The sequence below is a fragment of the Arachis ipaensis genome, chromosome B5, assembly GCF_059453495.1.
Source record: "Arachis ipaensis isolate K30076 ecotype BB chromosome B5, ASM5945349v1, whole genome shotgun sequence".
Taxonomy (NCBI): Eukaryota; Viridiplantae; Streptophyta; class Magnoliopsida; order Fabales; family Fabaceae; genus Arachis; species Arachis ipaensis.
The window spans coordinates 151,251,781-151,312,728 of NC_142440.1; the positions used below are offsets into that span (position 1 = coordinate 151,251,781).

General features: G+C 35.6%; 6 protein-coding genes and 1 pseudogene across 8 annotated transcripts; 5 read left to right on the forward strand and 2 right to left on the reverse strand.

Moving 5' to 3' along the window:
- Nucleotides 1–9,355: 9,355 nt before the first annotated feature.
- Nucleotides 9,356–11,679, forward strand: LOC148566230 (serine/threonine-protein phosphatase 7 long form homolog). The gene is made up of 2 exons (XM_088486361.1): nt 9,356–10,282; nt 10,375–11,679. The coding sequence occupies exons 1-2, from the start codon at nt 9,356–9,358 to the stop codon at nt 11,677–11,679; spliced, it is 2,232 nt and encodes a 743-aa protein (XP_088342487.1).
- An 8,149-nt stretch (nt 11,680–19,828) lies between these two features.
- LOC107644497 (auxin response factor 19-like) lies at nt 19,829–27,332 on the forward strand. 3 transcript variants are annotated; one of them, XM_088487805.1, is made up of 15 exons: nt 19,829–20,477; nt 20,720–20,829; nt 21,004–21,102; nt 21,231–21,287; nt 21,664–21,819; nt 21,892–21,976; nt 22,080–22,170; nt 22,335–22,499; nt 22,644–22,766; nt 23,471–23,546; nt 23,661–23,799; nt 23,918–25,782; nt 25,910–26,100; nt 26,540–26,717; nt 26,817–27,332. In XM_088487805.1, exons 1-14 carry the CDS (start codon nt 20,426–20,428, stop codon nt 26,673–26,675), a joined length of 3,345 nt encoding a protein of 1,114 aa, XP_088343931.1. In that variant the 5' UTR covers nt 19,829–20,425; the 3' UTR covers nt 26,676–26,717; nt 26,817–27,332. The 3 variants fall into 3 exon arrangements, with proteins under 3 accessions (XP_088343931.1, XP_088343932.1, XP_088343930.1); XM_088487806.1 differs by having other exon boundaries at nt 19,921–20,477; nt 26,540–26,708; XM_088487804.1 differs by having other exon boundaries at nt 19,921–20,477; nt 26,540–27,332.
- A 2,916-nt stretch (nt 27,333–30,248) lies between these two features.
- Nucleotides 30,249–36,596, forward strand: LOC107644498 (biotin carboxylase 1, chloroplastic). Its single transcript, XM_016348367.3, has 16 exons — nt 30,249–30,436; nt 30,549–30,880; nt 31,443–31,584; nt 31,684–31,782; nt 31,890–31,946; nt 32,238–32,309; nt 32,451–32,540; nt 33,200–33,259; nt 33,723–33,908; nt 34,016–34,108; nt 34,176–34,257; nt 34,522–34,628; nt 34,985–35,060; nt 35,265–35,311; nt 35,413–35,475; nt 36,268–36,596. Exons 1-16 carry the CDS (start codon nt 30,371–30,373, stop codon nt 36,316–36,318), a joined length of 1,623 nt encoding a protein of 540 aa, XP_016203853.1. The 5' UTR covers nt 30,249–30,370; the 3' UTR covers nt 36,319–36,596.
- A 255-nt stretch (nt 36,597–36,851) lies between these two features.
- Nucleotides 36,852–38,927, reverse strand: LOC107644499 (uncharacterized). The gene is made up of 2 exons (XM_016348368.3): nt 38,379–38,927; nt 36,852–37,275 (listed from the first exon to the last, which is right to left on the reverse strand). Exons 1-2 carry the CDS (start codon nt 38,708–38,710, stop codon nt 37,116–37,118), a joined length of 492 nt encoding a protein of 163 aa, XP_016203854.1. The 5' UTR covers nt 38,711–38,927; the 3' UTR covers nt 36,852–37,115.
- A 2,400-nt stretch (nt 38,928–41,327) lies between these two features.
- Nucleotides 41,328–46,539, reverse strand: LOC107641329 (U-box domain-containing protein 51-like). The gene is made up of 10 exons (XM_021103018.2): nt 46,377–46,539; nt 45,424–45,521; nt 44,769–44,890; nt 44,454–44,656; nt 44,257–44,307; nt 43,589–43,649; nt 43,208–43,442; nt 42,909–43,010; nt 42,433–42,831; nt 41,328–42,286 (listed from the first exon to the last, which is right to left on the reverse strand). The coding sequence occupies exons 1-10, from the start codon at nt 46,537–46,539 to the stop codon at nt 41,543–41,545; spliced, it is 2,178 nt and encodes a 725-aa protein (XP_020958677.2). The 3' UTR covers nt 41,328–41,542.
- Nucleotides 46,540–50,471: 3,932 nt separating this feature from the next.
- LOC107641330 (uncharacterized) lies at nt 50,472–51,896 on the forward strand (annotated as a pseudogene).
- Nucleotides 51,897–51,968: 72 nt separating this feature from the next.
- On the forward strand, nt 51,969–52,913 carry LOC148566231 (uncharacterized). The gene has a single exon (XM_088487463.1). It carries the CDS (start codon nt 51,969–51,971, stop codon nt 52,911–52,913), a length of 945 nt encoding a protein of 314 aa, XP_088343589.1.
- Nucleotides 52,914–60,948: the final 8,035 nt, after the last annotated feature.

Genomic DNA, 60,948 nt, shown 5'->3' on the forward strand with positions numbered 1-60,948 from the left:
GCTATCGGGGCCCGGCTTGTGGGCCCCTCTTTTTGAACTCTTTAACTTTATTTGTTGGTGTTTTGAACAATTTTGGCCTTTTAGGGCCGTAAACAAAACAGTGATGCCCCTTTTTAATAGGGGTTTAATTTAGCGTTAAATAAATGCCCTTTTTGGATAAGGGTTTTGAGTTACCTTATGCGCACATGCTTTTCGTGGTTTATTTGACTCTTTGATCTTTTGTGGAGAAAACCTTTTCTTTGGGACTTGCTTGCTTTTCTGAATTTCCTTGATTCTCAAAGCAGCCTTTTTCTTAGTTTTTCCTTATCTCTTTTGGTATTCCTAGTACTCAATTTTGTTTTATTGAGTTTTCGTGACTTAGGCTACTTTTGCGATTCATTTTAATTGTACTCGGTTTCGCATTCCGCTCTGTGAGTCGGACCGATCCCGAGTTTATCATGATCGACTTCTATAGCCTCTTTACACCGACTTGTACCTCGTCGTTTTATCCTGACGACCATCTAGGTTGGTTCATGGGATTTTTACGTTTTGTCGAGCTTAAATCGGCGCGTTTCGTAGGAAGAAAACTTAAAAGGGAATTTTGAAAGAGATATTTAAAATGAAAGAGTTCTTTATTAATTGAGGAGGTACCTTATTGCTACTAAGGGCTTTTGCTAATTTATTTCCCTTAGCCCCTACTGTGATGCCTCGTTAAAAACCCTTCTTCAGAAAAAAAACCCTTTGATTCTGGGAAAAAATCATGAAGCTGAGAAAAGAGTACATCAGGGAGTAGGGTTTGCTTTTAACTGTAGTACCTTTTCATATTACAAGCATGCCATGACCTTGGTAACTCGGTGCCGCCTAAGTCGGTCACCTTATAATAGCCTTTTCCTAAGACCTCCTTGATTTTGTATGGTCCTTTCCAATTGGCGGCGAGCTTTCCCTCCCCAGATTTGTTGACCCCAATGTCGTTTCTGATTAAGACTAAGTCATCTGGGGTGAAACTCCTTCGAATGACTTTTTTGTTGTACCTTGTAGTTATCCTTTGTTTCAATGCTGCTTCTCTTATCTGAGCTTCTTCTCGGACTTCAGGGAGCAAGTCGAGTTCTTCTTTATGTCCCTGTATATTCCTGATCTCATCGTGGAAAATTATTCTTGGGCTTTGCTCATTGACCTCTATCGGGATCATGGCTTCTACGCCATAGACTAGTCGGAAGGGTGTTTCTCCAGTGGCGGATTGGGGAGTTGTTCTGTAAGCCCATAGTACTTGTTGGAGCTCTTCAGCCCAAGCCCCTTTCGCGTCTTGTAACCTTTTCTTCAGCCCTGCCAGAATGACTTTGTTGGCTGCTTCGGCTTGCCCATTGGCTTGTGGGTGTTCCACCGAGGTGAACTGGTGTTTAATTTTCATACTGGCTACCAGGCTTCTAAAGGTGGAGTCGGTGAACTGGGTTCCGTTATCTGTGGTAATGGAATAAGGTATCCCATACCTTGTGATTATATTTTTGTAGAGGAACCTCCGACTCCTCTGTGCAGTGATGGTGGCCAGTGGTTCTGCTTCTATCCACTTTGTGAAGTAATCTATTCCCACTATTAGGTATTTAACTTGTCCTGGCGCTTGGGGAAAAGGACCTAACAAATCCATTCCCCATTTTGCAAAGGGCCATGGAGAAGTGATACTAATGAGCTCTTCTGGGGGGGCCACGTGGAAATTTGCATGCATTTGGCATGGCTGGCATTTTTTCACAAATTCTGTGGCATCTTTCTGTAAGGTTGGCCAGTAAAATCCAGCTCGGATTACTTTCCTGGCCAATGACCTGGCTCCGAGATGGTTCCCGCAGATTCCGCTATGTACCTCCTCCAACACCTCGGTGGTTTTTAAGGTCGGTACACACTTTAACAATGGTGTTGATATCCCCCTTCTGTAGAGAACATTTTTCACCAAAGTATAATGTTGTGCTTCCCTTCGGATTTTCTGGGCTTCTTTTTCCTCCTTAGGGAGGATGTCGAATTTTAGGTATTCGACTAAGGGGTTCATCCATCCGAGGTTTAATCCGACCACTTCAAAGACTTCTAGTGTGTCTTCTGTTTTTACCACTGAGGGTTCCTGGAGGGTCTCTTGAATCAAGCTTCTGTTATTTCCTCCTGGCTTGGTACTTGCTAGCTTGGATAGGGCGTCTGCTCTGCTGTTTAGATCCCGAGTTATGTGCTTCACCTCGGTTTCTGCAAAGCGCCCCAAGAGCTCCGAGGCTTTCTCCAAGTACCTTTTCATAGTTGGGTCTTTTGCCTGGTACTCCCCACTTATTTGAGAGGTCACCACCTGGGAGTCGCTGTATACCATCACTTTCGTAGCACCGACTTCTTCAGCCAGCTTCAATCCTGCGATCAAGGCTTCGTATTCTGCCTGATTATTTGAAGCTGGAATTCGAACTTGAGGGAAACTTCTATCTGGGTTCCCCTTTCATCTACCAATATTATGCCTGCGCCGCTTCCTGTTTTATTGGAGGATCCATCCACGTAGAGTTCCCAGGTAGTCGGTTTGTCCTCTTGATCCCCTGCATATTCAGCAACGAAGTCGGCGAGGCACTGGGCTTTAATCGCCGTCCGAGTTTCATACTTTAAGTCGAACTCGGAGAGCTCTATTGCCCATTGTACCATTCTTCCTGCAATATCCGTTTTTTGGAGGATCTGCTTCATGGGTTGGTTCGTGCAGACTCTTATTGTGTGAGCCTGAAAGTAAGGCCGTAGCCTTCGAGAGGCTATTACTAAGGAGTAGGCAAACTTTTCTAATTTGTGGTACCTTAGCTCAGGGCCCTGTAGAACTTTACTGATGAAGTAGATTGGGTGTTGCCTGACCTCCTCTTCTCTTATCAAGGCTGCTGAGACAGCCCTGTCTGCCACGGAGAGGTATAGGATGAGGTCTTTTCCGGCTATAGGTCGGGTCAAGATAGGAGGCTGGCTCAAAAACTTTTTGAACTCCTGGAACGCCTCCTCGCATTCGGGGGTCCACTCAAACTGGTGCCCCTTTTTTAGTAGGGAGAATAGTGGAAGGGATCTTAATGCTGATCCTGCCAAAAATCTGGAGAGAGCTGCTAGTCGGCCATTCAGCTGTTGGACTTCTCTCAAACAAGTCGGGCTTTTCATCTCTAGGATAGCTCTACACTTGTCGGGATTGGCTTCGATCCCTCTTTGTGTTAGCATGAATCCTAGAAATTTTTCTGCCTCCACTGCGAAGGCGCACTTTGCAGGGTTTAGTCTCATCCCGTGCAACCTTATGGTATCAAAGACTTGTGAGAGGTCGGATAGGAGGTCCACTTCTTCCTTGGTTTTTACCAGCATATCGTCGACATAGGCTTCCATTAAGCTCCCTAAGTGGGGGGCAAACACCTTATTCATCAGCCTCTGGTATGTGGCCCCTACATTTTTCAATCCAAATGGCATGACCACGTAGCAATAGTTGGCTCTGGGCGTGATGAATGATGTTTTTTCCTGGTCTGGTTCGTACATCGGGATTTGGTTATACCCCGAGTAGGCATCCATGAATGACAAGTATTGATATCCCGAGCTGGAGTCTACAAGGGTATCAATACTTGGTAGTGGATAAGGGTCCTTGGGGCATGCCTTATTTAAATCGGTGTAGTCGACGCACATTCTCCATTTACCATTTTGTTTTTTGACTAGCACTACATTGGCTAGCCATGTTGGGTATTTGACTTCTCTGATGAAGCCGGCTTCTAGGAGCGCCTGCACTTGTTCTTCTACTACTAGGGCTCGCTCTGGGCCGAGCTTGCGTCTTCTTTGTTGTACAGATCGAGACCCTGAGTAGACCGAGAGCTTGTGAGACATGAGCTCGGGATCTATCCCAGGCATGTCGGAGGCCTTCCAGGCGAAGAGATCGGAGTTATCTCTTAGGAGCCTAGTCAACCCTTGTCTTAGGGTTTCCCCTAGGTTGGCTCCTATGTGAGTGTTTTTTCCTTCCTCTTCGCCGACCTGAATTTCCTCAGTTTTTCCCCCGGGCTGTGGTCGTAGCTCTTCTTTAACCCTTGCTCCCCCGAGTTCTATTGTGTGGACTTCTCTGCCTTTTCCTCTCAGGTTTAGGCTTTCATTGTAGCACTTTCTTGCCAGCTTCTGATCTCCCCTCACCGTCGCTATTCCCGACGAGGTCGGGAACTTCATGCATAGGTGGGGCGTCGATACCACCGCTCCAAGTCGATTAAGGGTAGCCCTGCCGATTAAAGCATTATAAGCCGACCCCACGTCGATGACTATGAAGTCTATACTCAGAGTTTTTGATTTTTCCCCCTTTCCAAAGGTGGTGTGGAGGGGTAAAAATCCTAGTGGCTTTATCGGCGTGTCGCCTAATCCGTATAAGGTGTCGGGGTAGGCTCTTAACTCTTTCTCATCTAAACCTAGCTTGTCGAAAGCGGGCTTAAAGAGGATGTCTGCTGAGCTTCCTTGGTCTACTAGGGTTCTGTGTAGATGGGCATTTGCCAGGATCATAGTAATTACCACTGGGTCATCGTGCCCAGGGATTACTCCTCGCCCGTCTTCCTTTGTGAATGAAATGGTTGGAAGATCGGGGGACCCCTCTTCGACCTGGTAGACTCTCTTGAGGTGTCTTTTTCGGGAGGATTTTGTGAGTCCCCCTCCCGCAAATCCTCCTGAGATCATATGGATATGTCTCTCCGGAGTTTGTGGTGGTGGATCTCTTCTATCCGCATCTTCTCGCTTTCTTTTTCCATGACCGTCCGACCTTTCTATGAGATATCTGTCAAGCCGACCTTCTCTGGCTAGCTTTTCTATCACATTTTTAAGGTCGTAACAGTCGTTTGTGGAGTGTCCATATATCTTATGGTACTCGCAGTAATCACTGCGGCTCCCCCCTTTTTTATTCTTGATGGGTCTGGGGGGAGGCAGCCTTTCAGTATTGCAAATTTCTCTGTATACGTCCACTACAGGAACCCTCAATGGAGTATAAGAGTGATATTTTCTTGGCCTATCAAGGCCGAGCTCTTCCTTTTTCTTCGCTTCCCTCTCCCTTTCTTTCGTTGAGGGAGGGGGCCCGATTCGCAAACTCGGGTCTCTTAGCCTAGCGTTTTCTTCCATATTGATGTACTTTTCAGCTCTTTCCTGTACATCATTTAAAGAGGCGGGGTGTCTTTTTGATATGGACTGTGAGAAGGGACCTTCTCTAAGACCATTGACTAGCCCCATGATGACCGCTTCGGTGGGCAGGTCTTGAATCTCCAAACATGCTTTGTTGAATCTTTCCATATAGGCCCGTAAGGACTCCCCGACCTCCTGTTTTATTCCCAGGAGGCTTGGTGCATGTTTTACTTTGTCCTTCTGGATGGAGAACCTCATCAAGAATTTTCTTGAGAGGTCTTCAAAACTGGTAATTGACCTCGGAGGGAGACCGTCGAACCACTTCATCGCTGCTTTGGACAAGGTTGTCGAGAAAGCTTTGCATCGCGTAGCGTCTGAAGCGTCGGTCAGATACATCCGACTTTTAAAGTTGCTCAGATGATGCTTTGGATCGGTGGTTCCATCGTAGAGGTCCATATCGGGGCTTCTAAAGTTTCTCGGAACTTTTGCCCTCATTATGTCCTCGCTAAACGGATCTTTCTCTCCTAAGGGAGAATCTTCTCTATCGCCTTGGGAATTCCGACCCTTGAGGGAGGATTCTAACTTTAAGAGTTTTCTTTCTAACTCTTTTCGTCGCTCCATCTTCTCTTTTAGGTTCTTTTCAGCTTCCCTTTGTCGCTCCCGCTCCTGCTCTAGCTGCTCGAGGCGGCTATGAATTAGCCCCATAAGCTCACTAGCGAGAGGGGGTCCTTCTTTTTCTGACTCGCGCCCCTCCGAGGAGTTTGCCTTCGGATTTTTGATTCCGGAAGTACCTTCCTTATTTTGATCATTAGCTTCCTGGTGGAGGTTCTGATCTGCTTCATTGTTTCCGGTGTTCAAATTCTCTTGATCAGAATCTGTCTCCACATGACCTTCTTCAGGGGATCTTTCCGCCATCACTGGTCAATCTCTCGGGTCCCCGGCAACGGCGCCAATGTTACGGTGGGTAACCGGAGATTAGTGGGCCGGATGACGTTGGTTGACCCAAACATGTGAGGGAGGTGGCCAGCTGGTGCACCTGAAACTCGGTATTCCTCCGTTCGACTTGTGCGTCTGGAAGAATGGGGGGTGGTACCTGCAATGACACTCCAATGCCTAAGTTAGCAAGAGTGTGAGCAAGTTGAGAATGTATTGGGACTTAGTGATACCTGAGGGATGTCAGGGTATTTATAATGGTGAACCAATAACCACCGCTGAAGTAGTGCCACCTTTTTAGGTGGATAACCGTTCCCATATCTTAGGGAGGTTAAGATATGGCTTTATGAAGTGGTTAGAGAGTTTCTAGGGGCGGTTACTCATTCGAATGAGTGTTATCTGCCAGCTAACCCTCGTATCCGACTTCTTTGGAGTAGGTCGTGTTCAGTACCGACTTCTGGGGATGAAGGCCGGTACTGGGGGAGGGCCAACCCCTTTGGGTTGGGCTTCTTCGCTTGGATCCTGGGTCCTATTTATTGGGCCAGGGTATGAACAAGAAGTATATATGAAACAGTACATTAATCTTTTTTAAATTAATTGAATAACTTATATTATTAATTTTAAAAAAATAATTTATATCATTAACGGAGGGTAACTGTTCTTTTTTATTTTAGAATATAATTCTTCACCTGTTCTTAACCATTTACAAAATTGACCTAGTGCTCCCTCATCATTAGAAATTAATAATGCAGTCTTTAACCATTCTCTCCGTGTGACCAAAATGACCTTTTTATCGGTACTTCCGGTTATTTTTTACCCGAAAATCGATAAGAGGGTCCTTTCGGTCACACGGAGAGAATGGATAAGGACCGTGTTGTTATTTTTTAATAGTCAAGGATTGGAGAGAGATTTTACTTAAAATTGAATACAAAGAGAATCAGTTAATTTTTTATTCAATTTCTTGATGCAACAAGAAAGAAATACCTCAATCTAATTTATTCACTGGTTTGGAAATTAAATCGAAAAAACTCACTCAACTTTAGGTTAAATAAAGAAAATTCTAAATCCTCTTACATAAAATTCAAATTAGAAACTAAATAAACAAAATTAAAATACATAAAATTAAATTAAAATTAAAATTAATTCGTCATATCACGAACATTTGGATGAAGCAAATATCACTTCTAAAAATCTAAAAAGAATATTTAGTCTCTATGTATAACTCTACTATTAAAATTATAGTTGATGAATTTAATTTCACTAATAAAAAAGTAGTTTAATTTTTCTAGAAAAAAGTGTATGGAATAATAATCTTGAACTAACTTTTTTTTGTTTTAGGTTCAACAACATAGAACATACATGTCATTCTTAAAACCATGAATCCAAGACATAATAATACTTAATCAACCTAAATAATTATCACTTTTGTGTTAAGTCTCGTTGTTAATGATTTCGTGCTATCTATTAAGTTTAACGTTGTTTGCTTTCCGTCCACATGTAAAATATGGCAGAATGCATTAGACACAAAACTTAAAACAATGCTTTTTTTATTTATTTTCCAATTCTAAGTAAAATCCAACTCCGGTCTCTAACCATCTTGAAAAGGATCTGGCGCTCCCTCACCATTAGAAAATAATAACATGGTATTTATCCATTCTCTCCGTGTGACCGAAAGGACCCTCTTAATCGGAAGTATCAGTAAGAGCGTTCTTTTGGTCACACGGAGAGAATGATTAAAGACCGCGTTGTTAATTTTTAATGGTGAGAGAATGCCAGATTAATTTCGTAAATAGTTAGGACCGAGAAAGGTTTTACTTTTTATTTTAATGAAACAAAATAATAATTTGGGTAGCCGTGTGGTAATATAGTGTGGTCATAATATATAAAGAATTTCGTTTTAAATGTATTTTCCTATCAAGAAAAATATGGTTTTAAAAGTTAAACTCTTTCGTACGTAAATCCATCCAATAGACCAATAATATTTTCTGTAATTGTAAATAATTATCTGTTTTTAATAAATTTAATGGACACGAATGAAATACAAAAAAAATTACTGGCATCCGTTGCAAATATAATAATTTTTAAATATACTAATTTATCAAAATAGAAGTTTATTTATCTGAGAAAATGTTATTTGATTGCTTTAAATAAATTGTTAGGTTACATTTTTTTATGATAAGGTATTTGGTTTGAGTTCGGGAAAGATTCAAAACTTTTAATACGAAGGGATTGAAGTTCAGATGAATTTTTTAATTATTTTTTTTATTATAATTTTTATTAGGGCAAAATACTATAATAAGCCAACATGAATCCAAATTTACCTATATGAGCCAAAATGAAAATCGATACAGCAATAAGCCAGATCATATTTTTATGTAATTCGAACCAGGCTAGTTCGAACTTCATCTACAAATAAATCGAACCAGAGCAGTTCGAACTTTAAAGAAAAAATTGAAAGTAAATCGAACCAGACTGGTTCGATCTAGGTATGCAAGTAATTCGAACCACTCCAGTTCGAATTATGGGTAAATGAGGTCTTCATGTAATTCGAACCACCCTGGTTCGAATTACGCTTAAGCTAGGTTGTTAGTAATTCGAACCACCCTGGTTCGAATTACTAGTGATTGTGCTATATAAGGAGTTCGAATCAGCCTCATTCGAACCATTCTCATCTTCCCCTGCCCCACCAAATCTCAGAGAAAACGACACAGATTCTCTCCGAGAAAGACCTGAACGGAATACTCTGCTCATGGGGGACGATCCGGCACGGTTATATCGCTTGGACGGAGTCGCCCATATAGCTGGGGTCATCAACGAAGAGGTTAGTACGAAAATAACTTTATTTTACCGGTACATGTGAGTTAGTGGTTTGGCATGCGGGTTAGATGTTGGTTTAGTTGGTGGTTTATTTTAGCGGTTTATGTTAGTGATTTCTGTTAATGGTTTATGTTAGTGGTTTTTGTTAGTGGTTTATGTTGGTGGTTTATCTTAGTGGTTTATCTTAGTGGTTTATGTTAGTGGTTTATCTTAGTGGTTTATGTATGTGGTTTATGTAAGCGGTTTACGTTAACGGTTTACGTTAGTGGTTTATGTTAGTGGTTTATGTAAGTGGTTTAGTTGTGGTTTTATAATGTTAGATCTTTGATGTCAGTAGGCTATGGTGGTTTCTAATTTAAGTTTCTTATGCAAATGGTTCTCGTTCTTGGATTTTTAAGCGGCTATGCATAGTAAGATTTTTTGGTTTAGGGATTATCGTGTTGATTATGTTTGTCACCGGTAATTAAGTTGGTTCTAATAATGCGGTTCATTTCTTCCGCAGCCTCAGCGATGCATCAGGAGCATGCGGCGGCAGCAGGGCATGGTCCTGGATGACAGATACATTCCGTACCTGCAGATGGCTGGTCTTTACCATCTTGCAAGGCTGAATGATAGATGGTTCCGGTTGGACGAGGCCCTTGTCAGTGCGTTTGTTGAGCGATGGCGTCCGGAGACGCACACATTTCATATGCCGTTCGGAGAGTGTAAGATCACACTGCAGGACGTGGCATACCAGCTGGGTTTGCCAGTGGACGGGCGTTACGTCAGCGGCTGCCTATCAGAGTTCCATGTATACATCGATGGTGGCCGTCCAGCCTGGGTTTGGTTCGAGGAGTTGCTTGGAGTGGTACCTCCTCCTAGCCAGGTTCAGAAGTACGCGGTCAACTGCAGCTGGTTTCAGGAGACGTTTGGTGAGTGCCCGGAGGGAGCTAATGAGGATACTGTGCGTCGTTATGCCCGTGCGTACATCATGATGTTGTTGGGCACGCAGCTTTTTGCGGACAAGTCGGGCAACCGCGTTCACATCAGATGGCTTCCGTTTGTAGCTAGGCTGGAGGAGATGGGGACCTACAGCTGGGGTTCTGCAGCACTGGCATGGTTGTACCGGTGCATGTGCCATGTGGCGAACAGAAATGTTATCAAGCTAGCGGGCCCACTTCAGCTACTTCAGTCATGGATTTTCTGGCGATTTCCTCGGTTTAGGCCTGCAGGATTTGAGACGTTCAGCTGGCCATTGGCCTCGAGGTACTTTACTAATCTTTGTCTATTTCAATTTACTACACATAACCGCGTGTTCATTCATAATGTATTGGAAACCCTAAGCACACATATAAGTAGCGGTAACACATGTGCATGTTGCAGGTGGTCAGGTTACATCCCTTCTAGTAGCGAGAAGGGTCCTAGAGTTCAGACGTGGAGGCTCTGGATAGACCGGTTGCAGGATAGAGAGGTTAGTATGTTACTTAATAAGTTTTTTTATTTAACCACGATTTACGAGTTGGGATCACGGGTTGCCCTGACATTGTATCGTTTTGGGTGCAGTTTATCTGGATGCCGTACAGTAGCCCTAACGTACTTCAGGTAGTGCATCCTGAGGTTTTGGAGCCTCGGCATATGGTGCTGTGGCGGTCTGTTACATTGCTTATCTACTTTGCCGTCATAGAGTGGCATCAGGTAGACAGGGTTCTTCCGCAGTTTGGAGGGGTGCAGCCCCGTCCACAGGCCGCCCTGAACATCGACTTTCTGATGTCGAAGGACGGCAGAGGCGGCGATCGATGGTTCCCGTCCCATTTGCAGAAGTGGCATCAGTATTGGGACGACCGTACGGAGAGCGTGCTGAGATTCGATGTTGTTGCTGACCCTGGTCCGTCGCATCAGTTCTTGGATTGGTGGAGTCAGCACGGGAAGAGGTTTTTGTCTCCGAATCCGCAGTTGGGCGACCCGAGAGCCGTTGCTATTCCTGTTGAGGCCTCACAGCGGGGAGCTGGGCGAGTACCTGAGATGGATCGGCCTGACGACGTGTCGGACAGGAGGCGGGTTGATAGGAGAGCTCGCGTGGGCACACGTCGTAGCCAGCGTGACTGGGGGTGGCTTGAGCGTGCTATGGAGGCTGGCGACGAGGCCGGCCCCGCTAAGGGTCGACGACGACATCATCCTGGCAGAGGTAGAGGGCGTGCTGCGGTTCATGCCGCTGCACCTGACCCTAAGGACGATGACGATGATCAGCATGGGCCGGAGGGCGGCGATGGTGCAGGGGCGGCTTCAGTTGCTGGTGGTAGTACCCAGGATGGGGTTCACGGAGGTGAGTGGTATGGCTCCGGGATGGGTGACGGGGCTGAGCCTAGTGACGCTGGACTTGGGTCCGGTCCTTTTGGACATTACTTTGTTGGAGTACCCACCGACGACCAGCCTCAGCAGGACGGTACTCCATGGGTTATTCCCGGATCACAGTGGCAGGACTTCCTTGGGGCAGATACGCTTGATGCGGACTTCGGCAGTCCACGGTTTCTAGCGGAGATTTCGGCTATCATGCAGGAGGACGAGCCGGGCAGGAGGCGTCCTCAGACCCCTGGCACGCAGGCACCCTTAGATGTTGATCTGAATGAGCCTGCTACGACACCTGTTGGTGACCAGTTTGCTTTGGGAGGTACCCCACATTTCGCTTACACCGCTGCATCACAGTCTGTCACCGGGCCGTCTGCCGCACCACTCCATTTTACGCCACCCGCACAGCCTGCCCCGCATGAGGACGCAGATGAGATAGAGGATGAGGAGCCGTTTATCCGCAGAGGTCAAAGGCCACGGGTTTCCCGTCGTTGTGGGACAGGCTCCCACTTGTTTAGATGATTTACATTTCATGTATTTTGGACGTTAGGGTTCACTCATGTACCAGACCGATGTAGACTACTGTTGTTACTTTAGAGCTATTTTTCCTTGTTGTGTCCTCATCTTATTGTACTTAAAAATCTGGTATTTACCTAGTGGATTAGTGACTATGTATTATCATTGAATCATATAACACTTTAGTTATCAACTTTTGCAGTCATGGGATTTCTAATTATATTCAAATTCATATGCAACTTTTTCATTACTAGAAGGTAAAAAGATAAACAGATTACATAAGTCATCTTACATAACAAGTAACAAGAAAAATAAAATCAATAAACACTAACAATAACAAGATCGCTACTACTGGCCCCCCGTATGAGACGGTCCTCCAAGCTGTGGGCAACTCCTGCGGGTGTGTCCGGGTTGGCGACAAAGGCCACACCTTTTTGGCCGATTCGGATCTGCCTCGTCCATATTCGTCCGTATCCTGGTGGATCTCGGACGACCTTCTCTCGCACGCCTCTTGGCAGGATCCGGGATCACGGTTGGCCCGTCGTAAGGGCTTGCAATGGCAAAATGCCTGGATGAGCGGTGGAAACGTCCAGAATAGTCTGTGGAAAAAAGCTTGAGACTCGTCTACTTGTCCACTAACTCGAACGGGACTCGTCCGTAGGATTGCAACAGTACCCGGCATCGTCAACTGGACTCCCAAAACCCACCTGGGGAGCTCATTGTATGACTCATCCCAGTCACCGTATACGACGGCAATTGCCTTCTGCTTCGCCATCCAGACCCTCCTGTAAGTCGGCCTAAACCCGAAGTGTGCTGCCGTGGCATTTAGGAGCACCTTGATGCTGACGGATGCATCAGCCGTAACCATTGGCATAACGAACGCGGAAATCACATGATAATCCAAGATCCTGTGGTCACTCGAGATGGATGTCGCAAGACAAGTGTGAGGTCCATTGTACCGCTTGACCTCCCAAATGCCCTTGCGCTTCCGCAGACTCAGTCGAATCAACCAGGTGCACCCATTCCCAAACTCAGAACACTTGCCCACATAACGGCGATGATCAGACTCCACAACCTTGTACTGTACCCCTCACCGGATGCTGTAAGTCTTCACACTTAACAGGGCCTCGTCTTTATCCTGAAATTGCTGACCAACCTGGAACTCTGTCAAACCAGCAGTCCCTTCAGCATCTCTAGCTCCGAATCCAACAGAGTGTCCTGAAACACCCTCTTGCCTCATGGCATCTAGGTCCAAAGAGGAAAAATGTGGTGGATACTGCTGTGTGCCAGAACTAGAACCACCGACTACCAATGCAGGCTCAGTCGCTCCAACCTCGTCGCCGCTGTCATCCTCAATCATATCCGGCTCGACGTCGTCCTCCTCTACATCACCCAACACTCCGTCACCGACGCCAACCGGTGGAACTCCCTGTAAAGCGTTCGGCAGAATATCAACTGATCCTACCACGTCGCCTACTCCATCATTCAGATCAACAGCAAAAGACGGGGAGGCGACTGGTTCGACCGCTGGCTCGTACACAGGGACGGACGAAGAAGCAATGGCAGGCCTGGAACTCGAACCGGCTGCCGCTGCTTCAGTGGTGGTATTCCGGTTCGAACCCCCTGAGCTGGATACCACATCAACCAACTTTGCCAACAACTCTGGTGTCCTAACCTCGGGAAACTGCCTCCGACATAGAAACATGACTTGCAGGTCCTCATCACTACCAATCGTGAAGCAATCATACTTCACCGTATCCTGCAAGACAGTGATTGGAATGCGATAGAAAAACTTCTTCACTCACTTCGCACCTTCCAGACCAAGTTTCATCAGCACAGATCTAACAAGATCATCATAGCTCGTCGTTGGTTTCACGACAATACAGAGAGGATCCTTATCTGTGAACTTCACACCGGAGCGAGTTTTCCTCTTAATGGATCCTCTATGGTGAACCAAAACCACAAAACTCTCCTCACTAGCCATATTACACCCTCTATGAGGGCAACTCACGTTTAGAACCATATATATACTGCACTGTCTACCACTAAATCGAACCGGACTGGTTCGAATTCAGTTTGTGTAATTCGAACCAGCCTGGTTCGAATTACTTGATGCAGCTTCTCCCCATATAATTCGAACCAGCTTGGTTCGAACTATGTGCTACGTTTTCCTCCCAAGTAATTCGAACCACCCTGGTTCGATTTACTTGAATGAATTTCTCTCTTAATAATTCGAACCACCCTGGTTCGAATTACTCATGAATAGAGTTCGAACCACACTGGTTCGAATTATATAAATATAGGGTTTGGCTCATTGCAGAAACGAATTTCACTTTGGCTCATTTAGGTAATTTGCAACTTCCCTTGGTTTATTCTAGTTTTTTGCCCTTTTTATTATATATAAATAATTTAGATATAATATGTATTTTTTACAAAAAAATTTAAAATATATAATATGATTATTAAAATATAGTTATCAATATTATTATTAATATTTTATATAATAATATAATGTTAAATATATTAATATTTTAATATTACTAAAAAATAAATATTTTTTTTAAAAATTATAAATATGAATATATAGAAAAAAATTTAAAAAGTACAAAACTTTGAGTATATAATATTAAATTAGTTAAATAAAAATTATTTATAAACAAAATAATTAAAATATAAACTCATCATATAAAAAAAAATATATAAAACCACAAAAATACATAACATTTTCTATTTCTTTAAATATATATTTTATATATAGATATAATTTTTTAATATTTTGAGAGACCAAAGCAACAACTTGCTCCATTTATGTATCCGTCCTTGTTTAAGTCCTAAGAACAAATAAATAAATAAATAAAAAGCACTTTGTTTTAGAGTAAACCTTTACTCAAAACTCTTTTGACATTGCGATCTAAGTTAGGGTAGTAATTAACATGCACCTTATTCGCAGCATCCAATTGAGTAGGATTGTCAATTCGATCCATAACGAATAAAGTAGAGTATATGTAGAGTTTTTGTGCGGATCAGATAGGGTATGGATTGAGTCTCAACCCTACCCAATCAACCTGTACCCTATATATATATATATATATATATATATATATATATATATCAAGTGGATGTTGAACCAAAAATTTTTCACTAAATATAAAAGAACTAAAAGAAGATCATTAATTGATAATTTAATATTTTTTTTACATAAAAGTTAGTTCTTTTTTAAATTATTATCAATTTATATAATAATGTTGCATTTTTTTATAATGAGTCGGGTACCCGTTGGTTAAGAGCGAGTAGAATTAGAGTTGGAATATTCTCAACCGGCGAATAAGATAGGATTGAGTTTATATAAAAATCTCAACCCGCTGGTAGGGTTAGGGTTGACTCCAAATCCGATCCTATCTTACCCATTGCCATCCCTAATCAAAATCTTAAAAGAAAGGCATTTTCAAAATAACTTTATTAGTATGTTATACATCCAAGTTTTATTGTCATCCAAGTTCAACCAAGCAGGTTCAACACCAACAAAACCACTTTCACTAAAAGAGCATGTACATGCGCTCAAAATCTCCAACGTTACTCTTCGCACTCTAATATGAAAAAACGTTCTTCTTCTTCTTTTAAATTCGTGCATGCAAGTTCTTCTTCTTTTCTAATGCTGCGTCTTTTTTTTCTTCTTTTCCTTTTTCGTTATCTTTCTCTTTTGTTATCGTCATCACTAACAACACCAATATTTTGCTAATATCTTTATTGGTTCTAATTTTCTCTTATGACATCATTAAATAATTTTGGTTTATTTATTATTTTATTTGAAGTTCATTTAGATTCAAAAATAAATTCGATGTGTTTTGTTGATGATTGAGTCTTTTGACTATTTGTTCAAATCTGAACTAATTTCGGTTCATTTATGCATTAATTGAGGTTCACTTGATACTACTGATAAGTATTGACCAATTTTTTTATTCCTGAAGTAATTTCGGTTCATTCCTTAGTTTAAGTGAGGTTCATTTGGATCCAGAAATGAATTCAATGTGTTTTTGTTGATGATTGAGTCTTTTTGACTGCTTATTCAAATCTGAACTAATTTCGATTTATTTGTATCTTAATTGAGGTTCACTTGATATTGTTAATAAGTATTGACCAACTTTTGTATTCTTTAAATAATTTTGGTTCATTTTTTAGTTTAATTCAGGTTCATTTGGATTTAGAAATGAATTTGATATATTTTGTTGATGATTGAATTTTTTGAATGCTTCTTCAAATTTGAACTAACTTCAGTTTATTTGTATATTAATTGAGGTTCACTTGATGCCGTTGATAAGTATTGATCAAATTTTTTATTTTTTAAGTAATTTCAGTTTATTTCTTAGTTTAATTGATGTTCATTTGGGTCAAAAAATAAATTCGATGTGTTTTTATTGATGATTGAGTCTTTTTTTAGTAAAGAAGAATAAAATTATTTATTATCACTTTATTTAATTGTATTAGATTTCATTTTATTCCATTCAATTTGTCTTAAAAGTCATCCCAACCGTTAGGACAAATTGTTCATCAACACCACACCTGGACTGCAAATGAACAGAAATATTATTATAACAACAGGAAATAGATTCTCTCCAGTTTTTTTAACACTTGAAAAAATGAAGTGTGATATCTCACCATTAACTTTATAAGTGGGACCAAAAATAAATATGAGAGAAAGAACAATGAAGGGTGAGAAATCACAATTGACACCATCCAGTTTTTTTTTTCACTGGAGAGGATCCACTCCTATAACAATACCATTGTGCAATAACAAATGAACCGAAAATTGGACATTCTATAAACTCAGAACCTCCTATATTCAATTCAAATTCAAATTCATAAACAACACTGATTTTAGCAAAGAACGATAAAATTATTCATTACCACTTTATTCAATTGCATTATATTCCATTCCATTCAAAATTGTTGAAGATAACGATAACAGAAGAGAAAGATAACAAAAAAGGAAAAGAAGAAGAAAAAGACGCCGCATCTTCAGAAAAGGAAAAATGAAAAGGAGAAGGAAAAGGAAATGAGAAGGAGAAGGAGGAGGAGAGGAGAAGAGAAGAAGAACCTGCATGCACAAATTTAGAAAAAGAAGAAGAGGCAATAGGAGCACGAAAAAAAAAACGTGCGTGTATATACGGGTGACAAATGGGTCTAAACCCGCCAAAAAAGGCGGGTTGGGCTGGAAAATTGGGACCGCCAAATAGCAAAAGCCCGCCTAACCCGCACCGCTTAAACCGCGGGCTTTGGCGGGCTTCCCCGCCAGGCTTAGTATTTTTTTGGCAAGGGGTATTTTTATAAATTTTTTTGCCAAAACCTAACTTCCCTCAACCCAACTTACAAGAGAATGAAGATGAAAATTGAGTGTTTTGGATTATGTTTATTTTGTTTTAGAGACAATATTTATAATTATGTTTTGGATTATGTTTATTTTGCTTTGGGAATAATATTTATAATTATGTTTTGGATGAAAACTTGGTTTATAATTATGTTTATTAGATATTTATAATTATAAAGACTTTAATGTTTGTGAATATAAAAATTATAATTTGTTTATATTTTTAGAAATTATAATTGTTAAAAGTAAAAAACAGAAGAGATTTTTTTATACCTTTATATATATTATTTAATAGTTAAAAATAAAAAAAAAAGAAAAGAGGATACTTGGCGAGCTTAGCCCGTCGGCCCACCAGTCCGCCGTTAGGCGGAACGGATTGAGATTCTAGGATCGTCTCACTAAACGAAGTGGGGTGAACCAGCCCATCAAAGAGCGAGCTTCTAGCGGAACAGGGCGGGACGGGGCGGACTTCCCTGCTTGCCACCCCTACATGTATACATGTATGTATATAAATGCCTTGATTGAACTTGATTGCTAATCACAAATCATTTTTGACAATAGCCAATCGTAAGTAGACGAATTGAATAGTTAATGGCTTAATGCATATGATTTTTATGCGTTCGTTTTGTTGTTGTTGTTATTATTTTTTATTTTTGTGAAATATATATTTGCACTAAGGTTAGATAATATATGGTGATTTCATTGAAATGTTTAATTGGTGTATTAATTATGTACAAAATATTTTATATCCATTGTGTTCAAATTAAAGGTGTTAATTTAAAATTAAATCATAGTATTAAATTTACAAAATTCAACCAAATATTTTAAATTTATGTGTGCACATTTTTTTCTCTTTTTTCTTCTTTTTCGTTATCTTTCTCTTTCGTTATCGACATTACCAATAATATCAATATTTTGCTAATATCCTTATTAGTTATGATTATTTTTTGTGTTATTATCAAATAATTTTGATTTATTTATTAATTTATTTGAGGTTCATTTGTATCTAAAAATAAATTTGATGTGTTTTTATTGGTGAATGAGTTTTTTACCGCTTGTTAAAATCTAACTCATTTTAATTTATTTGTGAATTAACTGAAATTTATTTGATATTGCTGTAAATAATATTACGTATTTTTTAAAAAAAATTCTACATGGTAGCATTACTCAAATATAAACGAAAATATTTTATATATACTATTGAAAGATTAAATTATATATTATCATATTAGCAAAAATAAGTTTTCTTTTTCAAATCTATTACTTATAAAATCTTTAGCGAAATTGAATGATAATATAATTTTTTTATACTATTAATTATCAAAATTAAATTCAAATAAATTTATTTAAAAATTATTTTAATGCAAATAATATTTATGTGCCACAACCAAATAATTTTACACTATTGAAATTTAATAAGAATTCGAGAAGATTTATGTGAGTTATCAATTAATACTTTTCTTTTAAAATGTAGTGTTTGGCAATATTAACTTATTTTACCTTATTAATAATATACATATACATATACATATACATATAAATTAAATTCCGGTTGTTTTAGAAATAAAAGAATATCTTAGCATATTCTTATCATTTTAAATACTATATCGATCTATGACACATCTCTAATTTATGGTATATGTAGCACATCTTTAATTTACTCTCCTTTTAAAAGTAATTGTTAGATATACTTGTTTATCGGAGTTGTTATATAGTGCATGTTATATATATATTTATTAAAAATTATAGTAAATATTTAAATTGATATTTAGAGAATTTTATGTCAAATATTTTAGTCTTTAATAAATTTGTATTCTTTAAAATTTTCTAAAAATTACTCTTATCAAATAAATTAATTACTATTCCACTTTTAATTAAATTTTTAATATGTATATTAGATAAATAAATTTTTAATAAATTTTATTATAAAATAATTAAATTCTAAAGCATATATTATAGGAGATATTAAATTTTTTTAGAGTGATAAAAGAATTAATTTATCTTAAGAAATAATTTTTAATAATTTATAAAGAATAAAAAATTATTTTTAAATCTAAAATTCCTTAAAAGATATGTTTACTAAAAAAATTAGTACGATTAATTGTAAGTTGTAACTCGTTAACTCATTTATACATTAATTATTAGGAGCCACTTAAATAAAGATGTCAAAAATGTCTTTTTTAAAAAAATATTTTTTAAAAATTAAAATTTAACATATATAATCAATTAAATTGTATTATTTTTATTAAAATTAGACTAGACAAATCAGTTTAACAAAAAAATTAATAAATTAAATTTTTAAACCAGTATAAATTAATATTTTTTATAAAAAATTACTACAATATTCCTATTATAAAACACAACTAAAATATTCCTATTATATATATATATATATATATTTTGAAAACTTTAAATTCTAACCTTATAACGATAGAGAAGAAAATGGTTAGAATTTAGAATTTTCAAAATTAATATATATAATAAGAGTATTTTAGTCATTTTATATAATAGGGGTATTGTAGTCATTTTTTATAAAAAAAAATATTAATTTAGATGAATTCAAAATTTGATTCACTATTTTTCGATCAAATTAATTTATCTGACATAATTTAAGTGATTATATATATTAAATTTTAATTATTAAAAAGCATTTTTTAAAAAAGATATTTTCTGCATCCTTATAAGAGCATCCCCTAATTATTTTACAAAAAGTCTCAGTAACTAACAGTTTTAATCAAACTTAGTGATCATTTAGCCAATAAATATTATTCCTTCTGAAATATCATACACGCACATCATAAAATTTCACCTCTGTTACTCGTTCCTTCCTAAATACTGGTTGTTTATTGACCCAAAATCTGTAAAAAGTGCTAACCTCTAGCACTGCTGATTATTTTATTATGGGTTTTTGGTTTAAGGGGAAAACAACTCAAGTCAACAAGGCGTGTGTCTAATCGCCTATTCCATTAGTTCAGTGAGTCCCATTTGCAGAAGAGAGAGGGAGAGAGAAAAAAGAAAATAAGAAAGAAAACAGATGTGTGTCTCTGCATTGTAGCAAGGCAAAGGGAACACAACCCAGACACACCGCCCATCACCACCACCACCACCACCTCCTCCTCCTCCTAAGCAAACACCAAAACCGCCTCTCTCTCTCTCTCTCTCTCTCTCTATAAAGTCAGAACTCTCCTCTTCTTCCTCTTTTTTGCAACCTCTCTCTCTCGACCAAAAATCATTTTCTATTTTTATTTGATTTAAATTTTTTATTATTATTTTACCTGATCTGAGAAAAGCTTCTGCACATTCCTCTTCTGCATACTCTTCTGCTGAGATGAATAATAATAACTTATAAAATACATACACACTCTTCTCGCCGGCAAGCTATCTCCGATGAAGACGCAGCCTGAACCTGCCGCCGTCGTCGCCGTACCTAACCCCGAAGGTCACCTCTCTCGCTCTCTCTGTAAAATATCACAGCTGAAAAAATTGAGGACTCCGAAAAAACCGGTCACAGTGTTTTTTTTTTTCCTTCAATTTTTGGTCTTATTTCTTCCATATTATTTCGATAATGATGTTGTTCTTATATTTTCCTCTAAGGCTTTTGCGAACGGATAGTGTGTTTTTTTTTTTTTTTGGTTTGAATTTGTTTGGACTAACTGAATGGTGGACACGTGGCGAGTGCAGAGAAGAAGAGCATCAACCCGGAGCTATGGCAAGCGTGTGCGGGGCCGTTGGTGAACCTTCCGCCGGCGGGAACACACGTCTTCTACTTCCCTCAAGGACACAGTGAGCAGGTCAACTCTAACTTAACTACCCTAACCAACTTCTCTAACATGCTGAAAAAACTGTTAAGCTTTTCGATTATGGAGTTGAATTTTGAATCCAGAATAAGCTATAATCAAAGCAAGCCTTTAATTGTTTATTTAATTGATTTGAATCTTTTATTTTCTTTTTTGGGTTTGGTTCAGGTCGCAGCGTCTTTGAAGAAAGATGTGGATGGACAGATTCCTAACTATCCTAATCTTCCATCCAAGTTGTTGTGTCTCCTTCACAGTGTTACTTTGCATGTATGGATTTTTTCTTTTTTGGTTTGGTTTGGCTTTTGTATTAGTTTTGAACCGAAGATCAATATGGAAGGTCTGGAATTCTCTTATTTTGATTGTATGTTCATTTTTGGGGATTTTTTTTTTGGCAGGCTGACCCTGAAACCGATGAAGTTTATGCTCAGATGACACTTCAACCTGTGCCTTCTGTAAGCATCATTTTGGAATGTCTCAAATGCTTTATAATTCTATAACAATATGATATGCCAAACATCAATTTATATGATACGAAGTTTTCTATTAATTTGGAGTCTGATTGTAAAGAGAAAAGGCTTGAACCAATGGGGATTGGGTTTTTTAACCGAGGGAGCTAATTCTTTGGAAAATGGTGAAAAATGCAGTTTGGCTTCGAACTGGGAGAGTTTCACACATTTAATGTGGACTATGTGTCAAACATGGCCGATATGTGTTGGAAACCAAAGGAGAAAGACCTTAAAAACTTGAAACATAAATATGCATGTTTCAAATTTTATTTTATTTTATTTTTTTGGAAACCTCACTGATTTGTTGACATGATCCATGCAGTATGATAAGGAAGCTTTATTAAGATCAGATCTTGCTCTCAAGTCAAACAAGGCACAGCCTGAGTTTTTCTGCAAACAGCTGACAGCTAGTGATACAAGCACACATGGAGGTTTCTCTGTGCCTCGCCGAGCAGCAGAGAAAATATTCCCTCCTCTTGTAAGCATAATTACTATTTCAGGCAGTTGAATAAAATTTTCAGGCTTTGATCCTTTCCATGTTTTCATGTAGGATTATTCTATGCAACCTCCTGCCCAAGAACTTGTGGCTAGGGATTTGCATGATAATGTTTGGACTTTCCGTCATATATATCGAGGTATGCGTAATATGCAGTCCTGTATATAATTTGAAACAGCAAAATTATTGGAAATTTGCTGAAGATCTTTTTATTTATTCATTATGGTTCTCACCTTAACCAGGGCAACCAAAGCGCCACTTGCTTACAACTGGATGGAGTCTATTTGTCAGTGGAAAGAGGCTCTTTGCTGGAGACTCTGTTTTATTTATACGGTGAGGGTAATAAATTGATCATTTCTGTGCTGTTTGGTGCTTGAGTGGAAGTTTTCAAAACTGTCTTGAAATATATTGAAAATCAATGTTTCAAAGCTTCAACTCACTTCAGCAAATGACCTGCATTTTGACTATCTTTCCTTCTCTTTTAAATGTTCTGGCAGAGATGAAAAGCAGCAGCTTCTTTTGGGAATCAGGCGAGCTAACAGGCAACCAGCCAACATATCATCCTCGGTATTGTCAAGTGATAGTATGCATATTGGGATTCTTGCGGCAGCTGCTCATGCTGCTGCAAATAATAGTCCCTTTACCGTCTTTTACAATCCTAGGTGAGTATCTTTACTTTTCTTTATGCTAATTTATCAGTTCTTGTATGTTTGTTCAATTACAGAGGCATGGATCAACTAATTGTTTAATGAACCCCTGTTCTCAATTATAAAGTCTTGAACTCAAAATCTTTCTTTCGTTTGCAGGGCTAGTCCTTCAGAGTTTGTTATTCCTTTAGCCAAGTACTACAAGGCAGTGTACAGCCATCAAATATCACCTGGAATGCGTTTCCGAATGATGTTTGAAACCGAAGACTCAGGAACTAGAAGGTGCATCAGTTTGAGTCCATGTATTGGAAACTTTTTTTTTTGGGGTATATATAATAGAACCTAAAAATCACCCAATAGGAATGGGCAGAAACAAACAAGCTTCAGATGGATAAATGATGTAGCAGTCTAAGCCAAAAGTATATGCCTAAGACAAGACTCCAACACCTAAGAACACCCTGTATGCCTATAGCAGCATACGAAACATGATTCCCATCAATCCTGTTCGGCATTGCTGTCAAAGATTCATAAGAACACCCAAAACAACTTCTGGTAGTGTAATTTGCATCAGAACTGCAGACTTGCTCATACAGGTAGTAAACTATCATTAGTGAGAGTGCTAAAAACCACACCTGCTCAAGAGTCCAATTCACATTACATACACTCCTATACTTAAGAGTTAACATCAGCAACATCAAATAAACCAGTATAACAGCATACCATGTATTGTAAACATAATTTCTCAAAATTGTGAATGATCAAATTAATGCCTTTATGAAGTAAGCATGTGTGGTTGATTATTGTAATTGGAAGATGTATTAACCTTGGCTTGTAACTTAGTTGCTTCCTGAAGCGTTTATTGATTTCTAGTACCACTTTGTAGCATTTTTGGAAATGAGATATTTGGTGGGGAATAGATATCATACTTGGGGATGTCTTAATGGATATTGTTAAAATAAATTCTAATTATTTCCATTGTATTTCAGGTATATGGGTACAATTACAGGAATCAGTGATCTAGATCCTGTGAGATGGAAAAATTCACAATGGCGTAATTTGCAGGTATAATATCTATTCTCCTTTTCTAATTCAACATTGTAAATTTTTCCAATCTATCAATTGATGGACCTGCACAAGTTGTAAACAGTGTTTACCGACTCACGTATGATTGGTCAGGTTGGTTGGGATGAGTCAACTGCTGGGGAAAAGCGTAGCAGGGTTTCACTTTGGGAAATTGAACCAGTGACTGCTCCTTTTTTCATCTGCCCTCCCCCGTTCTTCAGGGCCAAGAGACCAAGACAACCAGGAATGCCTGGTAAATAATTCTACTATTTATTATTTGCATTCTAGTTCCGAAAATAAAATATATTGGATTTTTTCTCTCAAGAATTCTTTGCTATATGCTTTTGACAAATTTTAAGTTCACCTTGCAGATGATGATCCATCTGATTTCGATAATCTTTTCAAGCGGACAATGCCTTGGCTTGGTGATGATATGTGCATGAAGGATCCTCAAGGCCTACCTGGCATGAGCTTAGTTCAATGGATGAACATGCAGCAAAATCCTAGTCTTGCTAACTCAATGCAGCCTAATTATGTACCATCATTGCCTGGATCTGTTTTGCAAAATCTTCCTGGTGCAGATATTTCCCGTCAGCTGGGGTTTTCTTCTTCACAAATTCCTCAGCCTAACAATGTAGCCTTCAACACTCAGAGGCTTCTTCAGACTGCACAACAACTTGATCATCTTCAGAAGCTACCGTCAACATCTGTCAACTTGGGAACAGTGATGCAGCCGCAGCAACAGTTGGGTGATATCTCTCAACAATCTAGGCAGAGCTTAGGAAGTCAAACTCTTCCACAGAGTCAAGTTCAGGCCCAGATCTTGCATCCCCAGAATCTTGTCCAAACAAACAATATTCTTCAACAGCAACAATCATCCATTCAAAACCACCAATTCAATCGAAGTGTCCCTCAGAACCCTCCACAGCAGCAGCAACAGCAACAGACAATTATGGGTCAGAATCAGCAACAAACTATGGTCCCATCTACTATACCTGACCATGTTCAACAGTTACAGATGTCTGATAATCAGATTCAGCTTCAATTGTTACAAAAGCTTCAACAGCAACAGCAAACACTCTTAGCACAACAATCTGCGCTGCAGCAGCCTTCTCAACTTGCTCAAATCCAAGATCAGCAGAGGCAACTGTTAGATGCAGCACAGAGCTTCTCTAGGTTAGTCCCTCCTGGTCAAGTGCTTGAAATTCCTCCGGTACATCAAAATTCACTCCCAGAGAGTAATGCTATCACAAATCAAATGACAAAGGCTAATGGTCGGAGCAATATACATATCTCTCATTTGCCTCAGCAGCCAAAGCTTCAGCAACAATCTGGCTTGCTGCCTGAGATGTCTGGTCAAATGGCACTTCCCCCTACCCCTTCACCAAACCAGCTCTCTGCTGCTGGCAGTGGCATACTGAATGGAGCAGCTGTAGCTGGACAATCTGTAATTACTGATGATGTTCCATCTTGCTCCACCTCACCTTCTACAAATAACTCTGCCAGTGCAGTTCCATTATTGATAAATTCCCGATTACATAGAAGCTCAATAACTGCTGATGACATGGCTCAATCTACTGCAACATTATTGAGTTCAGGTGCTTTAGAAACCATGTCATCAGGTGCAAACATGGTAAAAGATTTACAGCCCAAGTCTGAAGTCAAGCCTTCTTTAAACATCTCCAAAAATCAGAATCAAGGGAGTTTGCATCAGACATACTTGAATGGTGCTGCTGCTCAAACAGATTATTTGGATACATCATCTTCTACAACTTCAGTTTGCCTATCTCAGAGTGATGCTCACATGCATCAGAATAACAACCCGATGTCTTACAATCCACAGTCTATGTTGTTTAGAGACAACAGTCAGGATGGGGAAGTTCAGGCAGATACTAGGAGTAATGTTCCATATGGCAATAATGTTGATAACCAAATGGGAATGCCATTGAATCCAGATTCTCTTTTACCCAAAGGCACAGTGGGGATGGGGAAGGATATGTCGAATAATTTCTCTTCAGGAGGTATGCTTGGGAACTACGAAAATAACAGAGATGCTCAGCAGGAACTTTCATCTTCAATGGTCTCTCAAACATTTGGAGTCCCTGATATGACCTTTAATTCTATTGATTCAACAATAGATGATAGTAGCTTCTTGAATAGGGGTGGATGGGCTCCACCACCACCACCACCGCCATTGCCAGCACCACAGTTTCAGCGTATGAGGACATATACCAAGGTATATATTTAACTATGTTGCCATTTTGGTCTGTCTAGTCCTCGATGGTGGACATGCGCTTCTTCATGTGCCTGTATAATTAATTATTCTACTCTAAATGAGCTCTATGTAAATTATATCCTTGTAGGTTTATAAACGAGGAGCTGTTGGAAGGTCCATAGACATCACTCGGTATTCAGATTATGAGGAGCTTAAACACGATCTAGCTCGCAGATTTGGCATAGAGGGCCAGCTGGAGGATCGACACAGGATAGGCTGGAAACTTGTCTATGTAGATCATGAAAATGATGTTCTACTAGTGGGAGACGACCCTTGGGAGTAAGTCTATAATTTTCTTTTATCTTTGCCTATCTTTGAGCATGTTCCTAGCTGGCTAGAAAATGTCAATAACCATTTTTGTTGGTCATGTTAGTCTATGAACTGGAAGGTGTTGTTTTTAGGATAGATGCATCTCCCTCTGTGTGAAAATATCCAATGTACGATGGCATATGATAATTCAGAGGGATATGCTTACTAACAAATAACTCTACTACCTGATTTTTTTATTTTCTTCAAGATGTCAACAACATGAAAATTAGGACAAAGTGCAAGTTATTTTTTTAAAAAAAGGGTTAAAGTGCATTTTGTATTTTCGAGTTATTCCTGAATGCCAATGACACAATGACAGCTGCACACATGTTTAACTTTATACTGTAATTCCCAACATCCCGAATTGTTCTCTTTTAATAGATTAATTGTATGTTTCATGATATTTCAGGGAGTTTGTTAATTGTGTACGCTGTATCAAGATTCTTTCTCCCCAAGAAGTACAACAGATGAGCTTGGATGGAGATTTTGGCAATGCTAGCCTTCCAAATCAAGCTTGTAGCAGCTCTGATGGTGGGAATACTTGAATGTAGTCAAGTAATGTTAACCATTCTTCCATGGTAACTTAGGTATTTTCTAGGAGACATAACTTATTGTCCCAATGGCGGTTATTATGCCGTTGCGGACTTTCGTGTCCTGCATCAGGACTTAAAAGTGATCTTTTGCAGTTCAGAGGAGTAATTTTGGCGCTGCTGTGTGCATGCAAATTTGAAGAGCCAAACTAAGGTGGAGAACTAACTGCTGCTAATGCTACAACTTAAACCAAGGTGTTAAAACTGGTACTGTATTCACCCTGGGAAAGTTTGCTGTGTATGAAGGCACAGATATGTTGTTGTTGTTGTTGTAATATTGAACATAATTGTTCTGGGCACAGTTAGAAATGTTTAATCAATTGTATTGTAGAAAGAAAGGGTTTAAATGTTTAATATTACTCCATAGTTTTGATTGTATAAATTAAATTTATAGGTTTGCTGTCTTTTAGAGGACATTCTGACTTTATTTTTCTAATAGAACAACATTAGGCAACTATTTTGCCTAAGATTCTCTATCATTTGGACACCATAGCTTGATAGCCAAGAGGTAGAGAAACTTCATTTTTGTTGTAAGCTGAAATGGATACTTGGAACTGAGTTTAGGAATTGATGGAGCTAATGGAGCTGTATTGGCTGTGCAATAGTTAACAAGTGATCATGTTTTCGTTTTTACTTTTCAAAAAGTAAGGTGAGCTACTAAGTTAAAATTATTGATATACACATGGACTGAGCGTTTGGTTTATTCCTGGAAAATAAGTTATGTGCTTGACTTGAGACATCATGTCTTTTTCTCCATCCACTGTTACTCTGATTCAGTCACTGTTGATGAGGACAACAGTAACGAACCTTAAAATCAAGTCTGAGACTCCAAATCTTTCTTTGAGTGGTCAATTTTAGTCTCCAATTTTTCCTTAACTAACTAGTTGATCTCTAAACTTACACATCATGACTTCCTGAGAGACAAATCAACAGTGATGCCTTTTGTTTGGGGACTGATTTGTTTTACTGTGTGCAAGTTTGGACCAACATGGTAATTAAGAAAAATTAGTATTAAAGTGACCACTTATGGCTGATTTTTTTTTGGGTGGACGTGAGATGGGTGATATTCTTTAATATGGTAATTTTGAGTTTTTAAAAAATGTGGAAGGTACATAAATTATTGGGTCCAATTACTGTACCTTAAATATTTTATTTTTTTGAAGTAGAAAAATCGAAGGGTTCAATTTTTTGTATTTTTCATAAATCGGAGAATTCGATTTTTGTATCCAAAAAAATCGAAGAATCTGATTTTTGTACTCCAAATTAATCGGTGTCACATTTGAGAGGAACACTCCAACAATTCATAATCCTAAAAAACACTATTCTCAACCCAATATTAAAAAAAAAAAGTGACCACTGACCACTAAAAAAATGAAATGCATTTAATGTAGCGTTTGTTTTGAGGTACTAGGACAGAGACTGAGGGACTAAGACTAAGTATCATGTTTGTTGGCTCAGAGACTGGTACTAAAATTTCTGTCTCTGTCCCTAAAATTTCAGTATTTCAGTATTTCAGTATTTCAGTATTTCAGAGACTGAGGGATACAGGGGACTGAAATTTTTAAAGACAAAGACTGAAACTTTAATAACATTTTATACCTAAAATATACTCATTTCAATTAATTAATTCTAATTTTATCTTTTGTACAAATTAAATTAGAATTTCATTCTTGTTTTAGTTTCTGTCTTCCATTTTATACCAAACAGAATACTAAAATTTATTTCTGTCTCAGTCTCAGTCTCAGTCTTTCAGTCTGTCTCTCCACCAAACGCTACCTTAGAATTTTACTTTAAAATCAATAGTGATGCCTTTTTTCTTTCGGGCAAGTTACAGTGTTACACCCTTGCACATACCCCTTCCCTTCTCCATGGATTCTATATAGCACCTCCCTAATTGTTGTTGTTGTTTTTATTTATTTATTTATTTTTTAATTTCTTACCTTATTCCTCCAATCTTGCATGACAAGGACTAAGCTGTTGTGAATCGGAGCATCATTTAGTTGTGAATGTATTTACTATTTAGCTAATAAAAGAGTGGATTAACAGGTACGTTAATGTTCATTAACACACTTACACACATTAGTAAATTATAAAACCAATGATAATTAAATTTTCACTTTCTCTTAGTTTAAAAATCTTCTTCCCTTCGAAATTGGCGGGATCAAATTTATATAATATAATTTGTATGTAACATAATAACATGACAACAGAGTGTGGATAATATTACCGAATCAGGTCCCTACAATATCAGGAGCAGCCATTTTTGGATACATGTGGTCCGTCGATTCTCCTGAACATAAAAGACGATGAACGGTTATGATGAAATCTTAAAGGGTATAGGGAGAAACACAAAAGAAGAGTGAGTGCTCGGGGTGAGCACGGGTAGCGGGTACCCGATTACCCACCCGAACCCGAACCAAACCAATCAAATTGGTTCTGGAACCGACGGGTAATCGGGTCCAACCCGAACCAAACCAATAACATTTGCTGATGATTGGTTCGGGTATCGATTTTGGGGGCGCGGAACCCGAACCAACCCGTATACCCGATCATAATTAATTAAATAATATATATATATATATATATATGACTTTTTATGTGTTTTCTAACTCATAACCCTAATCATATCTCACTAATGTTTAGATTTTAATATGTTTTAGTTTTAGCTTCTTTCAAAGATTATTCACTAGATTTTTATATTTAACTTCTAATATTTTTATTGCACTTTTATATTTTCATTAGACAAGATTATTTACTATTAATATGTTTGGATTTTGATGAGTTTAATTTTTAATGTATTTGGTATTTAATATGTTTGCATTATTTCTGTTGATGTTACATGTTTAGTGCATGTTTGGGCGCCATTATTTTGTTAAAAAAAGATCTTTTTTCAATGAAAAAAGATCTTTTTTTATTTTTTAACGTGTTTGGCAAATTTCTAGTAGTAAAAGTAAAAGCACTAGTAAAATAAAAAAAAGATCTTTTTTGAGAAGCTGTAATTTACATCTTTTTTTAAAAGATCTTTTTTCCTTAAAAAAAAGATATTTTCCATGTAATAAATAAACAAAAAAGTACTTTTATATTGTTATACCCAAACATAATTGATTGATAAAAAGACCTTTTTACATGACATATCCAAACATAAAATTACTTTTACTTCTCTATAAGATCTTTTAAAAAAAGATAACTCGAAAAAAGATCTTTTCTTAGAAGCTCACCCAAACAAGCCCTTATTGTATTTCTTGAATTTTTAAGATAAAAATTTGCCAATTTGATTTTTTTTTTTTATGAATTTCAAAGTTATCGGGTACCCGCTACCCGAACCGAACCAATCCGCTCTTAATCGGTTTGGCTTGGTTCGAATACAAACACAAAAAAACGCAAATCCGAACCAAACCAAACCAATTACTTTTTGATCGGTTCGATTCTAATTTTACCTTGAACCCGAACCAAACCGACCGTGCTCACCCCTAGTGAGTGCAGCAAAAGTCCAAATCCAAGCACCAATAACTCAACCACATAGGCGGAGCTTTCAATCAAACAGAAGAAACATCATCGTTTTCATCGACAATAGAATTCGGCATTCGCTAACCCTTCAAAAAGCAAATCATAGACACATTCAGTTACAATTAGAATACAAAACACACAAAATGGAGAGTAGAATAATGGCTGCGCTCAACTCCGTTACCTCTCCTCATCTGCCTTCTCATTCCCCGGTAACTCATCCGTTACAGTTACAGTTACCGTTACCGTTACGTCTAACTGATTTCAGTTTCCGATGTAACTAACCGCGAAACGGTTTTTGATATTTGAATCCACGTAACGCAGGGTCTGTTCGCGGTGGAGAACAGCATCAAGAGCTCCCAATGCAGCTTCTCAGCGGGCAGCAAGAAGGTGAGTTTTCCGAGGCAAAGGTGCAGTCACGTGACGAAGACTAGGGCGGCACGTGACGGTGGTGCTGGTGGTGCTCTCGGTGCCACGTGTCAGGCGGAGAAGATCCTGGTGGCGAACAGAGGCGAGATCGCGGTGCGAGTCATCAGAACCGCTCATGAGATGGGGATTCCGTGCGTGGCTGTGTACTCAACCATTGATAAGGACGCGCTTCATGTCAAGCTCGCTGATGATGCTGTTTGCATCGGTGAAGCGCCTAGCAGTCAATCGTGAGTTTCATCTCTCACTCCTCCAACTTGTTTCATGCTTGATTTGATTCTCCCTAATGGAAGAAACTTGTGCCGAAAGAACTTTTAGTTTTTACTTTTTTCAAATAATTCTATTGTTTGAACTTTGATTTTGCTGCATTTCTGTTGATTTGAAAGTAGATTATAATCTTCGGTTAGCGCTAGTTGTTTGACACTGATTAGTAAGGTCTAAAGTTCGAGTTTCTATTGATTTAAAAGTAGATTCTGATCTTAAGTAGAGCACAAGTGGTTTGAGACCAATTAGTAAGGTCTCAAGTTCAAGTAGTTGAGCGAGCTGAAATTAAATTAAATTAGAATCTAATAGATCCTTTATACTTGTAGTTTGGGCGAAAATATACATTATATCATGTTTTTCTTACCTCTATGTAATATGGATAATGATGAATAGTAGGAAACTGAATTGTAATTCATGGTTTTCACATTTGATTTCTGTATATTTGTATTGATTATATATTATTTTGAGAAATCGAGTTTGCACTAAAAAGTGGTGCCTCTATGATGTAGTGTCCATGTATTTGTGCAGGTACTTATTGATTCCAAATGTTCTATCTGCTGCTATTAGCCGAAGATGCACAATGTTGCATCCTGGGTATGGTTTCCTTGCTGAAAATGCAGTGTTTGTTGAGATGTGCAGAGAGCATGGAATCAATTTTATTGGGCCAAATGTGAGTACTTGTGGTGTGGATTATGGAGTGTGTAGGATATTTCTCTCTTTCTACTGTTATTTTGGTTGAACTGAAATATTTTTTGTTTGAGACTTTCAGCCTGACAGTATTCGGGTTATGGGTGATAAATCTACTGCCAGAGATACAATGAAGAAAGCAGGTGTTCCTACGGTTCCGGGAAGTGATGGATTGTTACAGGTATCATACTTGACTTTGATTTGGTAAAAGTTTCAGATGCCTTCTATGTTGAAGTTGGAGGCGAATTCTGATTCCATGCATGAATTTAATGAAAAGTATTGTTACAGACCACAGAGGAAGCTATCAGGCTGGCAAATGAGATTGGTTTCCCTGTAATGATCAAGGTATATGAGCTTATTATTCTGGATTTCTAACCTTCTGCTTTATTGTCCCCATTTGAATAGACCTCCAGCTTTCCAGGATGACAGTGACACATTTAAGATGCTTAGTCTATATGCGCATGTACATGAGGATATACACAAGGGAGTCTCATTTGATACTGCTTTTTATTATGATCAATGATCTATAACTGTTGTGGAAATGGAGTGTTAGAATTTAAAATTATCTAGAGCTGCTGGAGAAGATGGAGTGCATAGAATTAATCACATTAACTGACACACATATTTTTGTTTTAGGCAACAGCTGGAGGTGGAGGGCGTGGCATGCGCCTTGCTAAAGAACCTGATGAATTTGTAAAGTTATTACAGGTATATCTGTCAAAAAATATGTTCTTGCTCGAGTTGGTTTATTTTCATACTCTTAACAATCTGTATTCCATTAGCCATTACAATAATATCACGTGCAAATGGGCAATTTTGGTGAAAAGTCTATCGTTAAATTGTTTGCAGCAAGCTAAGAGTGAAGCTGCTGCTGCATTTGGTAATGATGGAGTTTATTTGGAAAAGTATGTCCAAAACCCAAGGCACATTGAGTTCCAGGTAATGTTGTCCTTTTATGTCTAAGGGAACTTTGTAACTTAACTAGAGCTTTCTAGAAGAACAGTGAGGGAATTAGATTTATTGAGATTGTTGATCTGTTGGAAATTTTCAAGTTGGGATTTCTTGTGTCTTTTGCATATTAGGCTCAGCAATACTCAATCTCTTGCATCAAACCCAGTTCTCCTTATCCTTGCAAAAGCTCTGAAATGAAATCTGAGCCGTAATATTATTCTGTTTGCTCATATCAATAATGACCTATAACTCTAAGCTCCAAAAGTTCCATAATGCGCAGTCTAAATAATTGGGTGTCTATATTCTAATTTCATTATGCAAAAGAAAATTTATGCACTGGGTTTTGACAAATTAGATAATCTTGTTATTGGTTCAGTAAATTTGAATTACTTTTGGATAATTTGGTTTAGGACCATCTGATAGCTTTATGTTCAGAATCCAGATTTGCAAATTAATTGGTTGAAGTATTGAACTGCTAACTTTTATTCAAACATTTTCAGTTTCAGTCTTCTACCATTTTTAAACATTTGGTTACATGCTTCAATCTATAATATTATGTATTTAATATCCAGATTTCCAATTCCAGAACCTGCATTAAATTTGCCCAAATTTTTCTTAATTCACCCCTCTGCTTCCTGACTTTGCAGGTTCTTGCTGATAAATATGGTAATGTAGTTCACTTTGGAGAACGTGATTGCAGCATCCAGGTACTATGAGCCGTAACTAATTTCTCTATTGTATTCTATCAAATCTTTCTTCTATTTTCTTTTAATTTATAAATAAAGGCTATTAACTTGTTTTCAACATATGAAAGCAAAAAAATGTTGGGGCTATATGGCTAGTTTTGTATTTTCATTTTCAATTGTTATATTTTTCTGTAGTATTCACAAAACAACGCGTTATTATTGTTTCCTATTTTCAAAGCTCTGCTGATAGGCTATTGGATATCTAATAAGGTGTTGCTTGAAAATAATAAATTGATTTAAAAGAATATGAGAAAAATGGAGGAAGAATACAGGAATTGATTTGCTTAGTAGTTTCAATGTTAAATACATTACAGAATGCGATAGAAAGATCCAAATATAGGCTATCTGATTATTTATGTACTTACCAGTCATAATCTCTGCTCCAAAAGTCCTACTTAGTCAGTTCTGTTTTGACTTCTCATAGAGGCGTAATCAGAAACTGTTGGAAGAAGCACCTTCTCCTGCATTGACCCCAGAGTTGCGTAAGGCAATGGGTGATGCAGCAGTTGCTGCAGCTGCATCTATAGGTTACATAGGTGTTGGAACGGTTGAGTTCCTCTTGGATGAAAGAGGTTCTTTTTACTTCATGGAGATGAACACTCGTATCCAGGTTGAAGCCAATTTCTAATACACTGGTTGTGATAAATAATTTAGGGTGTTCCAAATTTTTAGCACTTCTGATAGATTCTTGGTATTTTTTTTGGTGACTGGAATTAGGTTGAGCATCCGGTGACAGAAATGATTTCTTCTGTTGATTTGATAGAAGAGCAAATTCGTGTAGCTATGGGGGAAAAACTTCGATACAAACAGGTGTGAAGGAGATATTTTTTCTTGTGATTCATAAAAGTCTTGTTCTTATTGTAGTTTTGCCCTACAGGAGGATATTGTGCTCAGAGGACATTCTATTGAATGCCGTATCAATGCAGAGGATGCTTTCAAGGGTTTTAGACCAGGGCCAGGTATCTTGGTTTAACAGTGTATACATGTGAACAAAGATATAAGATTTTAATACCAGCTTCCTCATTTCATATGTATTATTTGCATACATCGCAACAGCTACATGCACACAACGTGTTTTCAGATCAATTAATTTCTTTCATTTGAAATTGAAATCATGCCTGATCACTATTGAATGTTATCAGTTGCATTTTTATCATTTTTTTTTTATGTTTTTGATTAAAACTTGTAACAAAACTGAGGAATTTTTGCTGTTCCAACAACAGGTAGAATAACAGCATACTTGCCATCTGGTGGTCCATTTGTTAGAATGGACAGCCATGTTTATCCTGATTATGTGGTTCCTCCAAGCTATGACTCCCTTCTTGGAAAGGTGTGCCACCACATCCCTTTTATGTATAACTGATATCATCCTTCCTGGAAAGTTGTGCCTTAGTGTGATTTATTTGAAAGCTAGATATTCAAATGGATAAGAGGTAGAATGATCATCAAATTTATCACACGTCATACTCTTTGTTTCTTCAACATGGAGCAAAGTATTCATATTTCAGAGTTGCATGATCTTTATATTTCTAAATGCAAGCTTTTTTGATATTATGACATTCCTTGTTTGCTGATTGATGGGCTTCAATGATGAGGAGTTGGACTTAATATGCCCAGCTATCTGTTTGATATGTTCATTTTATTTGAAACTACTTTTCATATTTTTTTATTTGTGAACTTCTGTAGCTTATTGTTTGGGCTCCAACAAGAGAAAAGGCAATTGAACGTATGAAAAGGGCACTTGATGACACAATTATCACAGGTAAAAGCACATGCATTGTGATTTATTCAATTGCTTACCTATATTTGGTGCAAGCCAATTGCACACCTGAAGCAAGGAGAGATTGAAAGATAGTCAAAAGCTCTTTCTGTTGCACATCTTATTGACTGTATTTTTGTGAAGAGAAAAATTGTTATAAACTCTCCATTTACTGTGATTTAATCAACAATTACATTCTTATTGCAGGGGTTCCTACTACAATTGATTACCATAAACTTATCCTTGACATAGAGGTGGGTGCACTTTATGTATTTCTTTATCATGTAACCTTTGGAAATGTTTGCTGGTGGCAATTGGTTAGATGAATAATACATAATCTCTGAATGTGTTACAGGATTTCAAAAATGGCAAAGTTGATACTGCTTTTATTCCAAAGCATGAAGAGGAGTTGGCAATGGTGACATTTTAATATATAACTGATCATTTTTACATTCTTAGCAATGGTTTTAAGGATTTTACGTCAAACTTTATACTTTTGATGTGTCAAAATTTGTGGAAAGTTACTTCCGAGAGGGTTTTTTTTTTTATTTCGTATTTATTTAAGATAACCAAATCACTTGGTTTATGTACTCTTTGCAACTACAGTATAGATGTCAGAAGATGGAAAGAAGTTAGGCAAATAAGGCATATATCAGTTAAGAATAGATTGGCGTGCTGGGAGTTTCTATTTTGTTCTTAATCGTGAATGTATATCTACTATATATAAAGGGGATTGAGAAGGGTTTGGTGCATAATTTTTCTTTTTTTAAAATACCCTTTCCATATATTTATAAATCATAATGTGTAAAGCCATTTTCTTGTTCCAAAGACTTGAATCCAAGATCTTTTAATAGAAGGGTAAAGTACTTACCCAGAAACAGGTGGATTAATAGGCATGATAGTTAACATTAGTAAGAGTTAGTTAAGAGTAGTTAGATCCAATTGTTTAGTACAAGTAGAATTGATGGGGTAGACCTTAGTAGGAAGGTTGTCTGGTCATGTGAATAACCGAGTCTTGGTGGAAGTTGAGAGGTCTCTCAAATATCACCTCTACTTTTGCAATTCATCAATGAAAACTCTGTTATTCAAGTTGATAACCAAAACTTTTATGAGGAAGTTCTTCAATTTTTTGCTCTTTGCCCCGAGTACTATGTAATAGTTTATGATGAATCCAATTTTTTTAATTAATTACTGTCCTCTACATATGCAGCCTCCTGTGAAGATGGTACTGGCCAAAGAATTCGCCGGCGTAAATGCATGATGGATATGATATGACATTTGGGATATCATCAAGAATGGCTGGCCTTGTTTTAATCACTCTCTCCGTGCATTTATGTGAAAATTTTAATGAAAATTTTGATAATTAACTTGGCACTATTGTCTTTGTTCTTGATACATTGTAAAAACCAAACTTCATGTTTGGTTCTATTGCTAATATCAAATACTGGTGCTAGAAAGTGCGAGTACCCCTTTGCAATTCTTCAAGATTCATAGTTGTATTGTGACTGATGAAATATTCTAAATTTTTGTTTTCCTAAACTTCTTAAAAATTATAGGGTAAATTATTTATTTCCCTTGTCATTGTGTGATTAACACTACTTCTGATTGATATTCAGGTTAGGTTACAATCTTATATGACATTGTATCTTTGTATTTTATAAAATGATAGTAATTTCTGATATAAATATGATACCTCTCCTACACTAAGTATATACTTGACAAATTAAGGGGTGTCATATAACCTTAGTAGAGAGAGTCTAATTTACCCGACTTGATATCACAAAAGACAGAATCTAATAATGTGCTCACGTATTATTTCATATCCTAAAAAATTTACAGGTCAAAAAAGATTTTGCCTAGGATACTTTTCTATTTTGCCCTCATACTATAGACATATATATAACTGCAGGAACAAAGGACATCTTCATATGTTCATCATCATTGTCATCACCACCATATTCTCTAAGGTACACATCCTTCCTCACAAGCAAGTTGCTATCTTTATTTACTTTTATTTCATACATATATTATATATGATAATATAAACTTGAAATTGTTTCATGCTACAGCAACACCAGCCAAAGAAACAGGAGGACCAGAGCAGGGAGACGTGGAGCAATCAAGTGGCTTCATCACACCAGGCAAGCACTTCTCTTGGTAATCATCGTTTCTGATGTGTGTCTCACGGCATTCTGCACTACAAAAGGCCCTCTCCCCTCTGCAATGCATAATACGGACCACACATAATTTTTAATAAGTGAGAAAGTCAAATCTTAATTTGCACTCCATAAGGGGGGAATATGCATGTGCCAATTTGGCAGAGAAAAAGGGCAGGCCTTAAATAGGGATACATGAGAAGATTTTATAAATGTCAGAAAAAATTTATATATTAATAACATCATGCAAAAGTTTTATATACTAAATTTGACATAAATGAGCCCTTTGCAGAGTAGGTAAAACCACTGGTGGACATTCCATTATCCTTTTTTATTGCTTTGGTTTTTTTTTTTTTTTTTTTTGGGGAGGGGGGGGGGGGGGGGACCATACCATGTGAATCTGGAGCACATGGAAGGCAAGTGTTAACTTTAGAAGATTTTTCTTTAATTGGTCCCAACAAGGTTGGAGAAAAAACTAATGGCTATGCTTGATCAGTAAATCAACGTCTCACTGAAGATTCTAAGGAAAATGCATACAACAGCATGCGAACACATTGTGTAAAGTGCAACAATGCCATTGGGAGGGTTACATAGTCCTAAAAACTGCAGCATTTATAGTTTAGGACCGAATAAAGGAAACATAAACTTCAATTCACAGTTGGGACAAACACTATACTTGCAATCACAGGAGTCTAATCCTGAACAAGTGATTGCTTATGATTATGAATTTTCTTAAAGAAGTAAAGGAAAGAAAAATTAAAGCTAAAACATCTAATGGCAATTGGTGAGAGATTTGAAATTTTATTTCAATTATACATGATGACAGAATGGTTATATTGTAAGCTTCTGCTATAGTTTGCAACATGTAAATACATGACATAATCGTAATTCTACATACCAAACCAACAACACCTCTAAATTCCTGATGCTTCCACAAATTCGTGGTTCCATTCAAGTATAATATTAAACGGAAAATTGAGATGTGACACAAGTTAACAATAAAAACGAACTTAAGCAGGAAGAAAACATAGTAAAACTCCAGAGATTCAGTAACATTAAGTACCAAAACCATAAACCTGAAATTTCATGGTCAAATACTTGATGAATGGGGAAGTAAAATTAAATTTTAATAAGCAAGAAAATAAAGTTAATCTGATATTAGAACCTGTACATGAAGATGTCGACCCCATGAAGATGCTTATTGCAGAGATTGCAGGAATTGAGAAAGTAAGAACTCGGAGACACAAAATGGCTTCCAATCTTACTGAAGGTAGAAGCAAAGAAAAGGCAATTGTTTTTGGTATTGATACCCCTAAAGTTAGCAGCAGCCTTAGCAGAGGACACAATATCAGTATTATGAGTGGAAATGGAGTTGTTCTTTGTGATACTCATGGCTGCAACTATGCCTAACCCAACAACCCCTCCTTCTAACATCATCATCCTATTCCTATTCTTTTGTTGTTTGCTCGAGTTGGAATTAGAATTAGAATTCTCCATCTAAAATGTCACTGAAATGTTTTCCAATGATTGCCTTCTCTCTTTCTTTTGTCATGTCTTTCAAAGACATGGAAAAAGAACGTCTAGAGGGAGAAAGGGTAACATTTGGAATTGAAACAAAGTTTCAGAAGCAGGAGCTGGAGAGCTAAGGGGTTAAGAGGGAATATCCTGAAATAAATATGCCATGATTTAGGAAATAATATGATAGATACAACCAGTGTTATTATTATTATAATAGGGTTATAATGGAAAATATATAAAAGATGCTACGTGTCCTTAACTCCTCAACACAGCTTTACATATCACAAAAGATGCCAAAATATCCTGATTGAACATGTTGATCTCAAAATTGTGTGTGAATTACTCATGCTCTGCCAGGTCAAAAAAGCTGATCGGTTTTATTCTAGAAACAAATTGGTTAATTTATTGTCTCTGCAAAACTGTAATAACATCACTGATTTTTAAACTATGAAATTTTCGTAGCTTTTATTATTATTATTATTATTATTATTATTATTATTATTATTATTATTATTATTATTATTCCAAAAAAATAAAGAAGTACAGAAAAAAACTATTATGCTGACAGACAAATGAAACTTAAACTGGTTTATCAAATTGCATTAGGCATTGGCTATATTGAGATTTCTTGTTTCTTCTTTTAGTTATCCTTAGCAAGATGCTACTGAAATCAGATATCGAATTATTCATATTGCAAGCAAATGATTTTTTAGACTTGTTGAGACCATTATGAATTAAACTAAATTATTGGGATTATAGTTCAATATTATGAATAAAAAATTAATTAATTAATTACTTTGGTTTCTTGAAGAACATGTATCATATACTAAAACTTTGACCGTTATTACAGCACGGGAAACCTGAGTGTTTGAGCACTTTTTCATATTTGTATAAGTCAGTATTTTGATTTTCATGGACTTGTATATGGTAGAACTGTATGTATACTTTTCATTCATAACAATTAGATGCTTTGTATTTGATTGTTGAAGGCCATAATGAAACAGAAATTAATGCTTTATTTCATCTTTTATACATTATTGATGAATTGATTTCTTCCTCTGCACAAGAATCAGGCTTTGTGGGTCTCTTTTAGGCTTTATTTTTTATTATTATTTTTATTGTCAGTGGAACCTGCTTCATCTTCCTTTGACTTTTAAGCCGTTTAGGTATATCAATACCAACTAACAAAAATCTACGCCCACACAAAAAATCAATTACTAAATCACGTATTTGTGTATAAATATATATTGTTTAACTTATTTTTTATATATATTTTGTATTTTAATTTGCATTTTATACTGGTGGGCGTTGGCTAATTTGATGCTAATCTACATTTTTTGAATTAGGTTTCATGTGTTTTACTTTTGGATAAAATTGGTTAAAAATAAATTTTGTAACGAAGTAAACACAAAAGAGGAAAGCTTCGAAATGTAAAATTATCTAACTCTGCAAGTAACTCTTCTTAATTCTTGAGGTTTTAAGTTCATTGAGAACTCAAGAAATTTGATAAGAGAGAGTGTTCATAAGTGTTTTTACTCTTTCGAATTTAGGGATTAACTGAACAAAATTGTTGAGAATAGATTGGAGACACGATGTTGCTGCCATCGTTCTATTCCGAGTTCCTAATGTCCGAGTTTGTCATTTCCAATAGTGGGGAGTGTTCTTGCAAGGACTCCGATGCTCAAGTTAGCATGGGTCGCAAGAAGAATTAAGTTGGAGATCATACCTTAGTACATGTATTTGGAATAATACATATATTGTGAGGTTGTGATGTCATGAACTCTTCTCCTTATGTTCTTTAGAGGTTATAAGTTGTCTTTGAGGTTAAGTTGATTTAAGAGAATGAGTTACTATTCTCATGAATTGTCTAATACTTTGTTGTGGCATCATATATTCATATGATGCTCTTAGGTCTATATGTAGTTGATATTGTAACCTTCTCTTTAATAGTAAAATGATGGTTACAATGTAGTAATTAAGCTCGTAAAATTGAGTTATTAGGTATTATAATGAGTGATGAGGAATTAGTGTTCTCCTTGTAACATCTTCTTTGGAATTTGAGAAAACACTTAATCATTAAACCAGTTCATTGGAACTTCTCATACTCTTGAACCCGATTCTTTATATTGGACTTATAGAAATATTCCAAAACAGAGGGAGATTGGTTTTATGTAAGCCATCTTCAATTTTGTGAGCTTCAAGCTTCAGCCACTGTTGGTAATTTGGGTATGAAAGTTGCCAAGTTGGTAACTTCTCATAACAGAAACAGAAATTTAAGTTGACAGAGAAAAACTGACACGGGAGAGAAAAATAAATGAGTGGGAATAATGTCATTTATTTCTCTCTTACGTTTACAGTTGGTAACTTATTAAAAAAAATTAGTAACTTCTCGGCAAGAAGAAAAATGAAGTAGAGAGTAGAATCCTCTCACCATTGAATCATCCACACTAAAAAAATGTTCCTAATAACAAACTGAAATTCAGATTATGGAAAACAAGATCATGTTTGGTAATGGGATTTTGAGATGTTAAAGTGCATTTTACTATTTGGAGAACAAAGTGACACATCCTTTGATAGTTCAAAGTACACATGCCTATTCAAAGAAAAGCCTAGAATCTTAACATATATATTGGGAAAATGCATGGTGCATTCTCAATCCCTTTTGAAATATTCTAAAGTACAAATTCAATATTACAGAATTTGTTTATATACAAATTTAAGGATTGCAATCATTTTTATCTGCACATTCTTGATACATTCCTTAAGTTTTCTAAAAAAAGAATAAACAAATTTAATATTGGTGATTTTGACTCATTGTTGTGGTCTCGGAGAGAAGGCTCTTCCAAACATCATCATAGGAGGCATGTTTTCTTCAGCAAATGTCCTAAGTTTATTGAGCTCCGGTAAGACAACTTTCCCAAGATCAGGTCTATCTTTTCTCATCATTTCGGCGCATTTCAAGGCGAGTTTGGTGAAATGCAAGGTGTGGTCCATTGGCCAGTCAGAAATAGCTGGATCAAGCACCTCTTCCAAAGTCCCTTTGGCGATGGCCCTCTTAACATGATGAGCCAAACCCATTGGTGACCTAGCTGTCACAATTTGGAGAAGCATGATCCCAAGTGAGTAAATATCAGACTTGATTCCAAGCATGCCAGTCTGTTGGTACTCAGGGTCAATGTAACAGAATGTTCCGGCTGTTGATGTCAAACGATACTGAGTGACGGCGTCTGCAACTGAAGGAGGGACAAGCCTGGCTAGCCCAACATCACTGATCTTGCTCACGAAATTCCGGTCTAGCAAAATGTTTCCTGGCTTCAAGTCGCGGTGTACAATGGGCTCTGGCTTTGTCTGGTGAAGGAATAGGAGGCCTGTGGCTATCTCTGCAGCAATTTGGAACCTTAGCTGCCAAGGAAGAGCCGGTAACTTCCCTCGTCGGAGGAGGCAATCGTCCAAGCTCCCATTAGCCATGTACTCATACACTAAGCAACCATACTCTGGGCATGCTCCGAGGAGGAGAACCATGTTTGGATGCCTTATACAAGTTAACACTTCAACCTACATAAACCATATTGACAGAAATAAAAGAAAGGTTGAAAATTGCGAGTTTCAATTCACACTGTCCAGTTTGGTTCTCAGTTTTTAGTTTCAAACTATGATTTCATTCGAAGAGGAAAAGATGTTGATAATATTAGTTTCCATACCTCTTGATTAAATTGTTCCCTTCCATGAGTTGCATCTGGCCTCAAAACTTTTATTGCAACCGGTGTGTGATCTAATTCACCCTTGTATACAGGGCCATAGCCTCCTTCACCGATCTTGAAAGCTGCTGAGAACTTTTGTGTCGCTTCCTCGATTTCCTCAATGGAGTACCTTCGGTACATGGCAGTACCAACACCTCGAGGTTCTAGTCCTCTCTTCATCTGTGGTGCTTCTCGCGGAGATGTTTTCTCTGGACTAATTTTTTTCTGTGCTTCAGACTCTGCGATCCTTTGATCCTTTTCTTTCTCCCCCCCTGGACTAGCCAATGCCGCTCCTTCCGATATTTGTAAGTCTTCCATCTTCCTCTTTTCTTCCTTTTTCCACCGTTGAAGCTCCATTGCCTGTTGCACATATAGCTCAGTGTCTTATAATGTTGCAATTATGTATGTTTTGGACTATAATCAAATTTGTAAAGTACCTTCTCCTTTGCTGTTAGAGCTTCCTTGCGAGCTGAGCTATACATCTCCATTGTCTGCTTCAGTTCTAGCTTTAGCTTTCTCACCTCAGCTTCCATTTCTTCCTAAATTCAACAATATAATAACAATTGTTGGTTAACTTAGGGAAACTTAAATTGTCATAGAATATTTCCCAACTAGATTCATTATATGTAATATTCTCGTAGATTCATCCATTTAGATAACTTTTTAAGTACTGTGTTCGAGCGTGCAGGGAAATTAAATTCTAAAAGTTATACTATCGTTTATACGGTGTACTTACGTTCTCTGTTGGCGATAATAGAGAGGTGAATGAGTAGTCATCACACATGAAAGATTTCTGTCCTGATTCTTGGGGGGATCTTGATCTTGATCTGGTTCCATCAAAATCATCATCGGAATACAACGAAGGGAAGAGCCTATCAACACTTGGTTTTGCACTCGCCACAAATGATATGTCACAATCTTCAGGTACATTATTTGATGCGTAGTTTCTTCTTTTTGTCTCGTATGGTGATCTATAATCATGTTTTTTAAGTAATTAATCTAATTTTTACCATATTTTTTGTGTAAATATATCTATCATTATTATGAATCATGCACAAGAAAAATATAAACATAATACAATGTAGTATGTGATATATTTTAATTTGTAATAACTTACATGGCTTCATCACTGCCGCGATTACGGCGTGCATATGCGCGTTTGTCTGGAAATGATCCGGCTTCAATTGATGCATAGAGTAAACAAATTATGAAATTGTTGTTATCTTAATAAATAAACACTACTTTCATTATTTTTTTAAATAACATACCTTAAATTCTGGATTCTAAGTCTAGACAAATAAAGTAAAATCTAATTGAACTTAAAAGAGCAAAAAAAGTGATTAGTAATTGGTTACTCAAAATGTTTCATTGTATTTCTTTATTCATGTGTCATTGCATAAAAAAGTTAATTCGACTTTTGGAGTCATTTATCATTTATTCCAAAAAAAATCATATATAGATAGGGCTTGTTTGGGTGAATTTTTAATAAAAGATTTTTTTTTAATTATCTTTTTATAAAAGATCCTTTAAAACAGTAAAAATAATTTTATATTTAAATATCTCATATAAAAATAATTTTTTATTTATTTATTATGTAAAAAGTATTTTTTAAATAAAAAACATATTTTAAATAAATAGAAATTATAACTTCTAAAAAATATATTTTATAAAATCTTTTCAATATTTTTATTTATATTATTAAAAATTTATCAAATATATTAAAAATAAAAAAATTATTAATTTTTTTAATAGTTTAATAACACCCAAACAAGCTTAGTTCATTACCTGGAAGCATTGATATTTCATCAAAATCATGAGATTGGTATCCACCTGAAACTGCAATTGATAGATAGAAGTAAACACACAAATTATGAAATTTTTGTGACTTACTCCAAAGGTATGGAAATTAAATTTATAATATAATCAAACATAATATTGTTAAAAGTTAAAATAAAAAATTGAAATGTTAATTAGTTAGTAACCATGTCGTGGGAGTGTGAGGTTGCGTGGTCGCTCAGCACGTTGAGCCAGAGAAGAGTGGATCTTATTCTGCGACGCAGGTTTTGGAGAGAGTAATACGGTCGCAGTTTTAACGGATGAGATCTTTCCTTTGGAGATTATATAGACGGTGCAGAATGACGGTACCGCTTTTGACACCGTGCTTGGAACATCACTCATCCTAAATCTGTTTTCCAAAAATATTTCATTTAAACTCCGATTTCATACGAATAATCTATCAATAATTTTATTTACAGATCTTCTAAGTAATAATTAATAATTAGTTTCTACAGCTATACCTAGCAAGACCACTCCTTGATGCTGCCCCAAGTACTAAAAGCTCAATGGAATATGTGGTAACACTTTCTACTAATGCCTTTGATATATCTGTGTCCTCTAACAAAATTTCTTTGAAGTGTACCTGTTGCAATTCATGCATGCATGCCTTGTTTATTCTTATTCTGCTTTTAATTATAATTTTTGTAAATTAAAATACTGAAATAAATTCCTGATTTTATTGTTATATGTAAAGAGAAAAGTAAATTTTTTTGTCATTAATATTTGTCATTTTTAAAAAAAATATTTTTAACGTTTATTTTTATTAAATTTTATTCCTAACGTTTTCTATTTATTCAATTTTGTCTCTTTTATTTTTTTATTTGCGTCAAAATTATCTCTAAATATTTTCACTTTTATTCTTAATATTTTAGATAGAATTAACATCTAGAGATAATTTTGACACAAATTGAAAATTTTAGAAACAAAATTAAATAAAATTAAAAGTTAAGAACTTTTTAAAAAAAAAGACAAACATTCATAACAAAAAAATAAATACTTTACTCTTTAAAATTACTTAGATTTGGTGAATAGATATAATGTGAATAACAACTTTATTAACTAATTAAACCCTTAATTTGTATTGGTGAATGATGAAAATGAGGTTGAAGAACTAACATTCTTTCTGTTGCAAAACACTCGAAACGACTCAAACAGCTCCTTTGATTCTTTGTCATGTGGTCTATCCGTACCTTCTTTCATCTCATAGCTTCTCACTGCAATCACAACCATTATTCAAGTAGTCAATTATAGTAATAACATTAATTAATTAACGTTGTGTGTATCAAACATCAAGCTCATCAAGTTATGGGTTATATTTAGCTAAATAATTATAAATCATCATAATCAATTGTCATACCAAAATCATCTTACTGAAAATTAAATTACCATCAAGTAGTGAAAAAAAAAATATATTGAAGATTTTCATACCTACCAAATTGTTTTAATTTTAGTTTTCCACAAGGATAAAATCGGAAGAAAAGAAGAAGAAAAAAAATCTTATTTTCCAAGCATTAGGGAACTGGAATTATTGGATCTAATTTAACTGTTGCTATGATATGAAAAGTTCCATATGAGAGAAATAATTAAGAAAAAATGATGATTCGCCTAAAAAATAATAATCACAAACTCACTGTCATTATTTTGACATCGATCAGCCGTGCTATTTTGGCTGAAATTATTTTTGATGTAACAATTACAATTAATAGTTGTTCAAAATTGTTTGCAATATATATATATCGAGTTAAAATGTAATTCTCATATTACCTTTTAATTCTGTTTTTACACCATTTTTAAGAAATAATTTTTTATCATCTAGCACATCTGTTCAAATATTTATGACCAAGAAAATCTTGTACTTGAATTATGACACTGTAGTATTCAATAGTTCAATAGCCTCAAAGGCAAAATAAAAAGCCAAACCCCTATATATGCATTTTGCATGCTCAAAAAGGAAAAAAAAACTGCATAACTTTAAAAGATAAATGTTTTCATGACCCAAATTAAGTGCAAGTAGTAGATGATATAGATACAAGATGAAAAAAAAAAAAAGATTTAAATAAAGTACTTACATGGTGAACGACTATTATCTGATGATGATCTTTGCTTAACATGGATGAGTAAGAGATCTTGATCCTTTGGAAGAATATTATCCACTGCCCATTTTGCAGCACTTTGGCTTGTCTTATTATTCTCAATTGCCACAGCAACAACACGCTTTCCATGATTCATCATCGTCATAAGGTTAGACATATCTTCAATAATAATAATAAAACAATAATAATAATGAATAATAATGAAAAGAATGATTGTGTTGTTGTTGTTGTTGTTTTTTTTTTTTTTTTTGGTTCTTCTACTACTCCGTCTCTCTATGCCTATTGTCTTGCTGAATGCTCTATTATAAATATTAAGCACTTAATTTGTTAAGGAAGCTACAATATAATAACGAATGTTACTGCATACACACATAGTTAGTGTTGTTGCAACATAGTGCTAACAATAATCTTCTTTCTCTTAACCTAATTAGTTTTCATTTTGTTTTGAGATTTCCATATTTGGTTAACATGAATTATTCACACGTATTAACCGTGTAAGATGTATAGTGCTTAATTATTCGGTGATGCTAACACGAAAATAATAATTTAAAGTTACTTTATTCAATTTAATATTTATAATTGTATATATATAACATTTAGAATTATATATTTATTATATTTAATATTATGTATTTATTTTAGAAATAATTAATAAATATAAAATAAGATAATTATTTTGAGCTGATTTAGACTGATTTTTATTGTTTTTCAAATATTTTTGTAATTATATAACTGATATACCACGTATACTATCTTAAGCTACTTTCGGTGAAACACAATTAGGTATTAGGTATACATTCTATATGATGTGATTAATTTAACCCAAAAGTTAATCACCTTTCTCGTGTAATTGTTATTATAGATAGAAATATTATGTATGCAAGAAGTGGTAGACAACGTAATTAATTAATTAAACCTAGTTTGCTGTTGTACCCGTTAACGTTGTGCTTATTATTGTTTACCAAAATTTCCCCAAAATACTCAACAATTATTTCCTAAAATTTTACTTATTATGCTTGTTTTCAGAGATATTGGGTCGTTTACTTATCATCAACTATTAAATAAGATATATTTAGTTAAAATTCCATCAAATATTGGGGGTTGAAATCAATGAGAGGTAAAAAATAAATTAAATGAAATGAAATAATATTTTATGATGACCATAGAAAATTAAGGGTATAACTATGGATTGAATGATAGAGAGTAATGTTGATAGCCTGGTTCATAATAAAATCATGGCCCAATTAGTCCAATATTACATTAGAATTAATGCGTCAAACCAAGATCGAGATAAGTCTCAAAGTGGTCTCTAAAGTTGCATTCAAACTTTATAGTAGTCCTTGAACTTAAAAGTTACCCATATTCGTCTCTGAAGTTGCACTTTAGGACTCAGATTCGTCCTTCCGACACATTCCGTCCACCTGGCACCACCGGAAAGCTGATCTGGACTCCTCCGTGATACGCTGGCTAGGTAACGGCTAGCTGACGTGGATCAGTAAACTTTTATGGTGTAATTTGGTCCTAAATCAAAATTAAAAATTTTAATCCCCAAATTTAATCATTATTCTCTTCTCTACAGTAATCCATCTTTTCTCTATAGGCATAGATCTTCATATTCCAAATTCACAAAATTTTTTTTTTGTTTATTTTTAGTTGAAGTATCTTATAACAATAACAACAACTAGAGTCTTCTTAACAACCATTATTTGAATAAGTCTAACTGCTTTTATCCTTTTTTTTTTCTGTAAGAAAGATGGTGAGATTATAACATAAAAAAAAGTTATGTGATATATATAATTAAAGAAATAATGCAAAGTTTAGTTTCTAAAATTGTGAACGTTCATAAAAATTTGTTGACTTTTAAAAATGATTAAATTGATTCCTAAATTCATAAATTGGGAATCTCAACTTATCTCTAATGCTAATATAAAATGTTAAAATGTCAGCATGACATTTGCAAATAAAAAGATGATATCATTAATATTTTAATATGATCAAATTAGTTTCTTAAATTAGTTAATTATATTTATTTTGCTTAATTAGTTTTTTATTAATTAGAGACTAAAATAATAAATATGAAATTAGGTAAATTTTTGCTATTTTTTGTTTCTCTAATATTACCCTTAATTAATTTGAAATACTTATTTAATTATAATAAAATCTTAGACATGTCATTTTAATGGAAATGTCATACAATTTGAAATGGCATAATATAACATTTTATATTAATACTATGTGAATGACAGTTAAATTAGGATGATGCATGGTTATTTTGGAACAGGATTCGAAAGAAAATGTAATGTAATATATAATAATAACCATGTAACTTTTTAATTCCGTAAATACAAGAGATAGATTTTTGTAAAATTATATAAAAATATAAAATTGAATTTTGTAAAATATTTTAATTAAACTAGAGTTAAATGAGTGCATAAAACGTTAAATACAAAGACATAGTATGTGACTTTTAATTAACAAAACATATGCGTGCTTTCAATGAAGTTGTAATTTGTGTGAGATATATTTTCAAAATATGTGAAAAACTATTTTGAAGAGTTACATCTCTTCATAGAGTTGTAACTTAATCAAAAAGTTATGCCTGTTAAAAGGTTGCAACTATTTGAATAGTTATGTCTGTTGAAAGATTGTAACTATTTGAAAAGTTGTGTCTGTTGAGTACGTAGCTGCATGTACTCCGTCTCTATAAATTTCTCTCATTTCATTATTGCTAGTGAATCCATCTCAACACTTTCTTTATGCGCAAAAGAAAGAATAAAGAATATTATTCTGTAAATTATCATTTAGTATAAGGCTTGACTGTGTGAGTGCATAAACAAGTCAAGTGTTCTTCATTGTATCTTACAGAAAATTCGTCAGTAACCCATTTTGCACACCATTGTATATTGGTGGGGGCGAATTAAGTCTAAAGGAAAGTGTGTGTAACACACGCCTTGAAGAATTGCGCTATTTGATTCACTATCCCCTTCTCTCTTAACTCACAATCTTTAGGCTTAATTATTCACCAATAAAACAAAAAATGGTCACCGCATCAATTAAGGAGATGACGTCGGATTTTGTCAAGTTAGAAAGATTTGATGGTGAAAATTTCATACGATGACAAAAGAAGATGTACTTCCTTCTCACAACACTAAAAGTGGCATATGTTCTTACCATACCAAGACCACCAGAAGTTGAAAGGGAGGCCATTGTAAAAACACGAGCCAAGCAAAAATGGGACAACGATGACTACATATGTACCGGGCACATACTCAATGGCATAGCTGATGCACTATTTGATGTCTACCAAAATCAGGGGTGCAGGTACGTATAAATAAAGGGGGGCAATGGCCCCCCAAAATTTTAGTTTTTATTCAAAAAAAAAAATAGTCTGATCCCCCTTTTTGTTATTTCCCATCCCCCTCTCTTTTTGTTCTATCTTTTCCAACTCCCTCCCCCTCTCACTTTTAATTCCTACAAAACCCAGCCCAATAGCCCATTCCCTATCCCTTTTTCTATTTCCCAATCCCTATTCCTTTTTTATTTCCCAACGTATAATCACTAATCAGTTCCCCAATCCCCTTTTTTTATTTTTCAATATACAACAGGTCTCTTCCTCTCCCTCTCTTCCCGCCTTGGCTTTCAAAAAATTTAGGTAACAACTTTTTCTATTCTTCTTCTTCTTTACCTCTTTAATCTTCTTATCTTTTACAATTTTACCTTTTTGACTCTTTTTTTTTTTTTTGCAGATTAAAAAAAGAGAGTAGTTTAACAAGTGATTTTTCACTCCTCTTTCTCAAAAAAGGTTCTATTTTTATTCTTTTTTATATATTTAGTTATTTACTTAATTAGTTAATTTATTATTATTTGTTAATTAAGTTTATGTTATTATATGTTAGTTTGTATATTTAGTTTTTTTATTAGTTAACTATTTAATTACAATTTTATATTATTTATATTAGGATGTTAGTATTATTGTTCTGAATTTTAATATTTTATAAAGATTTAGAATGTAATTTACACTTTTTGCTTAATATATTTTAAATTATAGGAACTTATTTGGCCATTTGAATTATGAGTAAGTTCAAAACCATTGATACATTTTTTAAAAGAAAAGATCAAGAGAATGAAGATGCTTCTACTATTACTACTCCAATACTTGAGGGGTCATCAAATTTTATTACTTCAAGTTCTTCATTGAATAGCTCAAAGCGTCCACGACTTCTTCCAAATCAACTGGATGTTTTTCGTTTGGAAAGAGATCCTGGAATGTGACCAATGATTTGGAAGTTTCCTCCAAATAAAAGAGATGAAATCCGTCGGGCTTATATTAAAGTTGGGCCAAATCAGCCAATTCTTGATAATTATCCATTTTCTGGTGATAAAAGTCATCGTCGCTTTCAAGCTTCATGGTTTAAATTGTTCCCATCTTGGTTAGAATATTCTATAGAAGATGATGCTATATATTGTTTTCCGTGCTTTCTTTTTGCTAAGGAACCTTCAATCAATACGGGTTCAAATGCTTTTATTGAGAATGGTTTCAGGAATTGGAAGAAAGTAAATAGTAAAAAAGAATGTGCTCTTTTGAATCACATTGGCAAAGATCCTAACTCATTCCATCATAAGGCGCTGAAATCATGTGATGATTTGATGAAACAATCACAACATATTGACAGACTTCTTCATAAGCAAACATCAGAAGAGATTGAAAAGAATCGAATTCGACTAGGAGCATCTATAGATTGCATTAGATGGTTGACATTTCAAGGTTGTGCATACAGAGGACATGATGAAAGCCAAAGTTCAAGCAACAGAGGTAACTTTTTGGAAATGTTAAAATTTTTGGGATCTTACAATGAAAGAGTGAAATAGAATGTTTTGGAAAATGCTCCAAAAAGTGCTAAGTATACTTCAAATGATGTCCAAAAAAAAATTCTACATATTCTTGCTACTAAGGTGAGAAATTCAATTAGAGAAGAGATTAGAGATGCCAAATTTTGTATTATTGTTGATGAAGCTAGAGACGAATCTAAAAAGGAGCAAATGGCCATTGTTTTGAGATTTGTTACTCTAGATGGTTTTGTTAAAGAGAGATTTTTTGATCTTGTGCATGTCACTGATACTTGTGCAACAACTTTAAAGAAAGAATTGATTTTTGTCCTTTCTCATTATAATCTCCAAGTTAAAAATATTAGGGGTCAAGGGTATGATGGTGCTAGCAACATGCGGGGTGAGTGGAATGGTTTGCAAGCTTTGTTTCTTAAAGATTCTCCACAAGCATACTATGTGCATTGTTTTGCTTATAGGTTACAATTAGCATTGGTGGCAGCTTCAAGAGAGGTACTTCAAATTCATGAATTTTTTACTCAATTAAACTCTATTGTCACTATTGTTAGTGCTTCTTCAAAAAAACATGATCAATTACAAGAAGCTCAAGCAATTGAAAATGTAAACTTGGTTGCTCAAAATAAATTAGAAACAGGCAAATGTGCGAATTAAATAAGCACTTTACAAAGAGCTAGGGATACTCGATGGAGCTCTCACTTTAATTCTATTTGCAGTTTGGTAAAAATGTTTACTGCTACCAATATTGTTCTCAATAATATCATTGAAGACGGGACAACTTATGCACAAAGAGGTGAGGCTTATAGTGTTAGTAAAATATTATTGTCATTTGAATTTGTTTTCACTTTGCACTTGATGAAAGAGATTATGGGAATCACTAATGTTCTTTGCCAAGCACTACAACAACAATCTCAAGATATTCTTAATGCAATGCATATTGTTTCTACATCAAAGTTACTTCTTCAACAATTAAGAGATGGTGGATGGTGCAATTTTCTTGCAAATGTTAAAGATTTTTGTGAAAAACATGAAATTGAAGTCCTTAATATGAGTGCACAATATGTTTTTGGAAGAGGTCGATCTCGTCAACCAAGTGTGACAGTTGAGCATCATTATCGAATAGATGTATTCTTGACAACAATTGACTCTCAAATACAAGAGTTGAATAGTAGATTTAATGAGCAAACAATAGAGCTTTTGACTTTGAGTTGTGCTTTGGATCCTAAGGACAATTTCAAATCATTCAATATTGAAGAAATCAGCAAGTTAGCAGAGAAGTTTTATCCCATTGACTTTCCTTCTAATGAGCTAAATATTTTGAAATCTCAGTTGCAATATTATCAGCATGATATACCAAATCATTTGAAAGGTATTGGTACACTTTCTGAATTGTGCAACAAGTTGCAAGAAACGGGAAAATCAAGAACTTATCACATGGTTGATAGATTAATACGTCTTGTTTTGACTCTATCAGTGTCTACAGCAACAACAGAAAGAGCTTTTTCAGCAATGAAAATTGTTAAGACAAGACTCCGAAGTAAGATGGCTGATGAATTTCTTGCAGACAATTTGATCATCTATATAGAAAAAGAATTAGCAGCTATTTTTGACACAAATTCAATTATAGATGATTTTGAAAATAGAAAAAAACGTCGAATAGTCTTTTCATGATACAAAACTGTAAGTAGTAATTTTTATATATTATTGTCTTATTTTGATTGAGATTATATATTTATTTTTTTTTAATTTTATCAATAGAACTAGTAATATAAAATATAACACCGCCCCCCCTAAATAGTTAGCCTAGCTCCGCCCCTAACCAAAATGTTGCGAGCGCAAAAGAATTATAGGACAAATTAGAGGCAAAATATATGGCCGAGGACGCAACAAGTAAGAAATTTCTTGTCACTCGCTTTAATAATTATAAGATGGTTGATGGTAGATCTGTCATGGAACAACTGCATGAAATTGAGCGTATTTTAAATAATTTTAAGCAACATAACATGCACATGGATGATATCATCATTGTATCTTCAATTATTGACAAACTCTCTCCATCATGGAAAGAATTCAAAAGAACTATGAAACATAGAAAGGATGATGTTTCTCTTGAGCAACTAAGTAATCACCTTCGTCTTGAAGAAGAGTATCGTAAACAAGACGATACTAAAGAGCAAAGTGCTCATGCTAATCTTCACGTAATGGAAGATGGAAAATCCAACAAGCCCAACAAGAAGAGATACCGAGATTTTAATAAATCTCAAGGTAGCAATGGTGATTTTAGAAAGAATAAAAAGAAAGAAAATTATTTTCATTGTGGAAAACTAGGACATTTTAAGAAAGAATGTCGTTTCTTAAGAAAAAAGAAAGAAAAGAATGACACAGCAATAAAAGATAATCTTATTGCTGTAATTTCTGAGATTAACATGATTGAAGACATTGGATCATGGTGGATAGATTCTGGTGTAACTCGACATGTATGCAAGAATAAATATTTTTTCAAGACATTCAAAGAAGAGAATGTGACTATTCTGTACATGGGAAATGTGAAAATTAGTAAAGCTAATTTTAGAAAATATATAAATAAATAATTACTAAATAAAATGAGAGATAATAAACAATCTTAGTTTATAACCTTAGAATTTTAGTGGTTGAAAAAGAGAAGAATTATATACCTTTAATTGACGGATGGTTGATATTGAAGAGACTCACCTATAAATTGAGTTTTTCTTTAATTCATTTCAATCAAGTCATCCAGATAGAATAACATAATATTTCTTTGAGTAGTTTTCTCCTATATATATATATATATATAGAGAGAGAGAGAGAAGTGTGCTCTCCTTTTGTCAAGAGAGAGTGTTATTGTAGTCTCCTTGTGATAGAGGGAAGTTGTAATTCTCAAAGAAAGTTATTCAATTGTTTCCATATTTTATACAAATTTCTAATTTTTCATCTCTATATTTTGCTGTGTCATTTGTCTGGTACCTAACAGTGGTATCAGAGCCAAATGTTGCTGATTAATATTTTTTTTTCCGCTGCGAGTTATCGTCTAAAAAAATGGCAGCAAAGTATGAAATTCCGAAATTCAGTGGGAGTAATTTTTCCATATGAAAATTGAAGATAAAAGCCATTATGAGAAAAGACAATTGCTTGACAGCAATTGAAGGTAGACCCACTGAAATTACAGATGAAAAATGGAAGGAGATGGACAATAATGTTGTTGCAAACTTACACTTGGCACTAGCTGATTCAGTTTTATCAAGTGTAGCAGAAAAAAAGACAGCAAAAGAAATTTGGGATGCTCTCACCAAATTATATGAAGTCAAGTCACTTCACAACAAGATATTCTTGAAGAGAAGACTTTATACTCTTCGAATGAGTGAGTCCACATCGGCAACAGATCATATCAACAATCTAAATACGCTATTTTCCCAACTTTCATCGCTGGAATATACCATAGCGGAAAATAAACGTGCAGAGCTCTTACTTCAAAGTCTACCAGATTCATATGATCAACTTATCATTAACTTAACTAATAATGTTTTGACTGATTATCTTTCTTTTGATGACATGGCTGCTGCGATTCTTGAAGAAGAATCCAGGCGCAAGAATAAGGAAAATAGATTAGAGAGCTCAAAACAAGCAAAGGCTTTGTTGATGACAAGAGGAAGATCAATGGAGCATGGTTCCAGTGGAAGTCAAAGTAGACCAAAGTCACAAAGTAAGAAGCAGGTCAAATGCTACAATTGTAGTAAGAGAGGGCACTTCAAGAAAGATTCTTGGAATAAGAAGAGTATAGAGAAGGTTCCAGAAGGATCAAGTTCTCAAGGATGTGTTGCAAGTACCTCTGATGATGGAGAAATCATGTATGACGAAACAACAATTAGTTCTAAAGGCAGTAAACAGCTCACTGATGTTTGGATTGTTGATTCAGGAGCAACATGGCACATGACTCCTCATCGTGATTGGTTTTGTACATATGAACCTGTCTTGGAAGGATCTATGTTTATGGGAAACGATCATACCTTAGAAATTGTTGGAATGGGTACTGTCAAAATAAAAATGTTTGATGGTTCTATTCATTCACTTCAAGGGGTAAGACACGTGAAAGGCTTGAAGAAGAATTTGTTGTCGATTGGGCAATTGGATGAACTTGGCTGTAAGACCCATATTGAAGGTAGGATCTTAAAAGTTGTTAAAGGAGCTCTTGTGGTAATAAAAGCAGAAAAGATTGCAGCAAATCTATACATGCTTGTGGGAGATACTTTGCAAGAGGCAGAGGCGTCAGTTGCTTCAACAAGCCAAGAAGAAATGACGATGATATGGCATTGCAAACTAGGCCACATGTCAGAACGAGGCTTGAAGATTCTTGTAGAACGTAATCTCATTCCCGAGCTCAAATCGGTAAACTTACCGTTTTGTAAGCACTGTGTTACAAGCAAACAACATAGATTGACGTTTAGTAGATCAACTGCTCGGAGCAAGCACATATTAGAGTTGATTCATTCTGATGTGTGGGAATCACCGGAGATGTCCCTAGGAGGAGCAAAATATCTTGTATCATTTATTGATGATTACTCTAGGAGGATATGGGTGTACCCGATCAAGAAAAAGTCAGACGTGTTTGCGATGTTCAAAGAGTTCAAAGCAAAGTTAGAACTTGAATCTGGAAAGAAGATCAAGTGTTTAAGGACAGATAATGGAGAAGAATATGTTGATGGTGATTTTCTAACATTTTGCAAGCAAGCAGGTATTCAACGACAATTCACAGTTGCATATACGCCTCAGCAAAATGGTGTAGCAGAGCGAATGAATAGGACTCTCCTAGAAAGAGCATGAGCTATGTTGCAAACTGCAGGTTTAGCCAAGTCTTTTTGGGTAGAAGCTGTTAAAACTGCCTGTTATATGATAAATCGGTCACCATCAACTGCAATGGGGTTGAAGACACCAATGGAGATGTGGTAAGGTAAGCCACCTAATTATTCTTCTTTACATATATTTGGTTGTCCTGTGTACGTAATGTACAATTCCCAGGAAAGAACAAAGCTGGACCCAAAGTCTAGAAAATGTATATTCTTGGGTTATGCTGACGGAGTTAAGGGGTAACGCCTGTGGGATCCCACTGCCCGCAAGATAGTTGTCAGTAGAGATGTGATATTTACAGAAGATGAATTGCAAAAGAAACAAGAAAATGACAGCACTGTTAAAGAGATAACCACTGTTCAAATAGATGAAAAATGCAGAGAAGGTGATCTTTCTGAAGCAGAACCACAGCACGAAGAACAAGAAGCAGAGGCCAATGACATAGAAGTTCGTTGATCCACTCGACAAAGAAGAATACCATCATGACACTCAAATTATGTTTTGACAAACCATGATGCATATTGTCTTTTGACAGAAGATGGAGAGCCAACAACTTTTATGGAGGCTATGCGCAATCCAGACGCTTCTATGTGGATGACAGCAATGCAAGAAGAAATTGAGGCATTACATAGGAACCATACCTGGAAACTTGTTGAACTTCCAGCAGGTCGGAAAGTCATTGGTAGCAAATGGGTTTACAAGATCAAACGAAATAGTAATGATCAGGTGGAACGATATCGTGCAAGATTGGTTGTCAAGGGATATGCTCAGAAAGAAGGTATTGACTTCAATGAAATATTTTCTCCAGTGGTGAGACTAACTACTATTAGAGTAATTTTGGCTATGTGTGCTGCATTTGATTTACATCTAGAGCAATTAGATGTAAAGACTGATTTTCTTCATAGAAAACTTGAAGAAGAGATATATATACTCCAACCAGAAGGTTTTGAAGAACAAGAAAAAGAAAACTTGGTTTGCAGGTTAACTAAATCTCTGTACGGTCTAAAGCAGGCGCCAAGGTGTTGGTACAAGAGATTTGATTCTTTCATTATTAGCCTTGGATACAACAGACTTAGTTCAGATCATTGTACTTATTACAAGAGGTCTGGTGATAATGATTTTATCATTCTGCTGTTGTATGTGGATGACATGTTGGTGGTAGGTCCCAACAAAGATCAAATCCAAGAATTGAAGGTACAGTTGGCTAGGGAGTTTGATATGAAAGACTTGGGACCAGCAAACAAGATTTTAGGGATGCAAATTCACTAAGACAAAAAGGATAGGAAGATTTGGCTATCGCAAAAGAATTATTTGAAGAAGATCTTGCAACGCTTTAACATGCAAGAATGTAAGCCAATTTCAACCCCACTTCCTATGAATTTTAAATTATCTTCAAGTATGTGCCCTAGTAGTGAAGCAGAGAGGATGGAAATGTCTCGAGTACCGTATACATCAGCAGTGGGAAGCCTTATATATGCCATGATCTGTACAACGCCAGATATTGCTCAAGCAGTTGCGGTGGTAAGTCGATTTATGGCAGATCCGGGTAAAGAGCATTGGAATGTTGTTAAGAGGATCTTGAGATACATCAAAGTAACCTCAAATGTTGCATTATGTTTTAGAGGATCAGAATTTATTATCAATGGATATGTCGACTCAGACTTTGCAGGTAATCTTGATAAACAAAAATCTACTACAGGCTATGTGTTTACACTTGCAGCAGGAGCTGTGAGCTGGCTATCTAAATTACAGACTGTTGTAGCTTTATTTACTATAGAAGCTGAATATATGGCAGCTACACAAGCATGCAAGGAAGCTATTTGGATCCAAAGGTTGATAGAAGAACTCGGGCACAAACAACAGAAGATTTCTGTGTATTGTGACAGTCAGAGTGTCTTGCACATTGCAAGGAATCCTGCCTTTCATTCAAGAACAAAACACATTGGAGTACAATATCACTTTGTTCGGGAAGTAGTAGAAGAAGGAAGTGTTGATATGCAGAAGATTCACACTAAAGATAACCTAGCAGATGTCATGACAAAACCAATCAACACAGAAAAGTTTGAATGGTGTAGATCCTCATACGGCCTATGGAATACATGAGTAATATGAATTTTGAAAATTTATCAAAATTAGCTTTAAGTGGGAGATTGTGAAAATTAGTAAAGCTAATTTTAGAAAATATATAAATAAATAATAACTAAATAAAATGAGAGGTAATAAAAAATCTTAGTTTATAACCTTAGAATTTTAGTGGTTGAAAAAGAGAAGAATTATATACTTCTAATTGACGGATGGTTCATATTGAAGATACTCAACTATAAATTGAGTTTTTCTTTAATTCATTTCAATCAAGTCATCCAGATAGAATAACATAATATTTCTTTGAGTAGTTTTCTCCTATATATATAGAGAAGTGTGCTCTCCTTTTGTCAAGAGAGAGTGTTATTATAGTCTCCTTGTGATAGAGAGAAGTTGTAATTCTCAAAGAAAGTTATTCAATTGTTTCCATATTTTATACAAATTTCTAATTTTTCATCTCTATATTTTACTGTGTCATTTGTCTGGTACCTAACAGGAAATGCATCAACTGTTCAAGTAATGAACAAAGGAACGGTGGAACTTGAATTCACTTCTGGAAGAGTACTGACTCTTACTGATGTATATTATGTACCCGAAGTCAGAAAAAAATTAGTTTCTGTCCCTCTACTTAACAAATATGGGTTTAAGTCTGTATTTGAAGGAGACAAATTTATTTTGTCTAAGGGTGGAGTGTTTGTGGGTAAAGGATATCTATGTGAGAATATGTTTAAATTGAATATTGTAAATAATAATAATAATAATAATAATAATAATAATAATAATAATAATAATAATAATAATAATAATGTTTCTGTTTATATTGCCAAGTCCTTTGATTTATGGCATAATCGTTTAGGACATGTTTATTTTCATAAATTAAATGATATGATAAAATATGATCTTATTCCAAAATTAATTAAAAATTCAGATGTATGTACAACTTGTATGTTAACCAAGATAACAAGACTTCCTTTTCAAAGAGTACAAAGAAATTCAAAGTTATTAGAATTAATACATTCTTATGTATGTGATTTGCATGGTTGGCCTACTATAGGTGGAAAGAAATATTTTGTAACTTTTATTGATGATTTCAGTAGATATTGTTACATATATTTGATGCATTCTAAAGATGAAGTCTTGGATAAATTTAAGATTTTTAAAACTGAAGTTGAATTACAACATGAAATCTTTATTAAGTGCTTAAGGTCTGACCGTAGAGGAGAATATTATAATCCTAGTTATTTTGAGTCCACTGGTATTATTCATCAAACTATTGCACCATATTCTCCACAACAGAATGGTATTACTGAAAGAAAAAATAGGGTGCTGGAAGAAATGGTTAATGCTATGCTATCTTATTCTGGTCTAGCAAAAGGTTATTGGGGTGAGGCTATCTTAACAGCCTGTTATATTTTAAACAGAATTCCTAATAAAAGGAATAAAATAACTCCATATGAACTTTGAAAGAATAAAAAGCCTAACCTTAAATATCTTAAAATTTGGGGCTGTAGAGCAATAGTAAAAGTTCTTGAACCTAAAAGAAAGAAATTAGGAGAAATAGGTATATAATGTATTTTCTTAGGATATGCTGAGAACAGTAAAGCTTATAGGTTTGTAGTTATTGAATCTAATGAATCATATTCTACTAATACAGTTATTGAATCAAGAGATGCAATTTTCTTAGATGATAGATTTAATTCAACTCCAAGATCTGAAAGTAAAATTCACTTAGAAATAGAAGAAAATGTAGAAAATAAGCCCGTTGAAAATATTGAACTTAGAAAAAGTAAAAGAATAAGAAAAGCAAATACTTATGGACCAGATTTTTTTATGTTCCTTGTGGAAGAAACAGGAGAATCAATAGATAGCATTGCACCCATATGCCTTCATATGGAAGGTGATCCTGAGACCTATGAAGAGGCTATAAGGTCTCGAGATTCAGATTTTTGGAAAGAAGCAATATAAGATGAGATGGACTCAAAAATGAGAAATAACACTTGAAAATTAGTGGATCTTCCTCGTGGGTCAAAAGTCATTGGTTCTAAATGGATTTTCAAAAAGAAAATAAAATTAGATGGAACTGATAAGTTCAAAGCACGGTTAGTTGCTAAGGGGTTTGCACAAAAAGAAGGAATTGATTACTTTGATACATATGCACCAGTAACAAGAATTGCTACAATTAGAGTGCTTATAGCACTTGCTTCAATTTTTAATTTTGTCATTCACCAAATAGATGTTAAAATAGCTTTTTTAAATAGTGAACTAGACGAAGAGGTGTATATGAAGCAACCCGAAGGATTTATAGTTGCTGGTCAAGAAAATAAAATGTGCAAATTAGTTAAGTCTTTATATGGATTGAAACAAGCCCCTAAGCAATAGCATAAAAAATTTGATGAAATTGTTCGTGCTAATGGATATAAAATAAATGAATCTGATAAATTTGTATATAGTAAAGTTAAAAATGGTAAAGGTGTTATGATTTGTTTATATGTTGATGATATGCTTATTTTTGGTACTGATTTAGAAGAGGTAGAAAAAACTAAACATTTTTTGTCTAGTAATTTTGATATCAAAGATATGGGAGTTGCAGATATAATTTTAGGAATTAAAATTGTTAGAGATGGTCATAATTTAGGATTATCTCAATCTCATTATATAGAAAAAATATTAAAAAGGTTTGATGAGTTTGAAGGATATTCGGTGAGTACTCCTTTTGATCCAAGTATTAAATTAGTACCCAATACAGGTTCGTCTGTTTCAC

Coding starts and splice junctions, on each gene's coding strand:
- LOC148566230 (XM_088486361.1), top strand. CDS start 9,356: ATGCGGCGGCAGCAGGGCATGGTCCTGGATGACAGATACATTCCGTAC. Junction 10,283..10,374: donor ACCGGTTGCAGGATAGAGAG/GTTAGTATGTTA, acceptor TTTTGGGTGCAG/TTTATCTGGATGCCGTACAG.
- LOC107644497 (XM_088487805.1), top strand. CDS start 20,426: ATGAAGACGCAGCCTGAACCTGCCGCCGTCGTCGCCGTACCTAACCCC. Junction 23,800..23,917: donor AAGACAACCAGGAATGCCTG/GTAAATAATTCT, acceptor TTCACCTTGCAG/ATGATGATCCATCTGATTTC. Junction 25,783..25,909: donor GTATGAGGACATATACCAAG/GTATATATTTAA, acceptor ATATCCTTGTAG/GTTTATAAACGAGGAGCTGT.
- LOC107644498 (XM_016348367.3), top strand. CDS start 30,371: ATGGAGAGTAGAATAATGGCTGCGCTCAACTCCGTTACCTCTCCTCAT. Junction 33,260..33,722: donor AACGTGATTGCAGCATCCAG/GTACTATGAGCC, acceptor GACTTCTCATAG/AGGCGTAATCAGAAACTGTT. Junction 34,109..34,175: donor AAAAACTTCGATACAAACAG/GTGTGAAGGAGA, acceptor TTTGCCCTACAG/GAGGATATTGTGCTCAGAGG.
- LOC107644499 (XM_016348368.3), bottom strand. CDS start 38,710: ATGGAGAATTCTAATTCTAATTCCAACTCGAGCAAACAACAAAAGAAT. Junction 37,276..38,378: donor GTCGACATCTTCATGTACAG/GTTCTAATATCA, acceptor TATGCATTGCAG/AGGGGAGAGGGCCTTTTGTA.
- LOC107641329 (XM_021103018.2), bottom strand. CDS start 46,539: ATGATGAATCATGGAAAGCGTGTTGTTGCTGTGGCAATTGAGAATAAT. Junction 43,443..43,588: donor CGCGGCAGTGATGAAGCCAT/GTAAGTTATTAC, acceptor ACATGATTATAG/ATCACCATACGAGACAAAAA. Junction 43,011..43,207: donor TATTATCGCCAACAGAGAAC/GTAAGTACACCG, acceptor TGTTGAATTTAG/GAAGAAATGGAAGCTGAGGT.
- LOC148566231 (XM_088487463.1), top strand. CDS start 51,969: ATGTTTACTGCTACCAATATTGTTCTCAATAATATCATTGAAGACGGG.